This window comes from Primulina tabacum, chromosome 17 (genome assembly GCF_025594145.1).
Source record: "Primulina tabacum isolate GXHZ01 chromosome 17, ASM2559414v2, whole genome shotgun sequence".
Lineage (NCBI taxonomy): Eukaryota > Viridiplantae > Streptophyta > Magnoliopsida > Lamiales > Gesneriaceae > Primulina > Primulina tabacum.
The window spans coordinates 5,716,377-5,788,465 of NC_134566.1; positions in this window are offsets into that span (position 1 = coordinate 5,716,377).

Below are 72,089 nucleotides of genomic sequence, written 5' to 3' on the forward strand. Positions count from 1 at the left end.
AGATCAATGATTAATAAGAATCATGTGAAAACACTTCTCAACCAATCAACCGATCCTAACAGAGAAAATATTTCTTGGATATTCTTCAGTTAGCAAAGCATATAGAGTTTTTAATAAAATCTCTTTAAATGTTGAAGAATCTATACATGTTGTTTTTGATGAAACTGTAATAACTGATAAGTCAACTGATCTAGTTGAGCTAGTTGATCGATTTACAGAGATCAGTTTGGAGGATGAAAATGAAGAAGAAAGTCATGACAATAGAAATATCCTTCAAACACCTGAACCAGAAATACTAGATCAATCAGTTGAACAGGAACCTGCTCCTGATAATCAGTTGGTGGAGCAAATAGATGATATTCAGTTACCAACTGATACAGCTTATGGAAGAAATCACATCCTCCAGAATTGTAGATAGGTAATCCATCTGACCCGGTAAGAACAAGAAATCAAATGCTTAATTTGTTCATTCATTCTGCTTTTGTCTCACAACTGGAACCAAAGAAAACTGACGAAGCTCTTGCTAATCCTAACTGGATAAATGCTATGCAAGAGGAGCTAAATCAGTTTACCCATAACAATGTCTAGAACTTAGTTCCAAGACCAGTTTGCAAAACAATTATAGGTACAAAATGGGTATTCAGAGATAAATTGAACGAAGATGGTTCAGTTGCACGCAATAAAGCAAGACTTGTCGCACAAGGATATAGGCAGGAAGAAGGAATTGACTATGATGAAAAGTATGCACCAGTGGAAAGACTGGAATCAATCAGAATGTTCCTTGCCTGTGCATCATTCAAGAACTTCAAAGTCTATCAAATGGATGTAAAAAGTGCATTTCTGAATGGTCAGTTGTAAGAATAAGTTTATGTTGAACAACCACCAAGTTTTATCAATCACTACTTTCCTGATCATGTATATCATTTGAACAAAGCTTTATATGGTCTTAAACAAGCTCCAAGAGCTTGGTATGAGACACTTTCAAAATTCTTAACTGATCATGATTTTACTGTTGGATCAGTTGACAAGACCTTGTTCAAATTTTCTAAGAATGATCACATTTTACTTGTGCAAATATATGTTGATGATATTATATTTGGGTCAACCAACCCCAAATTATGTGAGAAATTTGCTAAGTTAATGCAGGACAAATTTGAGATGAGTATGATGGGTGAATTGACATTCTTTCTCGGACTACAAGTGAAGCAACTGGACACTGGTATTTTTATCAGTCAGACCAAATACACGAAGGAATTTCTCAAGAAATTTGGCATGGAAACATGTTCAGCTGCAAGTACTCCCATTAGTTCATCAGTCAAACTGGACAATGATCAAGGGGGAATATCAGTTGAGACGACACTCTACAGAGGTTTAATAGGTTCATTATTGTAACTAATAGCTAGTCGTCCTTATATTGTATTTACTGTTTGCATGTGTGCTAGATTTCAAGCAAATCCTAAGCAATCGCATTTTACAGTTGCCAAAAGAATTTTAAAATATCTAAAAGGCACTCAAAATGTGGGATTATGGTACGCTAAAGACTCTTTTTCAATTTAATTGGATATTCAGATGCAGGATGTAACCTAGATCGTAAAAGCACCAGTGGAAACTGAACTGTGTCGTCGAATAGACTGCAGATCTTGAACTTTAACCCAAGAAGACATGACCTTCATCCAGATATATTCTTCGATATCTGTCTTCACAACTTCCAGTTGAGAAAGTGTCCTTTGTGTCACTAAGTGATGGGTACCGCTGCAGGCATCTGAAATACTTGAACGAGACAAACTAGACAAGCAAGACATACTGAACTGTTGTTATCTAATATTTGTCTTATCTTATTTATAGACATGTTACGCTTAATATTGAAGAAGATGAAGAAACTCAAGTCAACTGAAACGTCTTTTGACTTATTAAGACTGATTTTTTCTTACCCTTACTTTTTAATTATGTGCATTTATTGAGGGGGAATATTAATTTGAAAATTTAACTGAGAAGACAATAGTCAGTTGGTCTTCAACTGAACTGATTGAGTTCTCAACTGGTCATTCAGTTGCTGATCTAACTGATCTTCTCCGATAAGTTAACTAATAAATCAAATAATATTCTATATTAAATGATGTGACTGTTTGTCGAAGCATTAATTGCTGTCTTTCAATGAATAGTATTTTTAAACGTGGACCCAGATAATCCTTTAATACTATACACACGCTTTTACCACACGTACACACGTTTTTAATTCAAATTATCCTGGACTGACACGTGTCCAATAATTTGAACAGTCACTTATATCAGTACTATACCCGCTCCAATTCAGTTCTTCTCCTTACGCTTACTTTAAATTTACAGAGAAAAAGCAAATTCATTTTTTTTTTCTCGCAGAAAAACATTCATTCAAATGGCAAATCAAATCCCAGCTCATGTCATGAACGCAATGGCAATCGAATTTGACTCCGTCATGACTGTACCAGATGAAGCTGTGAAGAACATCTTCATCAAACTGGAAGCTGCAAGTCTGAAACAATTTTTGGGATTATCTTCCCAAGTTATCTATCCTAAAGAGATTCAGGACCTCTATGCCAACAACCATGTCAATACAACTTGCTGTATCGAATCAACTGTAAATGGTTAGCCTCTGATCATTGACGAGGAGTTCTTTTGCAATCTTTTCCAACAGCCTACTGATGGGCTAGTTAACCTCTTTGAAGTGAAGGCATCGGATGTTGAGGAGATGCCAACCCTTCTATCTGCTGATGGTCGGAAAATCAAAGTTTTCGATCACAAGAAGGAAATGAAGCCAGAGGTTCAACTGCTGGTAGATATAGTAGCCAAAGGGCTTTTGGCAAAGTCTGGATCATTTGCTGCACTCACTCTTGAGAAATTTCAGGCTATGACTGCTATCATGGCTGGTCGAAGAATGAACTGGAAGAATAAAATATTCAATATCCTGAGGAACATGTTTCCATCGTCCAAGCAATCAAAAGGATATGAGGTGCAACTCAGCTATTTGCTGAAAGTTAAAGGGCTGGTGACTGATGATTCTGAAAAGTCATCAAAACTGAAGATCTTCAAATCTAAGAATGTCCAGCCACCTAAGCAGAAAATGGACATGTCTCCTGAGCAGTTCTTGAAGATAAAGAAGGAGATTGGGACACAGGTGGCTCCCCGGTAAGTTCAAAAAAGAAGACTCTTTAGAAGAAGACAATCAAGCGCAAATTGATTGTCAGTGAAAATGACTCAGAAAGGACTCCAACTCCCAAGGTCGTCAAGAAGCCACGAACCTTGAAGACAAAGCCTGCTGTTGCAGTTGGAATCATCCCAACTTAAAGATTGATGCAGTCGGGGGCTCAACAGCCTATCAAGGCTATTCCACTGAAAGCTGTTCCAACTGAATCCTCAACTGAGGATCAATTACCTTTGTCTGATGTTCTTCCAAAGAAGAAGAAGGTCACCGAATCTGGTGATAAGAAGAAGCTTGCTGGAGTTAAGGCTCCATTGATCACTATTTCTAGATACACCCCTATACCACTTGCCAGACCAAAGGGGATAGTGATCAGAGAACAAATTGATGCAACTACTTCGGGGTTGAGCATTCCTCATGCCCTGACTGACTCAAAAGGCAAGGGCAAAGATGCAAGAAGAGTCCAGGCCAACCAATGCAATTCAAATGCACATTGATCTCATTTGGCAAGAAATCAATGAATTTTCAGAAGACAAGCTCAAAGCTTATAATGAATGGGTCAGATTCAGAACTGAAGTCTTTGCCAAGCAGCTTCAGAAGAAGTCTAAACTGAAGAGATTTGTTGACTTGGAGAATCTTGCTATGAAGGTAGTCAAGGCATCTACTGATGTTCAAGCTCTGGAGAGAAAGAAATATTTCTTTAATCAACTGAGAGCAAAGAGGCTGCAACAGATAGTCGCTCAACTGCGACTGAATTATGATCCTACCAGTCCAACTGCATACAATGAAAAAGCTGTGCATGACCAACTTGACACAGATCTTTTTTCATTGCAAATGGAGATAAAAAAATTGGGAAATGGATCAAGAACTGATCATTCCAGCAGCTTCCCAAGGATTCTCATCAGAAGAGCCAGCTGAACAGTCAGTTCAAGAGCCTTCTTCTCAACAAGCAACTGCTCCTTCCACTTCAGTTGCTCAACATTCATCATCTTCAGCACCTCACTCTTTAACTGATGATCCAAAGCTTTCTTCAGAAGATGAATTATCATTGGCCAATCTCGATGAGGTCATCAAATCAGTCACCTCTGATATTCAGATGGAAACATCGAAATCAGTTGAATATGTTGTTCTATCTGAGGAACCAGCAGCTCAGCCGACAGTTACTGAAGAACAAGCTGATCCTATTATTGTTGATAAACCAGCTGAACAAGCTGTTATTACTGAAGACCAAGTTCAGTCAGTTGTTGAGACTGAATTGGGAGTTTTGGAACAAACTGAAGTGGCTCTACTGCACTCAGTTACAACTGAAGAAGTGCCTGCTGAAGAGCTAGTTTTTCAACCAACTGAAGAAACAGTTTTGGAATCAGCTATGCAAGCAATTGAAGAACAAAATGAAGAACCTTCTTCTACCTTTGTTCTTCCTACTGTCTCTTCTCCTCCCCAGCATCAATAGGAGCTTACAACTGAAAATGTTTCAGAAATGGTGACAAAGGAAACTGAAGAAAATGACGGCACTTTGGTTGTCTTTACTCAACAAAAAAAAGTGCAGATTCCAAAAACTTCCGGGGCCATGTCTCCTGGTATTTCAGACACAGAAGCCCTATTTGAAGAAATTCAGACTGTTCAGTCCAACCTCGTCAGTATGATGAATGCCATTTCTGAAATACAATCAACCCAACTTGCACACTCATTGAAGCTTAACTCTAACAAAGAGTCTACCACGAACAAACTGAATCAAATCAATCAGAGTGTGACTTCTCTCTTTTTCCAGATGGAAGAATTCAAGAAAGATAGACTGTCAACTAAATCTCATTTCCAAACTGAAGCATTAGTCAGCAGACGCTTTGATTTTCTGGAGAGTACAGTCACCAAGAGGATTGATATGCTGCGGAACATTGTGATGAATGCTGTATCAGATATCGCAGCATATGTTCATATTCTATCAAAGAAAGTTGATGAGCTTAACAAAAAGGGGGAAACGGAGAAATAGAAGAAATGAAGGAGAGATAGAAGAAATGAAGATCAAATGACTTCAGTTATTGGTTGAAGACTATAGAAGACATTCTTTATTCCTTTAATTTTTGTACGAATCTGTACATTCTTTTATTCTTTGTACGAATCTGTACATTAGAAGAATTATTTTTTCTACAATGAATTCGAAGAATATTTTTGAGTTTGTTGATCAGTTCATACTTTACAAGTTTGTCAAACACCAAAAAGGGATAAATTGTTGGAAACTTAATTTCGGTTGTTTGACAAACTAAGTGTTTAATTTATTGGACTAACTGATCAAGAAACTTGAAGAAACTAAACTACTCAGATCAACTGATCGCCTAACTGAAGATTAATGCGCAGTTTTTTAAAGGCAACTGAAACCAGCTGAACTGAACATACGAAGACAACTGACTGGTCAGTTGGAAACTGATCAGTTGAAATATTCAATTAAGAGCTTACCAGCGATTACTTATCAGCTGATCATTCAACTGTACATGTCATCAGTTGAAAAGGACATTCAACCGACAATAGTACAAAGCAGACTGCAACTCAAAGTGGAACGCCGCATTTCAGAGCTTATAGTATACGAATGTCAGATCAATATTGATGTGACAATCAACGGATATAAAGATTCAAATTATATTTAATGTTACTGTTAAAGAGAAGCCTATAAATAGGTGAGAAGAGCAGTTGAGAAAACAATCTTATCTAATCGATCTATCTATTCTCACAAGCTTGCTGTTACCCTGTTAAATTCATCGCTCTTACTCAAGAATCAAAAAGCTCACACTTATCGGATTTATTTGTAGCATTTGAGACTACCTTTCCAGCTTACAGCACAAATCGTTTTATTGTTTATTTGATCTTAACTAGATCAGTTGTACTAAGTTCAGTTGAAGAACTGTGAGATATTTAGTAAACTAAGAGTTTCAGTTTTGACAGTGTTAAGTCCAAACTGAAGTGAGTCTGTACAACTTTTGTATCGATCAAAGTCTTTTAGTGCATATCCTATCCTTGTGATAGAAGAGATGACGTATGAGTTATTTCAATCTCCGAACATCCATAAATTTTCGTGTGTTATTACTTCAGTTATTTATTCTATCTTTCGGTCAGTTTATTTCCGAAACTGTTATCAGTTAAACTGATTGTCATTGACTGACAAGATTCCTAGTTTTAGTTTCTCACAAAATTGACACTTCATTCAAAAAGATTATAAAATCGTGAGTGTTTATTCAACCCCTTCTAAACACTTTTCAACCAATCAACCGATTCTAACAGTATATTATTATAAATAATTTGTTTTATAAGAGCTCTAGTGCTCCAGAAGAGTTAATATGCAATTTTTTAAAAAATAGTTGTTAAGAATGAATGTTGTTTTTGTATCTCATAGACAAACATAATATCGAGAAAACTGATCCAGTAGATATCAAAATTAAAATTTTCTAACATTGAAGAACTGGAGTTTATTGATATCATAAACCTAAGTTTAAGGATATTATAAAGTTAACTATTTTGGTATTATAAACCATAAGTTTTTTTACCAATAGAAAGTTCTTTGATACAAATACTTCTATAGTTTGACATGATTGATTGATTTGAGCACTCCAATTATAACTAATATAACAAATTATTTATAGTGCATAAATATATTGATCAAGGAACTAGAAGTTCTTGAACAGATCAATAAGAATATTCTTGAATCAATTAACCAGAAGATTATAATATTAAGAATTCTTATATATTGAATTGTTTAATTTTTTTATTACTATCGGTTGTTCAAATTGGGACTAAATTCCTATATTTTTTTAAATGAAAAGGTAAAGATAAATGTGGGCCACGACTCACAACCTGATGTTCACGAAGATATTTACTGAGAATAATAATTTCTATAATATACAATCAGTAAAAATAGTTTGATTGATTAATTATCAAATGCATCCAATCAACTATTGAACCTTTATTTCTGAAAATAATTTGTCATATTTTGGAGATGTGATATATTGCAAGCAGCAAATATTGTAGACATTAGTCTATATGAGATATTGAAAATACGTTGAAATTTATGGTGAAATATCTTGAATCACTAACAATGAGATTTTTATGACATAATATCAATAATTATTTTAGTAAAGCAATGTTTTCCAACATGAGGGGAGGAAACGTGGAAGCTAAATATATATCAATGAGAATGTATTATTATTTTTGATCAATTTTTATGAAATATAAAGTGAACCCGAAGTTCAAAATTTATTTTTCAAATAAACTATTTGATTTAATGTGTTAATAGATAAGAAATATTATTTAGCTCTTATAATTTTTCCAGTTAAACAATTTATGTTTTCTCTTCTGAAACGCTATAAATCTAATTGGTTTTTATATAATTGTTACATTTGAACAATTTATGTTTTCTCTTCTAAAGCGCTATAAATCTAATTGGTTTTTAAATATAATAACCAATAACTCATTCAAATGAAATTATAGAATAACTCAGATATAAAAATTAAGGAGACTGGTCGTCCTGAAGAGATTATGACATAAATAATAGCAAAATCCTAGAAGAGGTTAGGTGTATCAAACATCTAAAATAAATTGATGTATGCAAGACCATATTTTATTTTACTTGCAAGTAAATCTAAAATATGGTAGAAGCATGGACGATCAATAAATTCAAAATATTTTGTACCCTGAAAGTTTAAAAGCTCTAGAAGAAGCAATTTTAGATAGTACAGTGAAAGGATTTGATAAACCAAAATAATATTATTCCTGAAGAATAACAAACATATGTAAAAAAATGAGATTTCGACAAATTATTTGTTTTTTCAAAACTATGAGGCCAAAATAATATGATATATTCATAATTATTAGAATATTAATGTATCTTTTGTCAATATGAAAAATAATTAGTATATAAAACTACAGTTTGTAGATATTGGATATTAACATATGAACAATATGTGTAAACCTCGACCCAAAATTTCTCAAAAAGACACGAATTCGATTATGAGAAAAAATTTCCTCTTGTCATAGATGTGTTGATTAAACATTGACATACAAAGAAAAATCCTTAAATGATTTGAAGTATCAAATAAAATTAAATTCTACCTCCAAGATTATGTTTTCAATAAAATGACAAAAGTAATTATGAGGATTAAGATAATCCAAAAACATGTGATTCATTCATAATAGTAGATACTCATGAAAAGTTTATTTAAACTGTCAAATAATTAAGATAACAATATAAGGGTTTTTTTAAAAAATATTATAAATTAATAAATTTATTATAAAAATGTGGCAAATTGTAAAGTTTTGTAAAACTAGTACAATTCGGGACTTACTGTCCCGGATTCATATTTTTTTTATTTAAAAAAAAAGAAAATGAAAGTGGGGGCACAGATTTAAAAAAAAAATAAAAGGGAGATCGACGACGGTTTATGCAAAACCGTCGCTACTGGAGACGGTTTAACCAAAAACCGTCGCTAAAGCAAATCCATTAATCACTATCACGGATTCTAAGAAGCTGTGTGTGTTTTCTTCCTTTAAGTACAAATGCGGATATTCTTTCCATCATGGTCGAAAATAATTGTTCCTCATATTCATTCTCGCAACTTATTTCTTTCATTCGATTTATATGTGCAAAATCCATCTTTTCTACTTCGATCATATATTAATATTATTTGTTGATTTTATCATCCATTTCATTTGAAGAGATTCGAAGAGTTAATGTTTAATTTCGTTGATAATATTATAATTATATATTAAGAAGTAATTTTTTGTGTAATTTTTTTATGATACTTATCATTTATTTCAGATATTAGCATCGTCCATTATATTATTACAAGTTCCGTATATAAATAATTTAATTTAATATAAGAATGAGTTAATATTAGTGTACTTAATACTAATGAAATTATAAAGTATTTTGTTACGTTTTTAAAGTATATTGAGAATAAGTTTTAAAATTTCACGTAATTTTAACCTCCATAATTTATAATACAATTAATATTATAATTATACATATACTATACATAAAATTTCACGTAAATATAAAGTCTGTAATTTATATACATATTCTAATTCCAATAAAAAAATTAAAATTATAATTATTGTAATTGTTGTATATATAACTATAACTATTGTAATTATTGTAGATATAATATTATATCAAGTAAATATAATTATTGTAATTAAATTAAGTATATTAATTAAATTTTTTAATTATTGTAGATATAATATTATATCACGTAAATTAAATATAATTATTGTAATTATTGTAAATATAATATTATATCAAGTAAATATAATTATTGTAATTAAATTAAATATATTAATTAAAATTTGTAAAATTGTAGATATAATATTATATCACGTAAATTAAATATAACTATTGTAATTATTGTAATTGTTGTAGATATAATATTATATCAAGTAAATATAATTATTGTAATTAAATTAAGTATAGTTATTAAATATTGTAATTATTGTAGATATAATATTATATCACGTAAATTAAATATAACTATTGTAATTATTGTAATTAGTGTAGATATAATATTATATAATTCTTATAATTAAATTAAGTATATTTATTATTATTTGAAAAATTCTAAATTACAGTATTACAATTCCAATAATACAATGAATATTATAACTATTATTATTACTTAAAACTTAAAACTAGTATAATGAACATGCTTTTTTTAAAAATTATTATAAATAAAAAAACTATAACATGTGAAGTTATTAATGTAATTACAAAATTGTGTATTAAAATTTTGTATTTATTAATAATTCTTGTTCATTGCAGGTACCATATTTATTTATTTTTTAATATTCAAATTATTTTTTAATATCGCGATTAATATTAAAAATATACTATTTAACTAAATTATACTTAATCATATAATGTTAGTGAACAAAATTATAATTACATTAATATAATATAAATAATACAAACAAAATATTAAAAAAATTAATTAAATTATCTTCTCAGACGTAATTATACGGAACTTCTAATAATATCAACGGACGATGCTAATATCTGAAATAAATTACATGTATTATAAAAAAAATTACGCAAAAAATTACTTCTTAATATATAATTATAATATTATCAACGAAATTAAACATTACATCTTCGTATCTCTTCAAATGAAATTGACGATAAAATCAACAAATAATATTAATATGTGATCGAAGTAGAAAAGAGGGATTTTGCACATATAAATCGGATGAAAGAAATAAGTTGCGAGAATGAATATGAGGAACAATTATTTTCGACGATGATGAAAAGAATACCCGCATTTGTACTTAAAGGAAGAAAACACACACACGGCTTATTAAAATCTGTGTGCCTTAGCGACGGTTTTGTTTAAACCGTCGCTAATAGCGACGATGTTTGGTTATACTGTCGCGAATAGCGACAGGTTTGTTTAAACCGTCGCCGATCTCCATTTTATTTTTTTTAAAATCCGTGCCCCCACTTTTTTTCCTTTTTTTAAAAAAAAATAAAAAATATGAATTCGGGACAGTAAATCCCGGATTGTACTAGTTTTACAAAACTTTACAATTTGCCATATTTTTTACAATAAATTTATTAATTTATAATATTTTTTAAAAAAACCCAACAATATAAGATGAAGGACTTGGAAAATATGAAATTTTATTTTGAACTATGAATTAGATATTTTCAGAAAGAATATATGTTAATTGGTCATAGTACAAAACAAAAAAAATACTTTTATATGGATATGTTACATCCATTAACAGTTGTTTGTTAATGCTCAAAATATCTTTAATCCTTAAGTATCATATATAACCATTAATTTTAGATAATCTGACCAATATTTTCATAAGAGTATTATCGATATTAAATTTTGATAAAGTATTACTCAAGATCGGGCAATGATAGGCTCGTAATAGTTGTATTTCTTTTATCATATTTCACATTGGTTTAACTTCCGACAGACTTAAATGATATACTTTTGTGTTATTTTTTTGCATGAAGAAATTTTATGGTCTTGGAGCAGAGTTGAGCTAAAAAGTGATTTGAAATAAATCCCCCTTTCTATATAGTTCATAACACAAAATCCCCCCTTTTATTTGTTTTTTTCCTCGAAAGAAATAAATCTCTCGTTCTTTCTTCTCGTACAAATGAACTCGAATATATTCCGAAAATCGAGAAGACAGCTAGAAGATTGACGAAAGAAGCAAGGCTACGAGGTAAACAACCATCATCATCATCATCTCTTGGTTTAAACGTAGCAGTGACACTGAAAGAGAATCTGATCTTGATCTTAAGACCGAAAGAAGTGAGATGACGAAGAAATAATGGAAGAACCAGCTCAGAGCTAATCCTAACGTTATTCAACAACCATTATGAATTCAATTCTTTATTACTGACGCTACCTTTGAATTAAAATTAGGTATAATTCACTTATTTCCTAATTTCCGTAGTCTTGCAGGTGAGACCCTCACAAGCATCTAAAGGAGTTTCATATTGTGTGCATAGCCATGAAACCACAAGGGACCATATTGTGCGCATAGACATGAAACCAATTATAATGTTATTCAACAACCATTATTCATTGCGAGCTTTTTCATTCTCTTTAGCCGACAAAGCTAAGGATTTGCTCTACTACTTGCCCTCTGGGACGATAGCAACTTGGGACCATATGAAACAACAATTTTTGGAGAAGTTCTTCCCAGTTTCACGTGCATCAAATATCAGGAATTACATTTGTGGGATTATACAACTGCAAGAGTAGACATTATACGAATATTGGGAGATATTTAAGCAGTTATGTGCTAGTTTCCCACAACATCAGATTCCAGAACAGCTCCTAGTCCGATATTTCTTCGAGGTCTCTCACTTTTGGATAGGAACATGATTGATGTTGAAATTGGAGGTGCGTTTGTGAACAAAACACCTCAAGAGGCACGAGCTCTAATCTCCAACATGGCTGCCAATGCACAACAGTTCGGAAGATAACCTCCCCGACAAGTTAATGAGGTAAGCGTCAATCCTATCGATCAAAAGTTAGATTCTTTGACATCTCATTTGGAAAAGTTGGTTATAGGGCAGGTACAACAGGCCAAAGCTTGTGGTATATGTGCGATTGTTGGACATTCGACCGACATGTGCCTCACACTACGAAAGATCCAACGAAGCAAGTTAATGCAATCAGCAGATTTCTTGGACAGCCTCAGCCCCGGTATGATCCATATTCTAATAACTACAATCCATGATGGAAAGACCACCCGAATTTCAGTTATAGAAATCAAAGAGGTCAACAAGTATATCCACAACAAAATTTTAACAAACATTCATACCTGCGCAAGCCTATAATTCATGTATGTTCCTAGATGAAATTGTGAAGGCCTTAGCTGAGAAAACTCAAAAATTTCAATAGGAAACGAGGACCAACATTCAGAATCTAGGAAACCACACCACTCAAATCGCTAAATCAGTTAGAAAGTTGGAGGCAATGAATTCCAGAATACTATCGTCACAAATGGTAGTTAATCCAAAGGTAAATGCAATTGTCATGGTATTAAGTAGTGGGAAGGAGGTTGAGGACAGCCTAATCCACCTACAAAGGATAATAAAGGAAGAGACACAGGTGAAGAGGTTGAAGGAGAATCTGACAAGCAAACAAATGTAAATTCTAAATATCCTTCATCTACTACTTCCAAATGCAATTTTTCCTCCATTTCCTTCTAGGTTGGATAAATCCAAAAAGCTTGAATATTAGAAAGAATTGTCGGAGACATTCAGAAAAGTGGAGGTCAACATTCCTCTTATAGATTCCATCAAACATATCCCAATATATGCTAAATTTTGAAGGAGTTATACACTAACAAGAGGAAGCTGAGAAGTTATGAGAAGGTAAGTGTGGGATAACTTATCTCTAGTTATTAAGAATTCATTAGCAAATTAATGCAAGGATTCAGGTATGTTTACAATACCTTGTGTGATGGCCCGAATTTCGTAATCATATTTCGCGGAATTTTCGAAATTTTTTTTTAAATAAATAACTTGCCTCATTCATAAAATAAACCTATAAATAGATTTAACTTTGAAATAACAGCGGAAGTAAATATTGTGTTTCAAAACAACAACTTAAAAATAATCCAACATATTAAAAAAACTGAGTTTGAACATAAAAAGGTGAATAAACTGAAACATGAGATCCTCAGGTTCTTACTACTGCTGACCCAAGCTAACTCACTGGTCCCTGCCCTCAGTCTCGCCCTCATCAGTACCTACAACAATCAAGTCTAGTGAGTCTAAAGACTCATCAAGTATACATCGTGAATAACGAGTAAATATATCATAAGATCACATGCAACGTAAAAATATCGTATCGTAAAGCGTAGCGTAAAAATCGTGTCATGAGTAACTATAAATACGTGCATATCTGAAAATCGTACGTAAAAGATTTGCTCGATAGAGCCCTGTCATAAAATACCATATCAATATTTTTCTGGTAGATATAATATTTCAACGCAAGTGGCCCAAAACATATCATGAACGTCTGATAAGACTAAACCACAGTATACTAGGCGGTAAAGATCACCACAGCCCTTGGACTGGATGTCCGTACCCATACATAATCGTAAACCGGTCGTAAGTCACCGGATGAAGAGATCCCAAAAGCGTGAGGTGGCCACAAGACATATCGCATATATCTCGAAATAAACATTTTATATTTTATGCACGTAATATAATTATAACCCTGTTTTTACCGGGTGAGTTGGATCGTTCCCAGGCTTGCTGCGACCTAATTTTAACATGATACACATGCAAATAATCTCAACTTGACAAAAACTTCATATCCGAACCAAAAACGAGACAAAAACTTCATATCCGAACCAAAAACGAGACAAACGAGACCAACAACCTAGTTTCAACCATGGCTTCGTACCAACCCGAACCAACTTTGAACCACCGTTTAGCCATGATTAAAATACACCAACATAATGAAACAATATCCATAAGGACTGTAATACCCGAAAAATAGTGAATGGAGGCGAAAATCATGAAACACTCTTTCGAGAGTCACTTTGGCACATTGCACCGTAAATTCTCATACGACATCTAAACTCAACCAAATCACGAACGGCCAAAAACATGACTTTCATAACTCATTGGGGTACTGTCTAGTCCAAGGCCATAGGCTAAAAGCCAACCAAGGACTCAAACAAGGCCCCTGAACCGAAGCAAAGCTGCTGTAAAAAAATCAGTGGCAGCAGTTGTGCATATGTGGTGTAATTTATGAAACTAATGGCAATTAGGCTTGAACCACCGACCAGAGTCTCTTACCAACACCCTAAGACGTGGCTTGAACCATGGCTAAGGGCACTAGGCCAAACAAAATCCAAGCAAATACCTAGGGCAACCCAAAGCTCCAACCGAGAGCACCAAATTCTGTGCATCGTGATGTATTGAATTGCTTTGCTGTCTTGTATCGTTCCGATGGCCATATGATCGACCATGGCTCGATCTAAACATGATGAGGTATTGTGTGAACCATGACTATGGGCTAAAAGCCAATCACCATCCACCCAAACACCCCAAAACCGAAAGCTTCACTCACACAGAAAAATGAAAAACCGGAGAGCACTTGTTTTTTTGTTGTAAAGATTTTGATGGATCCGTGAACCAAGCCTTGAAAGGCCGACTTGGTCACATTCTAGAAATGCTAAGGGAGGGTTCTAACCATGGTTATAGGCCCTGGGTCGGCCATGGTTCGAACACTCACCTTAGAAAACCAAACAACAAAAATCGTGGGCCAAATCTGCAACCATGGGAACGTTTTGCTGTCAAATCTTTAACCTGAGTGTATGGCCTTAAATCAATAAATCATCAATACTCTAACAAACTCTAGATCATGCCTAGAAGCAGCCTTGAGTTCTTGGAACCGAACCAACTTCCTGGAATCAACAAAACACCCCAACCGTGAAGCATAGAACGAAAAGGCCGAGAAGGCCTGTACAGATTTTCGCAAAGTTGCTGTCAATTTTGTGTTGTTTCGTGAATCATGAACATATAATGGTTTAAAAATATCTATAGGACTTGATTGAAGAGAAAATAATCAATATATACATTCCTAGAAATCTGTTTTGAAGAAAAACAAACTAATACGACGAACACGGCGCGGCGGAGTCGGAGTCGGATTTTCTTTCTTGTTTTTCTGCTGCTGTTTCACGATTTCAGCAGCTCCTTTCTTCTGATATTTTTGAAGGTAAGGGTGGAGGAATGCTAAGTAATGTAGGTGAAGGTTACAAGGGGTGATTAATGAGCATGAAAGGCATTTAGATGTGAGTTACATGTGAGGGATTTGAATGACACTTGAGTTGTTTCTTTTCCTTCTTGTTGTACAAAATGTGTGGGATTGATATGCTAGATTAGTGGGTTGAGGGAAATTAGGTGAATAATGGTGCTTGAATTACCAATAATTGGTGAGTTAAAGGTGAGGGAATTATTACACCATGAAGGCCATTGAGGGGTGACTAGAATGGAGAGTTACCAAGCATTTTTGAATTGATTTATGGGTTGACCGAAATTTGCTATCAATTTTTGCAAGGTATTTTATTGATTGAATCTTGTATTTTTAATTCTTAAGGTTTTAAACACCCATTATATATTTTAGTGAATTAACAAATTAAATTAGGAAAAAAAAATCTTGCATGGCATGGCTTGGTCTTAAAATTAATTATTAAAATGTTAGATTTTAATTTTTTGAATATATTAGGCCTAGATTAATTTATCCCAATTGGTTACATATTTTAATTTAGGTTTTAATTAAATATTGGACATAAAAGAACTTATTTAGCAACTTAAATCCAATTAAATTAATAAATCTTAAGAATATTCTCTATCATTAAAATAAATTATTCATTGGCTTAAATTAAATTTAGAAATATTTTCTTATTATTAATCTTATCTCCGATCTCCTAACTTCGGTCCGGCCTTGCGTATTTATCCGAAAAGATAAAACTAAGCCTCTGTGTTTAAGATAAATAATCATGACTTAAAAGATTTTAAAATGAATTAAACCCTTCATATATATATAAAAATAGTTTTTAATTTAAATAATAGCAATTATGCATGACTTATACGTAATTTGATTTTTCGGGTTCTACAACTCTCCCCCCTTAAAAGAAATTTCGTCCCTGAAATTATAACTTACCGAATAACTCGGGATATCGACTCTTCATTTCTGGCTCAGATTTCCAAGTAGCTTCCTCTTCCGAATGATTAAGCAATTTGACTTTCACTAGCTTAACCATTTTGTTCCGAAGCTTTTTCTCCGGCCTGTCTAAAATTTGCACTGGTCTTTGCTCATACGACACGTTCGGAGTGAGCTGCAACGGCTCAAAATTCAAGACATGCGAAGGATTCGCCATATACTTCCTCGGCATAGAGACGTGGAACACATTGTGTACTCCGGCCAGATTCGACGGAAGAGCAACACGATAAGCTAACGTTCCAACTCTGTCGAGGATCTCAAATTGTCCGATGAATCTCAGACTAAGCTTTCCTTTCTTCCCGAACCGCATGATACCTTTCATAGGTGCTATCTTCAAGAAAACATGGTCGCCAACAGCAAACTCTAGATCCCTCCTCCTCTGATCCGCATAACTCTTCTGTCGACTCTGAGCAGTCCTCATCCTATCATGGATCTTGACTACTATATCGGCAGTCTGCTGAACAATCTCCGAACCCAATTCTGATCTCTCCCCTACTTCATCTCAATGAATAAGCAATCTACACTTACGACCGTACAGTGCTTCATATGGAGCCATGCCTATAGACGACTGAAAACTATTGTTATAGGTAAACTCCACCAATGGCAACTTCGACTCCCAACTCCCTGAGAAATCGATGACACATGCACGGAGAAGATCCTCCAAAATCTGGATAACTCTCTCTGACTGACCATCTGTATGAGGGTGGAAAGCTGTGCTAAACAACAATTTCGTACCCATAGCTGAATGCAAACTTTTCCAAAAGGAGGAAGTGAATCTAGGATCTCGGTCAGACACTATAGAAACGGGAATACCGTGAAGCATGACTATCTCCCGGATATACAACTCTGCATACTGAATCATGGTGAAAGTCGTCTTAATAGGCAAAAAGTGCGCTGATTTGGTCAGACGATCAACAATCACCAAGATAACATTTGACCCTCTGACTGACTTCGGCAAACCGACAACGAAGTCCATGGTAATATTCTCCCACTTCCACTCGGGAATAGGAAGAGGCTTGAGCATACCTGATGATCTCTGATGTTCCGCTTTCACTAGCTGACACGTCAGACACTCGGATACAAAACGTCTGATATCTTTCTTCATTCCGGGCCACCAATACAATAACTGCAGATCTTTGTACATCTTCGTACTCCCAGGGTGAATAGAGTACGGTGACATATGGGCCTCAGATAAAATATCCGCTCGAATGGAATCGCAACTAGGAACCCACATTCTGTCTCGATATCTCACAATACCGTCGCTAACTGTATACAAGGTACTGCCCTTGGTCTCGTTTCTCTGCCTCAACTTCGCCAACTGCTCATCTGCTGGCTGTCCACTACGAATACGGTCTAGAAGAGAAGACTGAATCGTCAAAGTAGATAGACGGAGAACTCTATCTCGAGGATACGTCTCTAGATTAAACCTCTGCATCTCAAACTGAAGATGTCTCGGTATCACCAAATGAGCCATCACTGCGACTTTGCTGCTCAACTCATCCGCAACTACATTAGCTTTGCCAGGGTTGTAGCTAATGTCACAGTCATAGTCTTTCACTAGCTCCAATCAACGCCTCTGACGCATATTCAACTCTTTCTGCATAAAGAAATAATTGAGGCTCTTATGGTCGGTAAAGATCTGGCAATTCTCTCCGTACAAATAATGCCTCCAAATCTTCTAGGCAAATACTACGGATGCCAACTCTAGATCGTGGGTAGGGTAATTCTTCTCATGGATTTTCAACTGACGAGAAACATATGCTATCACCTTCCCATTCTACATCAACACTGCGCCTAAACCGAGCTTCGAAGCATCGGTATACAAAACAAAATCTCCAGGCCCTGACGGCATGGTCAATACTGGCGCTGAAATAAGAGCTTGCTTCAAAGAATCGAAGCTCTTCTGACACTCATCGCTCCACACGTACTTAGCATTCTTCTTTGTCAATGACGTGAGTGGCACTGCGATAGAGGAGAATCCCTGAATAAACTTCAGATAATATCCTGCTAGCCCAAGGAAACTACGGATCTCTGATGCATTTTGCTGCACGACCCAATCTCTGACTGCTGCGACTTTTGCTGGGTCTACCTCAATACCGCTGCTAGAAATGACGTGGCCTAAGAACACCACATTCTCTAACCAGAACTCGCACTTACTGAACTTCACGAACAGCTTGTGCTTTTGCAAGGTTTGCAAAACTGCGCTCAGATGTCTGCTGTAATCCTCTTGATTCTTTGAGTAGACTAGAATGTCGTCTATGAATACTATCACGAACTGATAAAGATACGGCTGAAATACGTGATTCATGAGATCCATGAAGATCGCTGGCGCATTCGTCAAACCGAACGGCATCACAAGGAACTCGAAGTGGCCATAACGAGTCCTAAAAGCAGTCTTGAGAATATCGGCGTCTTTCACTCTCAACTGGTGATAACCAGAACGCAGATCAATCTTTGAGAATACTGAAGTTCCCTGCAACTGATCAAATAAAACTTCAATCCTCGGAAGTGGGTATTTGTTCTTCACTTTAACTCTGTTCAACTCCCAGTAATCAATGCAGAGCCTCATCGAACCATCTTTTTTCTTCACAAATAAGACTGGCGCGCCCCATGGCGAAAAACTCGGACGAATGAATTCCTTGTCAAGAAGTTCTTGAATTTGTTTCTTGAGTTCTGCCATCTCTGTCGGTGCTAATCGGTACGGTGCTTTTGAGATTGGTGCGGTACCTGGCATAAGCTCAATAGAAAACTCCACCTCTCGCACAGGTGGTATACCAGAGACGTCATCAGGAAAAACATCTAGAAAGTCTCTGACAATTGGGACATCGGAGTCTGACTAACTGGGTGTCACGGGAACAGATACAAAAGTTGCTAAAAATGCTCGACACGCTCTATGCATGGGCTTCCTATCCTGGACACAAGATATTATACGCGATAAATGAAAGTACCTGTCTGGTTCGAATAAGAACTGCTCTTTCCCAAGCAGTCGGACTAGAACAGATATCCGCTGGAAGTCAATCAAAACTCTGTTCCTTAATAGCCAGTCCATACCCAGAATGATATCAAATTCTGGCATCGGCAATACGATAAGATCCGCATAAACAAGATTACCATGAAGTTCGAGGTCTATGTCTCGGACCACATTAGTAGCTGTCATGTGAGGCCCGGTGCCGAAGAGAACGGGGGGTGATCGCCCGTGCCATCAGTTGCACGGACAATGAGCGGCTCCTGGCAGGCTTCTAGGTGGAGGGAACATGAATGAACCGACCCACACGGGAATGAGAGGGATTCCGAGACTGTTCAATGTAATGGACTGTACAGTTGAAGAGGGCTTAAAAGATTTGATTTGTACTACTCATATCACGAAGGTGCATCTTCTTTTCGGTAGCTCATCACATAAGAACTCCAAAGTTAAGCGTGCTTGACTTGGAAAAATTTTGGGATGGGTGACCTCCTGGGGGAAGTTTCCCAGGGTGCGTGTGAGTGAGGACATAAGCACGCTGGAAAGACTCATCGTGGTACAATGAGAACAGTCGTCGAATCTGGGGCGTTACAGTTGGTATCAGAGGCGACCTCTCTTAGTACGGTGTGGTTCGGAGACGAACCAAGCGGAAGCTGGTGGGCATGTGAGGCCCGGTGCCGAAGAGGGCGGGGGGTGATCGCCGGTGCCATCAGTTGCACGGACAATGAGCGGCTCCTGGCAGGCTTCTAGGTGGAGGGAACATGAATGAACCGACCCACACCGGATTCCGAGACTGTTCAATGTAATGGACTGTACAGTTGAAGAGGGCTTAAAAGATTTGATTTGTACTACTCATATCACGAAGGTGCATTTTCTTTTCGGTAGCTCATCACATAAGAACTCCAAAGTGAAGCGTGCTTGACTTGGGAAAATTATTGGGATGGGTGACCTCCTGGGAAGTTTTCCAGGGTGCGTGTGAGTGAGGATATAAGCACGCTGGAAAGACTCGTCGTGGTACAATGAGGACAGTCGTCGAATCTGGGGCGTTACATGTCAGCTCCTCTCCAGAAGGCAGTACTACCAAATACGATATATCTAGCCCAATGGTCTTGACCTTGAGGAAATTTACAAAGGTCTCCGAAATGAACGAATGAGTAGCCCCTGAATCTATCAAGGCATTTGTAGCTGAACAAGCTATAAAAATTCTCCCTGAAAGGTTGGAACATCATGCTGAAACCAATAGTTACAAGAACTAAACTTATAGACATGCGAAGGTTAAAGTTCTTCTAACCTAAATTCCCGAAAATAACACTAATTAGAACATACAATCCTATCACAAATTCTAAGTTCAAAATTTTAACTCAAATTCTCAAAACATTAAATTTCAAATACAAACTTAAAGCTTTAAAATACCTGTCAAGAGCATCGCCTCCGAGTTTGTCTCCGCTGCATGGAGAGCAAAAACTTCGCCTTGGGTAGGAAGACTCCCCTGAGGGCATTTCTTCAGTAAATGGTCAGGAATACCACACTTGTAGCATTTCCCCGAACCATACATACAAGCTCCAGTATGGCGGCGTGTGCACTTAGCACAGACTGGATACTCCGAGGTCCTCGGGACTACCCATCACTGTTTCTGCTGTCCTCTGCTCCTGGATGGGCCGTGGAAAGGCTTCTTACTCTGATGCTACTGATGAGAGGGGCGGTGCGGCGCCTGAAATGGTCGCTTACCATGGCGATCTCTCACAATATCATTCTGATCCTGCTCTGCAGCTAGAGCTCTGGAGACGGCGACATCATAGGTAGTAGGGCCAGTCACCCTAACATCACGGCGCAAGATCGGCCGCAGACTATCCATAAAGTGCCTCATCTTGGCACCAGCATCATTTGCAATCAGGGGCACAAAATGGCAACCCCTCTCAAACTTACGGATAAATTCCGTAACAGTCATGTTTCCCTGCCTCAGAGTCATAAACTCCCTGGTCAACCTGGAACGCACCTCGTCAGTAAAATATTTAGAGTAGAATACCTCTATAAAGCGCGTTCAGCTTAGAGTAGCCAAATTCAAGGCTACGGATGCTTCTTTCCACCACAGGCGAGCGTCTCCTCCAAACAGATAGGTCGCACAATCATAGGATCTGTCGTCCCATGAATTCTAAGATAACCTCAAGGGATTTAATCCAGCCCTTAGCAATCATAGGATCTGTCGTCCCTGAGAACTCCTTCGGCCTCATCTTCATGAACCGCTCACAGATAGCCTCAGGCCCTGTCTGCCTGGCTACCACAGCATTGTTCCCCACAAACTGTGCGAAGAACAGAGTCATCCCAGCTAACATCTGGGCGTTCATGTCCGGCGGAGGGGGTGGCGGTAAATCTCTCTCCTGCCTATGATCCTCACCGTCCTCATGACTATGCTCATCATCTCTCGTGCGATCATGAATGCGTCTAGGAGGCATATTGTTCCATATATATAGCCCATACGTAACCAACATGCATAATTCTACTATTTTCTTTAAATTTAAATAAATACTGCATAATCATAATCTTTACATAAAACATTTCATGAAAACATGTTGTTAAAATATTTCATGCTTTAAACGAAATGCGTAAACGTAAAACTTACAGACCGAAGACGTGACTTCATGAGCTTCTCGAGATCAGTAGTAGTACAACCCTTTACAAGAACATAGGCTCTGATACCAACTGTGAAGGTCCGAATTTCGTAATCATATTTCGCGGAATTTTCGAAAGTTTTTTTTTAAAATAAATAACTTGCCTTATTCATAAATAAACCTATAAATAGATTTAACTTTGAAATAACAGCGGAAGTAAATATTGTGTTTCAAAACAACAACTTAAAAATAATCCAACACATTAAAAAAACTGAGTTTGAACATAAAAAGGTGAATAAACTGAAACATGAGGTCCTCGGGTTCCTACTACTGCTGACCCAAGCTAACTCACTTGTCCCCGCCCTCAGTCTCGCCCTCATCAGTACCTACAACAATCAAGACTAGTGAGTCTAAAGACTCAGCAAGTATACATCGTGAATAACGAGTAAATATATCATAATACCGCATGCAACGTAAAAATATCGTATCGTAAAGCGTAACGTAAAAATCGTGTCATGAGTAAATATAAATACGTGCATATCTGAAAATCGTACGTAAAAGATTTGCTCGATAGAGTCCTGTCATAAAATACCATATCGAGATTTTTTTGGTAGAGATAATGTTTCAACGCAAGTGGCCCATAACATATCATGAACGTTTGATCAGACTAAACCATAGTATAATGGGCGGTAAAGATCAACACAGCCCTTGGACTGGATGTCTGTACCCATACATAATCGTAAACTGGTCGTAAGTCACCGGGTGGAGAGATCCCATAAGCGTGAGATAGCCACAAGACATATCACATATATCTCGAAATAAACATTTTATATTTTATGCGCGTAATATAATTATAACCCTGTTTTTACCGAGTGAGTTGGATCATTCCCAGGCTTTCTGTGACCTAATCCTAACATAAGACACATGCAAATAATCTTAACTTGACAAAAACTTCATATCCGAACCAAAAACGAGACAAACGAGACCAACAACCTAGTTTCAACCATGGCTTCGTACCAACCCGAACCAACTTTGAACCACCGTTTAGCCATGATTAAAATACACCAACATAATGAAACAATATCCATAAGGACTGTAATACCCGAAAAATAGTGAATGGAGGCGAAAATCATGAAACACTCTTTCGAGAGTCACTTTGGCACATTGCACCGTAAATTCTCATACGACATCTAAACTCAACCAAATCACGAACGGCCAAAAACATGACTTTCATAACTCATTGGGGTACTGTCTAGTCCAAGGCCATAGGCTAAAAGCCAACCAAGGACTCAAACAAGGCCCCTGAACCGAAGCAAAGCTGCTGTAAAAAAATCAGTGGCAGCAGTTGTGCAAATGTGGTGTAATTTATGAAACTAATGGCAATTAGGCTTGAACCACCGACCAGAGTCTCTTACCAACACCCTAAGACGTGGCTTGAACCATGGCTAAGGGCACTAGGCCAACCAAAATCCAAGCAAATACCTAGGGCAACCCAAAGCTCCAACCGAGAGCACCAAATTCTGTGCATCGTGATGTATTGAATTGCTTTGCTGTCTTGTATCGTTCCGATGGCCATATGATCGACCATGGATCGATCTAAACATGATGAGGTATTGTGTGAACCATGATTATGGGCTAAAAGCCAATCACCATCCACCCAAACACCCCAAAACCGAAAGCTTCACTCACACAGAAAAATGACAAACCGGAGAGCACTTGTTTTTTTGTTGTAAAGATTTTGATGGATCCGTGAACCAAGCCTTGAAAGGCCGACTTGGTCACATTCTAGAAATGCTAAGGGAGGGTTCTAACCATGGTTATAGGCCCTGGGTCGGCCATGGTTCGAACACTCACCTTAGAAAACCAAACAACAAAAATCGTGGGCCAAATCTGCAACCATGGGAACGTTTTGCTGTCAAATCTTTAACCTGAGTGTATGGCCTTAAATCAATAAATCATCAATACTCTAACACACTCTAGATCATGCCTAGAAGCAGCCTTGAGTTCTTGGAACCGAACCAACTTCCTGGAATCAACAAAACACCCCAACCGTGAAGCATAGAACGAAAAGGCCGAGAAGGCCTGTACAGATTTTCGCAAAGTTGCTGTCAATTTTGTGTTGTTTCGTGAATCATGAACATATAATGGTTTAAAAATATCTATAGGACTTGATTGAAGAGAAAATAATCAATATATACATTCCTAGAAATCTGTTTTGAAGAAAAACAAACTAATACGACGAACACGGCGCGGCGGAGTCGGAGTCGGATTTTCTTTCTTGTTTTTCTGCTGCTGTTTCACGATTTCAGCAGCTCCTTTCTTCTGATATTTTTGAAGGTAAGGGTGGAGGAATGCTAAGTAATGTAGGTGAAGGTTACAAGGGGTGATTAATGAGCATGAAAGGCATTTAGATGTGAGTTACATGTGAGGGATTTGAATGACACTTGAGTTGTTTCTTTTCCTTCTTGTTGTACAAAATGTGTGGGATTGATATGCTAGATTAGTGGGTTGAGGGAAATTAGGTGAATAATGGTGCTTGAATTACCAATAATTGGTGAGTTAAAGGTGAGGGAATTATTACACCATGAAGGCCATTGAGGGGTGACTAGAATGGAGAGTTACCAAGCATTTTTGAATTGATTTATGGGTTGACCGAAATTTGCTATCAATTTTTGCAAGGTATTTTATTGATTGAATCTTGTATTTTTAATTCTTAAGGTTTTAAACACCCATTATATATTTTAGTGAATTAACAAATTAAATTAGGAAAAAAAAAATCTTGCATGGCATGGCTTGGTCTTAAAATTAATTATTAAAATGTTAGATTTTAATTTTTTGAATATATTAGGCCTAGATTAATTTATCCCAATTGGTTACATATTTTAATTTAGGTTTTAATTAAATATTGGACATAAAAGAACTTATTTAGCAACTTAAATCCAATTAAATTAATAAATCTTAAAAATATTCTCTATCATTAAAATAAATTATTCATTGGCTTAAATTAAATTTAGAAATATTTTCTTATTATTAATCTTATCTCCGATCTCCTAACTCCGGTCCGGCCTTTCGTATTTATCCGAAAAGATAAAACTAAGCCTCTGTGTTTAAGATAAATAATCATGACTTAAAAGATTTTAAAATGAATTAAACCCTTCATATATATATAAAAATCGTTTTTAATTTAAATAATAGCAATTATGTATGGCTTATACGTAATTTGATTTTTCGGATTCTACACCTTGTGTTATTGGTAATTTGAAAATTGAGTGTGCCATGCTAGATTTAGATGCGTCCATTAATGTCATGCCATATTCATTTTATTGGGCCTAAAATTTCGGTCCTTCGAAAGAAACGAGAGTGGTGATTCAATTAGCGGACTGATCTAATGCTTATTCGGAAGGGGTTGTTGAAGATGTCTTGGTGCAGGTTAAAGAATTGATATTTCTTGCAAATTTCTATATATTGTGAATGGAAGATGAGTCCACTACGATTTCAACCCCAATTCTATTTGGAAGGCCTTTCATGAAAACTGCTACAACCAAGATTGATGTGGAATAGTGTACTCTTTCCGTTAAGTTCGAAGGATAGATTTTGAAATTTGGAATTTTTTATGTTATGAAATACTCAAATGAAAATCAATCTATATGTTCTATTGATAGTGTTGATTCAATTGTGCAGGAATATGTTGAGGAAGAATATTAAATTGACAAATTTCATATGCGTGAACAGTTGGATGTGGAAGGAGAAGTAATATAAACTCAGGAAATTTCATAAGATGAAGTGGAATCACAAACAGTGGTAACAAATGTAGAAGCCGAAATTTCATCCCCTCACAAGAAACTTCTACATTCTTTTTTACAAGCACCCAAATTGGAGTTGAAAATTTTGCCAGAATGCTAGTAGTATATATATTTGGGTGATTATGAGACTTTGCCCGTGATCATCTCGAAGAGGTTGACTGAAAATCAAGAAGAGAGGTTAACCACACTCCTAAGAGAGCATAAAAAGCATTTGGCTGGACTCTGGTGGATATCAAAGGCATAAGCCCTTCTGTTTGCATGCATATAATTATATTGGAAAAGGATGTTAAACCGATAAGAGAAATTCCAAAGAAAACTGAATCCGGTGATGAAGGGAGTGACAATAAAATAAATCCTAAAGCTTTTAGAGGACGGGATAATATATCTCATCTCTGATAGCAAGTTGGTGAGTCTGATCCATGTCATACCAAAGAAAACGGGTATTACTGTGGTAAGAAATCAAAATGGTGAGTTGGTCCGGACGAGGGTGCCAAATGGATGGCGTATGGTTGTCGACTTTTGAATGCTTAATTTATCTACTACAAAGGATGATTTTCCCTTGAACTTTATTGATTAGACATTGGAAAGACTTGCTGGAAATTTCTTTATGGATTCAGGTTATTATCAAATAGTCATTGCTCAAGAAGATCAAGAGAAGACTACTTTTACATGCCCTTTCAGAACATTTGCCTACAGAAGAATGCTTTTGGACTTTGTAATACTCCAAGTAAGTTTCAAAGGTGCATGATTAGTATCTTTTCTTAATATGTTGAGAAATGGATCGAGGTATTTATGAATGATTTCACTGTCTATGGGGATTCGTTTGATAACTTTTGATTCATTTGTCTAAGATTTAGAGAAGATACATCGAAACCAATTTGGTTTGAATTATGAAAAATGTCGTTTCATGGTGATTGAAGGGATTGTGTTGGGACATGTGGTCTCTTCTAGAAAATGGAAGTTGATAAAGCCAAGGTTGATATGATCACTAACTTATCATTCCCCACTAACATTAAAGAAGTTTGAGGTTTTTTTGGACATGCTGGTTTTTACCGCAGGTTTATTAAAGATTTCTTTAAGGTTGCTGTGCTAATGTCCAAGTTACTCCAACCTTTCGAGTTTTGGGATTGCAATGAGGCTTTTGACAAACTCAAGAACATGTTGACCATAGCACCCATAATCCAGTCACCATAATCGAATTTTCCTTTTGAAATCATGTGTGATGCGAGTAATTATGCGGCGGGAGCTGTTCTAGGCCAGTGAATTGATAGGAGAGTTAGGTCATATACTATGCTTAAAAAACATTGGATCATGCGCAGTTCAACTACACCACTATGGAAAAAGAGCTTTTAGATATTTTTTTTGCCCTAGATAAATTTCGATCATTGTTCTATGATCACACATCATTGAAATATCTATTGGCGAAAAATGAGTCAAAGGCGAGGTTGATAAGATGGATACTCTTATTCCAAGAGTTTGACATCGAAATCAAAGATCAGAAAGTAACTGAAAACCAAATAGATGATTATCTAAGTAGGCTAGTGAAAGAAGAAAATGGTTTTCCTATTTCTGAATTTTTCTTCATGAACAACTATTTGAAGTGAAAGGTATGATTCCTTGGTATACAAACACACTTAATACTTGCTTACCAGAGTTTTACCTATCATTCTTAGCAAATCCCATAAGGTATTCGTTGTGAAGTAAAGTATTATGTGTGGGATGAACCTCATTTATGGATGTTTTCTGCTGATCAAGTGATTAGGATATGTGCTCTAGAAAATAAACATAAACTGATTTTGGCTTTTGTCATAATTATCCATGTGGTGGTCATTTTGAACCAAAACGAACCTGTTGGAACTTTTCAAGTTCGCAATCTTGATTTTGATGATAACAAAAATTGTTAATTGTGTTACTAATAATCTACCTTAGTGTGCAGCATCTAGGATCACTCACGAGATGTTTACATCGCAAACTGAAGACCCAACTGATCGCACAAAATGAATCCGTCCAACTATTACGTCAATTGAGCAGTCCAGCTGATTGTCCAGTTGATAGGTGGTTCAGCAGCAGAACCTCAGAAGCCTGGCCAGCCGAAGGAGTGTTCAACTGATGAAGAAACTTAGATGACCAGTCCAACTGAACAAGAGGGAAATCAGTTCCACAGACGAGTCACCTGATTTCACCAGCCCAACTGAAGATCAGTTCAACTGACCAGTTCGAAGCATCAGTCAGAATCTTTCAGTTATGGATGAAGACAAACTCTTTCAGTGGAATCCAGCTATACGTGAAGGTACAAAGACATTGTCCAGTCAAAGGACAATAATGGACGTTGCATCATAGAATTAAAGACAAAACGTTTCAGAAGGACAGTCGAAAAATTGAGACACAAAGTCCAAGAAACGAATTCAAGATACAACAAATACAACAAATGAGTCTCACTGTACAATCAGTTTTTCCGCCTATATAAAGAGAAGATGAGTGAAGACTCAATAATAACGAGAAAGAAGAAGAGTGAGTAAAAAGAAGCTTTTAAGCATATACGAGAGAAAAGAAAGGGAACGCTCATTGCACATCAGCTTTCAGAAGCAATCAGCCCAGAGAAAACTCTTCACAGTTATATCAGCTTAGATTAGAAGCTTATTTCCCTCAGTGTGTGAGAACATCCTTGTTCAGTTCTCACACACAAACACTCTCAATCACTCAAATACATTCTTGCACAAAGACGTTAAACTCGTGTATGTAGTCTTTCTCACATAGACATTAATGAAGTGTTGACTGGAATGTGCTGCATTCAGTCTGGTCTAGCAGTTCAGTTTAGGCAGTAGTGTAAGTCCTAGCTGAGTGGGTTTGTACAAAGATTTGTATAAATCAAAGTCTTCTAGTGGATCCTACCCGAGGCGGTAGAAGGGGTGACGTAGGAGCAGTTGAAGTCTCCGAACAACCATAAACATATCTTGTGTATTTAACTGTTTAACTATTGTTTTCAAACTGTTTGGATCAGTTAGAGTATCTGTGAGTTCAGTTGTCACCATAACTGAACTGATGAATGCAAAAACTAATCTATCCTTTTTCGGTTATTCAGTTTACATAAGATAAAATGTTTTCTAATATAACAGTCTTCTTCACGAAGGATTACTTCGAGTTTCTTCCGCTTGGTTTTATAACAAACTCGATTTAATTCATCGATGTTAATATTATTAGAACACGAGCTATTGTAGCTCATTGGAGAATATTTTGTTTGAAGCATCCGAAAGATGCTAAGCAAACGATCCTTCAAATTGGCATCAGAGCAGGTTGTCCTAAGAAGAACATTTTAAGAAAACTGTTTTTTATAATTTTACTTTATAATAGTGTTAAAAGCTATTTAAAAGTATTTCATACTTTCTTCAAAACTATTTGGAAATATTTATATGTCGCTATTTAGTAAAGAGTTGAGAGGATTGGCTCTGCAACTAATATTGTAGCAACTTCTTTAGACTCTTTGCTTAGGAGTTTTAATCAGCCTGCAGGGGACTGAGAATCATCTGCAAAGATGCACAGCTAAATTGCTCGTTGAACAAATTTTCAGTTGCAAGTCTACCAAGTCAGCTGTTCTTCAGACGAAACTCATCCATTCTGGGACGTTGGTTGATTAAATCATCAGCTGCATTTCAGTTGAGCCTAGTTAGAGACTGCTCGACCATTTAGTCTGCGAAGAAGTCAAGTTCAAGCAGTTTAACTCGTTTCTCTAGCAAAATGAACTCACAACCGATGCAGCAGTCAAGCAACCAGTTGATGGTATATCCAGTTCTGTCGCATAAGCCAACTGATATATGATGTTGTTTAATATATGCTACTGTTGTAGTAATTTTTCTTGTTCAACAGATGTATGTACTCAGATGTAAATACAAGGAAATTTATTTAAACAAAAATCATATTTGTTCAGCTGTGTTTCATTGTGACTGAATGGATATTTCCAAATCTCTTGTCTACATTGCTTGAATGATTATAATCTCTGAATGAATGACTATATAAATATCTTTGAGATACGGGTTTTATTCAGTTTCTGAGGGGGAGCTTTTCGTTTTTCTCTCAATCTAAAAGTATTGTCAATCAGTTTTAAAATTCAGCTGTTGAGAAAAATTCTTTCCTTTTCATCAACTAAAAAGTATTTTCCTAATTCTATCTATCTCTCTTAAAATGATTTTAATTCAGTTTTGGAGAGGGAGATTTTGTTTATTTTCAAAATTTCTTTAAATTTAGTTATAAAGGGGGAGCTTTTAAAGATGTTTGAATAAACTAACCCTTGAACTGAATATATTGCGCTTAACTGCTCAAGTTTTTGTAATCATAAAAAAGGGGGAGATTGTTGGAACTTTTCAAGTTCGCAATCTTGATTTTGATGATAACAAAACTTCTTAATTGTGTTACTAATAATCTACCTCAGTGTGCAGCATCTAGGATCACTCACGAGATGTTTAAATCGCAAACTAAAGATCCAACTGATCGCATAAAATGAATCAGTCTAACTGTTACGTCAATTAAGCAGTCCAGCTAATTGTCCAGTTGATAGGTGGTTCAGCAGCAGAACCTCAGAAGTCTGGCCAGCCGAAGGAGTGTTCAACTGATGAAGAAACCTAGATGATCAGTCCAACTGAACAAGAGGGAAATCAGTTCCACTGACGAGTCAACTAATTTAACCAGCCCAACTGAAGATCAGTTCAACTGACCAGTTCGAAGCATCAGTCAGAATCTTTCAGTTATGGATGAAGACAAACTCTTTCAGTGGAATCCAGCTATACGTGAAGGTACAAAGACATTGTCCAGTCAAAGGACAATAATGGACGTTGCATCTTAGCATTAAAGACAAAACGTTTCAGAACGGCAGTCGAAAAGTCGAGACAAAAAGTCCAAGAAACGAATTCAAGATGCAATGGATACAACAAATGAGTCTCACTGTACGATCATTTTTCCCGCCTATATAAAGAGAAGATCAGTGAAGACTCAATAACAACGAGAAAGAAGAAGAGTGAGTAAAAAGAAGATTTTAAGCATATACGAGAGAAAAGAAAGGGCACACTCATTGCACATCACCTTTCAGAAGTAATCAGCCCAGAGGGAACTCTTCACAGTTATATCAGCTTAGGTTAGAAGCTTATTTTCCTCAGTGTGTGAGAACATCCTTGTTCAGTTCTCACACACAAACACTCTCAATCACTCAAATACACTCTTGCACAAAGACGTTAAACTCGTGTATGTAGTCTTTATCACATAGACATTAATGAAGTGTTGACTGGAATGTGCTGCATTCAGTCTGGTCTAGCAGTTCAGTTTATGCAGTAGTGCAAGTCCTAGCTGAGTGGGTTTGTACAAAGAGTTGTATAAATCAAAGTCTTCTAGTGGATCCTACACGAGGCGGTAGAAGAGGTGACGTAGGAGTAGTTGAAGTTTCCGAACATCCATAAACATATCTTGTGTATTTAACTGTTTAACTATTGTTTTCAAACTGTTTGGATCAGTTATAGTGTCCGTCAGTTCAGTTGTCACCATAACTGAACTGATGAATGCAAAAACTAATCTATTCTTTTTTGGTTATTCAATTTACATAAGATAAATTTTTTTTTTTAATATAACAGTCTTGTACACGAAGGATTACTTTGAGTTTCTTCCGCTAGATTCTAAACCAAACTCGATTTAATTCATCGGTGTTAATATTCTTAGAACACGAGCTATTGCAGCTCATTGAAGAATATTTTGTTTGAAGCATCCGAAAGATGCTAAGCAAACGATCCTTCAGAACCGCTAGAAAAATTTTGGATGGTGGGTTATATTGGGAAACACTTTTTAAAGATGCCTATATGTTCTGTAATAGCTATGAAAAATGCCAAAGAACGGGTTCATTGTCCCATAGAAATGAAATGCTCCAAGACCCAATTCTTGTGTTTGATATTTTTTATATTTGGGTGTTGGGTGCAATAATTGTCCTTGCTTGGTAGAGAGATCGAACCGTTGTACTTGCACTGCTGTATGGTTTGAAAGATTTGAGTTGCACCATTACCACCAGCTATAGCTTTTGGTAAAGCAGTAAGCACTCGGTCCTACAATTTGTATCAGAGCCAAGGTCATGAGTTCGATTTCGATTGATTGCTAGGAGTGCAATTATTGGGATGGAGATTGTCGGGTACAATAATTGTCCTTGCTTGGTAGAGCAATCAGACCGTGGTGTTTGAGCTGCTGTGTGGTTTAAAAGATTTGAGTTGCATCACTACCACCAGCTATAGTTTTTGGTAAAGCAGTAAGCACTCGGTCCTACATTGAGGCATGGAGTTCATTGGGCCGTTTCCTCAATCGGGAAGTTATCTTTACATATTTTCAGCAATTTTGGAATACCAAGGACGCTAATAAGTGATCAAGGAACTCATTTGGCAATTGAAAAATTGAGCGTTGTTGGAAAAATATGGGGTACATCATAGAGTGGCCACTGCCTATCATTCACAAACAAATGGCCTAGCCAAAGTTTCCAATTGGGAGATCTAGTTTATCCTAGAAATTTCTGTCAATTCGAGAAGAAAAGATTGGATGGAGACTTCGTCTAGATGATGCACTTTTGGCTTTCCGGACTACATACAAAACTCCAATAGTGATGTCTCCTTACAGGTCAGTTTTCGGAAAAACGTGTCATTTTCCAGTGGAGATTGAACATAAAGTCTATTGAGCAGTCAAACACTGCAATATGAACTTGAAAAAAGTGAGTGAATCGAGAAATTTGCAACTGCAAGAGTTGGAGGAGACAAGATTTGAAGAATATGAGAATTCGAGAATTTACAAGGAGAAAAGGAAATTGTTTCACGACAGTTCGATTTTGCAAAAGAAATTTATCATCGGCAAAAGAGTACTGTTGTACAATTCCCGGCTAAAGCTCATGCCAGGTAAGCTTCATTCTCGATGGATTGGCCCGTTTGTTGTTACTCATGCATTCCCTTATGGTGCAGTGGAAATCAAGAGTTTGGATACTGATAAAATATTTAAGGTGAATCGACATCGATTGAAAGTGTTTCACGAGGATGAAAGCTTGTACAACACGCTCAAAATTGGTTTGGAAAACCCTCACTATTCGGAAAATTAAAGTGACGAAAAATGTCGAGCATAACGACGTAAAAAAAGTTGCAGTTTTGGGATGCAACCCAAATTTTTGTCATTATTATTATTTTTTTGTTCTCTTTTTCTATTTATTCTTTTTATATGGTACAATTTTTGTTACCGTTGTGCAGAAGATGTCTTCTAAAAAGCCTAGCCACTCCTTATAAAAAACCAATGCTGTAAATCTGAAATATATATATTTAGCCCTAAATGCAACATATGTCTTCTATCAAGACGTGATCATGCCTTGTAAGAAAACATCTCCTGATGTTACAACATGGGCAAACTTAATTTTTTAAAAAAGATTTAAAAACAAAATAATAATAAAAGAACAAAAAAGTTTTATTTTTACGCTATCTAACCTATTTTGTTTCCCTTATTCTCATTTTCTCTTTGCAACTCCAATATCGCACAACCACGCTGTCGCCATCTTCTTGCAGCTCACTTCACAACATCCCAACCACGATGTCGTTCGCCACCCTTGTTCGCGCCGCCACCCCATACCATCTTCTCGCACAATTGCCATTCCTGTTCGCACAACAACAGTGAACACAACACGGTGCGATCCGTCTTCTCCTAGCCATATTTACCCACCAACCACCACAGCGCCTCTCGTAGCCACAAGCCTACCACCCTCACCTCGTCACGCACAATCCCTCTCTCCGCGACAACACTAGGACACAAACGACAAAACTATCAACCCATATTCTTGGTGATATCTCTCATGATCCCCTCTCAAACTTAAATTATTTGAATTTACAAGGTGTTTTTTGAATTATTTATTTCAATGTTAACTAGGTATCAATGTGCTCGTGTACTTACTTGATTTAATTGTGATTTGCGGACTATTGGTGGTTGATTTTTGGGGAAGAGTAGTGTGAGGTAGTAATCTTTGTTGATACAATGGGTAAGGGTTCTTGTGTGAGGCCCGGGGCCGAAGAGGGCGGGGGGTGATCACCGGTGCCATCAGTTGCACGGACAATGAGCGGCTCCTGGCAGGCTTCTAGGTGGAGGGAACATGAATGAACCAACCCACACGGGAATGAGAGGGATTCCGAGACTGTTCAATGTTATGGACTGTACAGTTGAAGAGGGCTTAAAAGATTTGATTTGTACTACTCATATCACGAAGGTGCATCTTCTTTACGGTAGCTCATCACATAAGAACTCCAAAGTTAAGCGTTCTTGACTTGGGGCAATTTTGGGATGGGTGAACTCCTGGGAAGTTTCCCAGGGTGCGTGTGAGTGAGGACATAAACACGCTGGAAAGACTCGTCTTGGTACAGTGAGGACAGTCGTCAAATTTGGGGCGTTACAGTTGGTATCAGAGCTGACCTCTCTTAGTACGGTGTGGTTCGGGGATGAACCAAGCGGAAGCTGGTGGGCATGTGAGGCCCGGGGCCGAAGAGGGCGGGGGGTGATCGCCGGTGCCATCAGTTGCACGGACAATGAGCGGCTCCTGGCAGGCTTCTAGGTGGAGGGAACATGAATGAACCGACCCACACGGGAATGAGAGGGATTCCGAGACTGTTCAATGTTATGGACTGTACAGTTGAAGAGGGCTTAAAAGATTTGATTTATACTACTCATATCACGAAAGTACATCTTCTTTTCGGTAGCTCATCACATAAGAACTCCAAAGTTAAGCGTGCTTGACTTGGGGCAATTTTGGGATGGGTGATCTCCTGGGAAGTTTCCTAGGTTGCATGTGAGTGAGGACATAAGCACGCTGGAAAGACTCGTCTTGGTACAGTGAGGACATTCGTCAAATCTGGGACGTTACATCTTGTGAGTCACAAAAGAAAGTCGGTAACCCGAGCTCTTTTTCAAGATCAGTTCAAGATCCTAACAAAACACCTTCACCGGGGTATAAAAGGGCTAGAATGGGAAAAGAGATGAATGTCCTACCACCTGCCGAATCTGATTTGAATGAACACTTAACCTTTACAAAGAAGACTGAAAATTATATATATAAGGCATTGTGTCGGAAACAAATCATTCCCTAGAAGTATATTCATCACCCCACCATGGAGGTTTTAAATATTTTAACGGAGGTGTTTGAGTTGATTAACAATATTGGTTAGGCGTCATTTTTTCTATCATTTGTCCTGCCTACATTGAACTTGTGCGAGAGTTTTATGCGACTTTTGAATTTATACAACCTGACAATTTCACGCTCTCAAGCCCAGGTGTAGTTTGATTTAGGTTGAGGGAAAACTCATTCAAGTTTTCGAACTGAACTAAATCTTGCTTTTGTTTTCATCACTGAGTAATTTGCCAAAACTGATGAGTATTTGAATAGTGCGTGTGATTTTCATGAAAAATTTAATCATGTTGCCCTCTATCAAGCAACTTCCACACAAAAGACTACGATCCACGTAAATCTAAATATCATTACCTACATAATCCAGCGTGGAAGTACATTAATAGGTTCTTCACTTTTACTTTTTCAGGTCAAAAAAATTCTGCAGGTGTGTTAACAAAAGCAGAATTTTTCTTTCTGTGGTGTATGCAAATCGAAGGAAGTTAAAACTTGGATATTGTTTGGTTTCCCAATTCGCTAGTATGGTAGCTCATAAACTTCATTTGATTCTTGGTTCTTTGATCACTGCGCTTACCATTAACCTGAATTTCCTTAACCTCAACGATAATGATCTTCATGTCCCTTGTTCAATGCTGCCTTTAAACTTTTGTTATTTAGAAAGTATGGGCTAATAGAACAGGTACACAGAGTCTTCTCTTTTTGTCCACCAGGTCCTGCAATGGCACAATCTTGCCACACCAACTCTAACTCAAAAGCCTCATACGAGCCGTTTGAATCACGTAAACCTCCATCAAACACATTTGCCTCACCTCCTTGAAGACATATTAACCTGGAAATTAACAAGATCACACAGTAGTTGACCCGAATAGAACAAAATTAGTTGGCGTTTTATAGGCACATTGGGTACGAACCACCATTCCCCCCATTGCAATGGTAGATAACATTGATCTACGATGCCCAACCATTTTCAAGGGAGTTCTCTAACTTTTCTTGTGTTTTTATTGTATGAGTTCAACGTCTACTTTTTGTGCCATTTACGACATTGTCACACATAGGTGTGGGAAGAGGTATATAGCTTGATTTCTAGTTTTCAAATTTTCAGCTTATTTTGTTAAAAAAAGGGTAAGATAAAATGAAGTTGTTTGATCCATATAACATCTAATGTTTATTCAAAATCTCTCTAATTTGAATCTTGAATGCTTCTGCTGCGAGTCTAAAAAAACTGATTTTTCTTTGCGTGAAACTGACTTTGCATTCTTACTATTGCATTTATAAGTAATTGCTCTTGAAGATGGGTTGCAATGACAAGTGTATGTGTTTAGCATACATACCATTTTTCCTTGGTGTGCTTTGAGCCTATAAGCAATCATTACATAATGCTCTGTTTCTTTGATTGTGTGTTGATCATGGATTGTTGATTTTTCTAGAACTTTCATTGTTATACATGTCTTTATTAACACCTAAACGAAATTATAAGGACTTTAGGTTCAAACAATTTTGTTTCGTATAATCAGTGTCTTTCTTTTGAGCCCACCCTGATTCATTAACCCATAATGAGTCAAGTTTGAGCCTGAGTCTTTTCTTTGAAAAATAACCACATTACAAGCCATGATAAATCTTTTTGTTGGTCATTTCTCTTTCTGAACCTTGAATTAGAGAATCATATAAAAATTTTCGCATTTAGCATCACTTTGAACACATAAATTACAAATTGTTGAGATTGAGTTATTCATGCTCGAAGTCATTGTCTCAAAGCATCTTATGCATCAAAAAAAAGAGAAAATAAAAAATAAAAAAATTGAGAAAAAATTGGTACCACTGCATTATTCGATGTTATAATGAGATTGAATAGGTCGTTGTTGCATAGATGCAATTTTTTTTTTGTGGAAAGTGCATATGATTTCTTCAGTTCCATAAACTCGATGTTACATTTTTCATACCTTACCTCTAGCCACGCTACAACTGATTTACATCCCTTTTTGTGCATTTCCATTCATTTGGTGGACGGATATAATATATTTGCAAATCTCTGGTAAAAAAAATTCAGTGTATTTGACATGAGAGATCTTTGATACATACCTAGATACTTATGAGTGAAATAATCGAATCTCATTAGGAGTTGTTAGATCCCATGCATTTTAATTTATGTGCATTATAATCGAAGCGATGATTTTGTTAAAACAAATTTCAATTCAAACTAATTGTTCATGATGTTGGTACGTTAGATGTTCAACAATTAAATTTCTTTTATGCATGAAAAAATTTACGAATAAGTAAAGGAAGCAGAAGGATGATAAAGAAGTGAGATAATGAATTGAACTCTTTTATTCTTTAAGACAAGTATGGTTTAGGTGTAAAAGATTTTGATAGGTTCGTAATAGTTGTATTTTTGTTAGCATATTTGTCATTATTTTAACTTCCGACATGCTTAATTAATACACTTTTATGTTATTTTTTTGTAGGAATAAATTTTATGGTCTTGGAGCAAATTTGAGCTAAGAAACATGATTTTTATCACATTTGAAGTTGTCAAGATAAAGCTGTGAAAGAGAGACAAAAACAAAAGAAGTTCTGGAACAAGGATTGGTCACGCATTGTGACTTTTCTTCTGATGCCTGTGAAATTGAAACTAGCATGAATTTCAAGGAGTGAATTCGAAATTGTGAAGATTATGCCAAATTTCAGAGTCCTATTTATCGTGTTTGAATTATAAAAAAAATTGGAGGGAAAATTTTTTATTGGCAGAAATAAATACTAGATAAATTTTTATTTCATAAAAACTCTATATTCCTTTTTTGATATCTTTCTAACATTAGATTTTCTTTTAGTTAATAAACTTTTTCCTTGGGCCCAATTAACTATCTACACGTGAAAAGCAAGAAGGAAACATAAAAATTAGATAGAATTCCACCAATATTCACATGATAGACAAGAAAGAAGAAGGCGCGGGGTTTTCTCTCCAGTTTTCTCTAGGTTTCTTTTATTTATTTTTATTTATTTATATGGAAATTGTAAACCGAGTAATGTTTGGCTAAATTTTTATTTCTGATTATAGGGATAATTTCGTTACTTCGATTTTATCATTGTAAGGTTTTGTATTGTTTTATTCTGGTATTTGTTAATTTATGATTATTTAATTCTATAAAAGTTTTATGTCGGATAATCTGACAATTTAATTTGATATATGATTTTATACTACTGTCCATGAATTTCATGATCCATATAATTCAACGTTCCAAATTCGAAGACTGTCCTCACTGTATCAAGACGGGTCTTTCCACCGTGCTTATATCATCACTCACACGCACCATAGAAAACTTCATAGGGGGTCACCCACCCAAAAATTGCCCCAATTCAAGCGCGCTTAACTTTAGAGTTCTTATGTGATGAGCTACCAAAAAGAAGATGCACATTCTTGATATGAGTAATACATATCAAATCTTTTAAACCCTTCTCAACTACACAGTCTCATACCTGAACAATTTTGAAATCCCTCTCATTCCGATGTGAGATCGATTCATTCATGTTCTCTTTGCCTGAAGCCTGCCAGGAGTTGCTCATTGTCCATGCAACCTCATGGCACCAGCGATCACCCCCTGCCCCTTTCGGCCCCGGGCCTAACATGTCCACCAGCTTCCGCTTGTTTCGTCCTCGAACCATACCATACTAGGAGAGGTCGGCTCTGATACCAACAAAAACGTCTACTGCTAAAATACTACTGAACTTTATTTTAAGTAATGGCCGAAACCATAACCACATAAAGCCAAGGAAAATTTGAAACCTACACTGTATAAAAACCATCTAACGATTGAATAAAATAACTGCAATTATCAAATTTTGAAAATATAATCAATCCCAGAGTCTACTGTTTTAAAATAAAAACTCAAGCTTGTTACCAAAAATCTGTCAAATCAACAGCATATTAAAAATTCATAAACATTTAAAAATATTTTTTTAAGCCATGTCTCAAAAATCATATTGTACGGAAGAATCTCAAGGTCCTCGAGTTTCTTGTGCGCCACCAGCTCAAGTCCACTCAATCCTCAGACCAACGGTCAATATGAGAGAGTGATTCAGATCTTGGAGGATCTAATCAGGGCTTGCATGATCGACTTCCAGGGCAGCTGGGAGCCGAAGTTACTTCTTGTGGAGTTCACATACAACAACATTTATCAAGCATATATTGTTATGGCTCCATACGAGACACTTTATGGGAGAAATTGAAGATCACCGATCTATTGAGATGAGGTAGGTGAAAGAGCAGAGTTGGGTCCAAATATTGTCAGACAGACTGCAGAAATAGTAGTCAAGATCCGAGACAGGATGAAGACTGCTCAGAGCCGACAGAAGAGTTATGCAGATAAGCAACGCAGAGATCTAGAGTTTGCAGTGGGTGACCACGTGTTTGTGAAAGTTGCACCTATGATTGGTGTAATGAGATTTGGAAAGAGAGACAAACTCAGTCCTAGATTTGTAGGACCATTTGAGATCCTCGAGAGAGTTGGGACACTAGCCTACAGAGTTGTATTGCCGCTGAATCTGGCGGGAGTTCCTAATGTTCTCCATATCTCGATGATGCGAAAGTACATGTCGAATCCTTCACATGTACTAAATTACGAACATTTGCAGCTGACAGGGAACCTGACTTTCAAGGAAAGGCCTACTCAAATTTTTGACTTACAGGAAAGGAGACTCTGGAACAAAGTGATTCAAATGGTCAAAGTTATGTGGCTAAATCATTCGGGGGAGGAAGTTACTTGGGAGACATAGACTGAGATGAGGAGTTGCTACCAGAGCTTTTCGATAAGTTTTAAATTTCGAGGAAGAAATTTAATTTAAGGGGGCAATGAATTGTAACGTCTAGAAATTCGAACGACGTAACCTGACTGCATGCAAAACTAGGGTATTATTAAAATATCTAAATTATTATTGTAAATGCACTAAATACATGGTTATGATATGATTAAATGTTTTATTTAATTAATTATTATATTGCATTTATTTGGGTTTTTAGCAGTATTTCACGCTCGAATGAGGAACGGAGACCGAAGACAGTTTGAGAAAAAATGTTTTATTAAATAATTATTTTTAATTATTTAATATATTATGTATTTAATATGTAATTTTTGAAAAATATTATTTTATGATATATTTTTTCTCGTCGAGCCATATTTTAAAGCGGTAGTTGATTTTTGGCAAAATAGGGACTTTTTAAGGGCTCGGTAAGTGTTTTGGAAAACGTATTTAAGCAAAATATTTTACGTACTCGTTAATGGGCCTAATGCACCTGTTATATTATGATTTTGGGCCTAAGATGATACTCCCTTGTATATCAAAAGATAGACCCACTCTTTTATTATTTTCTTCTTCATTTGGACCCTAACCCTATCATCCCATGCCTCTCACGTCCAACAGCCAACCTCACACACACACCTTACATCCATCAAGGGTTTTGACCGGTTTTTTTAAAGAAAAATGCAGCCAAGGTCTTCCCTGTCCCTCTGGTGTCCGTCTTTCCCATCGTTGAGTTGTTTTTCGAGTGTATATATGCAAAGGCACGTCCGATACCTTCATTTTCTCGTCTTTCACACCATAATACATGTTTTTCATTGATTATGTATGATATATCCTAGATATAATGTTTTACGTAAGTTTCAAACACATGTACATGAAGAAAACCGATTTTAATGCTTTGATTCTCACGTTTTTGACTCATATTGTAAGGGCTATCAAGATCGATGGCTAGAAGGCTCAAACATGTCGAGATGAAGGTGCTTAGGCATGAGAAACAGATCTGCACAAGCCCTGATTAGTGGCCGATCGGGTTTGACAGTCATCGCTTGTTTGTGGCTCGTTTTGGTTCGATCTTGGTGTAGGTGAGGAGCAGGGTGCAAGGGCAGTTCTAGATCTAAGATCAGACCTTGTTAGGTCTGAAACGTGGCCCAAAATGGCTCGAACACTACTAGTCGCGGGTTAGGGACAGTTCGAAGAGCTTGAATGTAAGGGAGACTCGGTTTGGGTTGTTTCGAGTGTATAGTGCACGGCTTCAAACATGGATCAAAATGGCTGGTCCAGGAGGGGTTCTAAGGGTTCGATCATTGTCATAGGGTAGCTGGTCAGGTTTAGGTTCGGGCTGGTTTCGACTAGGATCGAATATGGTGGTCAAGGGTGCATTAGGGTTCGGCTTATTGAGTGCAGAATTGTACATGAAGGTTCAGGAAATTTCAGAGGGTCCTAAATGGCTGGGTTTAGATCGTTTATGATTTGGTTAGGTGTTATTAAGTCATGGTTTAAGTTTGGGAAAGTTTGGTTAATTTTCGGATTGATTCGGGTTAAAACCTGAGACTCTGATCCATGTTTTAAAATAAATTATATAATTTAATGCATGGGCTCGAGTTTACATCTAAAAAATGATTAAAATTATGTTTTAAGATATTTTGATAAGTTTGGATGGATTCGCGTTGAAATTTTAAGTTCCAGGGGTAAAGTGGAACTAGGGTTTAGGGACAAAATGGTCATTTTACACCTGAGTCGAGTTAGCGGTTCTGGCAGTGCCCTGATACTGAAAATGAATGCTTAAAATGTTTATTTATATGAATATAGAATTTTTATGAAAAACACTGATAATATGTTGCATGCTAGGTTTCAAGAAAATATATGTATAAGCATGGAATTTTATTAAGTGATGAATATGATGACATGTTTGAAGGAAGTGACTTGGTTGTGACTAATACGAACATGAACACGAAACATGTAAGTTCAAGGCTCAGTTGACGGGTGAGAGTGTCGCTGATGTCCCCGTCGCTGGTACCATGGTTATACGTATATGGATCCATCGAACAGCAGATGATACGAAATTCACAACTAGCGATCCGATTTCAATAAATGAAATACGAATACGTATATGGTAACATGATATGAATATATTTATGATTATATTTATGTTCATGTTCATGGTTACGTTTAAGTTCATGCTTTTAAAGATCATGAAAGTTAGTCTAATTACAGTACTTCTCACTGTTGCTTGATATGTATATGTACTTTGTTATAATGGTTCAGGTGTGTTAAACCTTTAGACTCACTAGGTGTGATTGATGATGGTGAACATGTTTTCGAGGAGACTTGAGGTGCTGAGGATTGAGTTGACTGAGTTGGTGGCGCACGAGAAACCCGAGGACCTTGCGATTCTTCCGCACAATATGATTTTTGAGACATGGGTTAAAACAGTATTTTTAAATGTTTATGAATTTTTAATACGTTGTTGATTTGACAGATCTTTGGCAACATGTTTGAGTTTTTCTTTTTAAACAGTATACTCTGAGATAGATTACATTTTCAAGATTTGATAACCGCGGTTATTTTATTCAGTCGTTGAATGGTTTTTATACAATGTAGGTTTCGAATTTTCTTGGATTTATGTGGTTATGGTTTCGGCCATTACTTTAACTAAAAAATTCAATACTACTTTATTAGTAGACGTTTCAGTAATTTCCATGAACGATTGGAACATGAGTAGCGATAGATTATGTGTTTTGCTATCATAGCATATTTAATCTAAATAAATCAACGAAACTGGATCTAACAATTACAGTATCTCGGTTGTTAAATTTTACGATTAAATATTCTCATAAAAACTAAAATACTATTTTTAATTAATATTGAATGCTATTGTGTCCAGTTAATTATTAATAAATTTTGACTGGATTTGGGATTAGTCAATTAAATTAGGAAAACATAAGGATTTTCACGAATATTCCTATAACCCTAAGGTTAATTGTTTGAAAATGTATGAATAAATCAGATGTTAACATATGAGGAATTATACAATTAAATATTGGAACTCCCTTGAATCATAATTTTCTCATATTGAATTCTAATTTAACCCATTTACTTTGATTGATTAAATTCTCTTTTTAAATTCATTATCCTCCTAGCTTTCTAATTTTAATCTTAGTATTCTATTTAGTTCATATCACAAAATCCACCTTTTTTTCTCGAAAGAAATAAATCTCTTGTTCCATGTAGATTCGACCCTACTCACCATTACATTCGTTATATTTGGAACTAGAAATTTAAGTTTGGTGGCTCAATGACAGCACATTCAACAATGACTTAAAGATTTCGAATGATGCTTGCGACAGGGGGAGTAGTTCATGTGATGCCACAGATTCAACGACAGTCCCCACTGTACCAAGACGAGTCTTTTCTGCGTGTTTATGTCCTCACTCATGCAATTTCTGTTATCAGGGCGCTGCCAGGACACCTAACTCGACCCGTGTACAAAATGACAATTTTTCCCCTAGAAACCCTAATTGACCATTTTACTCTTGGACCTCAAAATTTCAACCCGAAGCCAACCAAACTTATTAAAACACCTCAAAACATATTTATAACCATTTCCTAGATGTAAACTCGAGCCCATGCATCATATTTTATAATTCATTTTAAAACTTAGATCGGAGTCCCGGTTTTAACCCGAATCAACCCGAAAATCAACCAAAATTTTTCTAAACTTAAACTGTGACTTGAACCTACATGACATCCCTTAAACATCTTATTTCAGACCACCTAAGACCCTCTAAAGTCCTCGAGTAGCTGCAGAAATTTTCTGCATGTATCGAGATTCAAACCCTAGTGCACCTAGCCTTCGACCTTCGAACCTATACCCGAAACTGACGCTTCCAAACCTTGGATAACCCTTCTAGGACCATGACCAGACCCAAGTGCACCTGGCTGGACCAACCTAAGCCACGTCTATAGACCTTGCGATCGGGATCACTCAAACTCGCCCAAAACTCGACATAGCTTGTCATCAAGCTTCGATCCAAGCTTAGCCCTTCTACCAGATGACCATGGACCATTCCCATCCCTGACACAAACCCCACATGACCTGAACCAGGAATGAACCATGCACGCCTGACCTCTCCCTTTCACCTGATCTAGCCATTCGAACCCTAGAACCAAGAGATCACCATCGGCCCTTACCCTTTCGATCCAGATCTGATATTACCCTTAAACACCTTCGAAACTTGCTGTAAAATGTTCCCTAAACCTCAAAGATCTGGCAGCCCTTCAACCATATAAAAAACGTGAGCATCATGGCATACAATATGCATATTTTCATGTAAAAATCATGTAAATTCAATGCAAAGTGATATATCTATGTAATATCATGCAAAAACCATTCAAAACACATATCATTATGTGATTGATGAGAAAAACAAGGTATGGGACGTGCCTTTGCGTATATACGCTCAAAACCCTTGACAACAATCGCGTAGAACGAATACCGGAGGGACGGGGAATAGTTCGTATGAAAATTTCTTGAGAAAACCTAGCATGGTTGCTGCTGGAAAATCATGAGAGCTGCTGGATTTTTTTAAGAGGGGTGGCCGAGTGTGTGAGTGAGGAAAGGTTAAGGTTTTGGGGGAGGGTTTGATGTAATATTAAGTGTATATTGGGCCCATAATTAAAATAATGAGGATGTGTAGGAGTCTAGGCCCAATATATATTAAAATAAGCCCATTAAGTCCACTAGCACACTCGTAAAATATTTTGTTTATGTACGTTTTTTAAAATATTACCCGGACCCTCAAAAAGTTCTCCGCTTTGCTAAAAATTGTATATCGGTTAAAGATATGATTCGATGCGTAAAAATACCTTAACGTCCCATAGAAGTAAGAGATGTACTATTTTCATTCACTAGATTTTTGTCCCATTGGTTTTTTCCTAGTAAAGTTTTAATGAGGCGCATCCTTGGCAAGAGACCATACAAAGAGAAGCATAAATTGTTTTACTCTTTTTCTTTCATTCAAGTTTTTCTCACTGGGTTTTATTGTCAATGTTTTAACGAAACAACACCTCACTCTCCATAATATTTCAAGAAATCATCTTGCCAAATGAAATATTCCATGACGTAACTACTGTGTAGATAATCATCTAAAAGAGATTGTTATGATATGATTTTGAATATAGTTGATTATATAGACAAATTTTCTTTTAATATTTTAAGATTGATATTTCAATCTTTTTATTTTTATATCATTATATCATATAAATAAGGATTATGAGTGATGAATAACTCTGAACTCACAATTCTCTCATATCTACTCCTTTTTATTGAATTTATAACACTTTTTATGTAATCTAATAATTATATTATATTTTGCAATTCGGGCATATAAAAGAAATTGTACAAAACAGACATTTTACCTTGGGCAGAGAACATAAACAAGAGGTGGGAAAACGACGACGTATTTTGGAGTTTTCCGGTGCAAGTGGTAGTACATGGTGCCAGCTGTGATCCGCTAATTCCCCAGCTGTACATCGAAAAAGCAACCACCAGAACCATACCATTCTTTCCAATTGCTAGACATTTATTTTATTTTTGTTTTCTTTTCAAATTACACCATGTTTTCTTTTTTAAAAAATAGACAGTATAAATATATAAATTTAAATTAGCTGACACTATAATGAATCATATAATGATGATTTAAAATAGGAAACGAGATACATGTATTCTAAGATGATGTTATCCGTACGAATCGGGTATGAAATATGCGGGCAATCTACCGGATAAATAAGATAATTTGTGTTAGGAAATATGAGTAAGGATAATGGCTTCAGATAAAACCTGCAAATAAGGAAAAAAACTCGTGAATGGGTGCCGAAGAGGTGTCCGGTGTGATCATTCCGATGCTTAAGTCAGCAGGTAAAAGATGAAGAACACAAGTAATATATGTGAGAATATATGGTATGCTTTAGAATTCAAAAATCCAGTGTCTGTATATGAGAAATGTACCTGCTATTTATAGTAGTAAATCCCATCATTACCTTGTTTTCAGTGCCACCTGCTAAGTATGGTAAGACGGCTGCCCATAATTTCTGATGACTTTTCTCACACACCAAACCCATGTTGTTCTGACAGATAAGATTGCTCATATCCAATATGCTCGAGTGTGATGCAATTCTCGAGTTAGCCCGGGTAAAAAGATCCCGGGAACTTTCATGAGAGCCCGGGCTCTTGATTTCCCAGGAAGAGAATGTCCCAGGCATCTCCATGCCCGGCTGCTAAGGAAAGTACTATGCATACTGACTATGGTTCGGGCTATTCAATTAATTCTCCGGGTCGTCCATGACCCGGGTCCTTATAGGAGTATCACCACCCATCCCTAAATAGTCGGGCTAGAGTCCTATCCCGATCAGTCATACATGTGCTTCCATAAAAAAGTAATTTAGAATTTTTAAAAGCATCGGGGATTTCGAATATCTCATAAATGGGATGAGACGCAGGAGTCTAATGTCTCCCGGGCTCTGAATAAGATGTCGGGGCCTCATGTCTCCCGGATTTGAATATTCTTGTCGTTTAGTATTCTCATGTAATAGGGCTGCTGTCATGATGACGTATGCCCTAGCACTCCAACGGTCCGAAACGTTCCGTATTCCAAGATAATAATTAGCCTAACGCCTCGATAACCGTACGTGTCCTTTCATATTCCTGCACAACTTTCAAGATCAATCTCGACCATCCGATTCTTTCAGATCAATGGTGGAGAATGACTCCCTCCCCCTTTATGTATTAGCTCACCAGATTTTCTTAGATCACTTAAAAATTCAAAATCTCGCCCAAGCTCTTGCAAATATTTCTCTCAAATCTCGTGCAAAATCCTCCAACTCCGGCGATCTTCCTCCACCGCAGTCTCTTAAGTCGTACCATCTGCACAATCAGCCACCACCTTCTTTCTCAAAAACTTGTAAGTTTTCTTTTTTCTACCACCTCTACCTCAAATTCTACCACCTCTACCTCAGGAGCCAATGCGCGAGGTTCATCTGGTTATGAGTCCACCGCGCTGTGCTCTAATTCATCTCCTTCCCCTCCTCCCCCTGTCTTCCTACCCACTTTTCTAAAAAAACAACAGCCCATCAAACCAAACCCTCATCTTCAAAACCCTCTTCCTCGGGTCTCTCCCAAACTCTGAAAAAAACAAGGGTAAAGACAAGGCCCGGGCTTCTGACCCTCCTACTACCGAAACCCTGGGGGTTCCTTGGTTCTCCTCAATGAGCAGCACCTTGCGCTCGGGGGCGGAAGAGAAACTCCGAGTCCTGGTCTCGATTCCCTCAATCTCTTCCATTTTGAACCCGATCCTTCCGATAGGGCCAATCAGCCTCCCTTTGGCTTTACCACCTTCTTCCGGGACCAAGTTAGAAATGGTCTCCGGTTTCCTATCCCCCCCCCTCTACATCGAGGTCGCCAAGTTTTTTTGTGTACCTATTAACCAACTTCACCCTAATTCTTTCCGTATCATGGCCTCGGCCTATGTCTTATTTTATATGCACATCCTTGTCATCAACCCCCTTGTCCTTCATGTTAGAGTAGGTGCCCGTCGAGCCAAGTGTTGGCCGAGTGTTCACAATGAAACTCTATGTATAAACAATCTTTATTTTAATAATATTTGAATTTATCATTTTGGCACTTCTTTATCTGTATACCCATGCTAGTTGCATAGATAAAGCCCTTGAATATACAAATAGTAGAAAGAATATGAGATGTTCATATGATGAGTATCATGAAACTCATATTTGTAATACTGTATATTCTAAACGGTTCCTAGTCGATTCAACCGCCGCTAAGAAGGATATAGGCCGCTCGAGTTCGAGACTAGTATCTGCGATGTGAGTACCATGTTTCATTGGTAGGGGACATTGTGATGTCCGAGCATGCAGATAGGTGCTACTGGTAGAGTGCACTGAACAACCCTCCATAAAGGACTTTTCAAGTGGTTCTTACTTATCGAGTGGAAAAGTCCTAGTTTATGGTTGTACACCATTAGTCCTTATGACCCGGGACAACATTGAGACTCTATGTGCTAGAATTACACTTTGACTTGTTTACCGACTCTCATGGGGTCATCAGGTGGCAAGGTTGGGTGTTCTGTCGAAACATATAGGAGTCGATGCATTGTAGTCGGGGATTCACCGCTTACCTTCGGGTATGGATATCCTATGTGTTCACATGTGTATGTAGGTTGAAATCTCTGATCAGAGTATGGTGGTAATTATGAAAGGGGTTTCATAGATTACACCATCGATGCAACTACGATATGACACATAGTATCGATTCATTGACAACTCTCGATAAACCAATGGTTGTCGAATCGGTCGGGATATATGAGTTGAAGGGACCGTACTGTACGCTAACCATAATTGAATGGTTCTTGCAGGCACTATCATTTGATACCTAGAGAATCATGTAAGCGATGCTGTTAGGCGTTTAACATGATTGGTTGGGTACTATCAGACTTGAGTTCTGACGTTCTTGTTATCAAGGAATTGATAAGTAAGAATGGAGCAATTGGGGTATGCTCATATAAGAACATGTTTAGTCCGAATCACATGGAGATATGAACCCACGACTAGTTGTATCAATGAACCATTAAGGGCCACACAAGTACTAGCTTTCTAGATCCCGTTGAGAAGTAAAAATAGTTCAATGTGTTGAACGGCTTATAAAGGAGTTTATAAGCGTAAAGAAAAATAGAAGTATGACTTCTATGAGAGAAATGTAACTTTTAATTTATGAATGTGTTCCTAAATTAAAAGTAGGTCAAGTGAATAATGTATTTGAAAATTATGATTTTCATAAACATCATTATGGACTAAATTAAATTAATTCAAGTGTTGAATTAATTAAATACTAGTGGGCCTAGTAGAGTCCAAATAATTAAATTAATTCAAGTGTTGAATTAATTAAATAACATTGGGCCTTGTAGAGCCCAATAGGAAATAATTATTAAACTAGTGGACTTGAGTAATATCAAGTAAAGTTTAATTGGGCTCAAATATGTTTGAGACAATTAAATAAAAGTCCATGGGCCCTTTGTAAATGTTACAAGCCCACTAGGTTTTGCATGCTTGGGAGGTGAAGGGTTGTGGATTACTTTTGATTAAAATATTGCATGGCATGCAAGACTACTTTTCACTTTTCCCACATCCTAGACAACTAATTCACTCTTTCCCATTCTAGCACTTGGCCGAAATTTCTAAAAAAATTTCTCTCCATTTTTTCTTCATTTTGGTTGAGGAATTCTTGCACTTCTCTTTGAAAAATCCTCATATTTTTCTAGTGCAAAAAATATGAGGGGATCTTCCTAGTTGGTGGTGGGCTTGATTGTTGAACAAGGAGTGTTCAAAGGAAGCTTGTAGAAGGTCATCCTTTCAAGAGCCAAGTTGTTTACATCTTGGTTGGAGCCATCATCAACCTCAAGAGGTTGATAGGTATAATTTCTCAACACCCTATGTATGACATTTTGGTGTTTTAGTATATGTTACACACTAGTACAAAGGTGTTCAAATTTTTACTCAAAATTTCGGTTTTATGCCCTAGAAAAGTTTTGAAGTTCCGTTGTGCATTTGAACACCTTAATCGATCCCTTTCAAGTGGTATCATGAGCTAAGGGTACTAGTTTTTGTAGCATATACATAATATTATATTGAGGTCGATTTCTAACAGCATGAGATGAAATTTTTGTAACAAAATCAAGGCTTTTTGGGGCATATTTCGGGCAGCATGTTGCTGCCCGTTTTGGGCAGCTCGGGCTTCCCGAGGGGCTGCCCATTTCAGGCAGCAAGGGCAGCCCGAGGGGCTGCCCGAACCCCCTCCCCCATTTAAAATTTAAAAAAAAAAAATTTTGGCATGTTGGCCGGAATCCGGCGACGGCGATGACGACTAGGTTTTTCAAAAGGTGTTTTGAAATATCAAAGTTTTATGGGCCTTGAGTTTTTGGGCCATTGGATGGCTAACATATTTGTGAAATTTAAATGTGCCAAAATGTTTTTGGTGAAAAATGAATTTTTGGGCCCTTAAGTTTAAATTTACAAAAGTTGCAAATATTTTCTAATGAAATAAGTAATTGAAGTTGGACTTTAATTATTTATAGTAAATGGTGATTTACAAGAAATTCGGTTATAAATAAATTAATTAGAAAGTAGACAAAGGAGTTTGTATACTTTGTTAATTTAGTTTATAATCGTGGCGGTTAGTGATTTGATCAAGATATATAATATTGGATCAATTAATTATTGTGATAATTAATTGATGGTGTATGATATGTGATATTATGCATGAAGGATGATCAAAAGCCCAAGCCCAATTTGCTAGGTGTATGCTAGGATATTTTATGTTGAATGATTGTAATAATTATCAAATTTAAAGTGGGCTTGGTTTATGGCCCGTTCCCACCCCCATGAGATGTATCCCTATTTGCCATGGATATTTATTTGTAAATATTAGTATAGTGGAAGATTAAGATTGGAAGATGGTGGCCTTGATGATTATGAAGATCGAAGACATGTAAATATTGAAAGCTTATGTAATAGTTGCATTTGCATCCCATGCATTTCCCTAGGATTGGACCTAGGCCCGTGCTTAGCTCACACGGGCCATTAGTTTTGGGGCGATTGATCATCCTTGTTTTGTTTACTGTTTATAATATATGCATGATATGTTATAAATAATGAGTATGTGCGTTATTATTATGATAATAACAAAGTTGCATGAATCCGGCAAACATACGATCAAACATGGCAATTTTTAAATAAAATTAATGATGAGACCTTTAAAATTAAAAACCCTCATTTTGAATAAGATTCAAAATTAATATCAAGCCAGAAAAGGGGAATTATAAATTTGTTTATAATTTCCATGTCTTCCATCGACAATGGGTGCATGATGAACGCTACCCGTGCTCGGGGCTCGGCTCATATTATTGGGGGGGCCCTGGGTGCCGGAAAGCTGTGACATCCATTGACATGGTGATGTGAACTACGTGGAACTCCCATGATTTCGGCTCATATTATTGGGGGAACTCATGGCGACCGTCCATTAAGGTTCAACATCGATGGGTAAGGCTTGACACGTAAAGATGAACGACGTCATATTATTGGGTCCTAATCAAACGTGAGACAAAAGTTTACGTAGAGGGTTGCATGGAGATGCAATTGGAAACTACCTTTTAGGAATTGTGATTGGCTGATATTATTCGGGATCATAATTCGCTAATTGGACCTTACGTACCTACTGAGGAAAGGAGTTTCCCGTTTTCACTAGAGGGTAGTGAAAGATGTCAAAACAGTGGGAGTAAACATTTATAAAGTAAAAGTCCATACTTTATATCTTCCTAAATATTTTAAAATAGTTATCAACATTTATCTGTTTTACTTTTCAGTACAATTTGACAATGTCTTCAATTCGCAATCCGCTTTCTGCCATACTCGAAAAACACGTATTAACCGGACCTAATTATCTCACTTGGCTAAGAAACCTAAAGATCGTCTTGAATTCGGAAAAGATTGCATATACACTGACTGAGTCGCCCCCTGATGAGGCTCCGACTGACTGCACTCCTGAGGAATTGCAGACCTACAAGGATTGGTGTGACTATGACTTGAAGGCCAAGTGTTATATGCAGGCTTCTATGAATGATGAGCTGCAGAGGCGTTTTGAGGATGCAAAGAATGCTGCTGACATTCATTTGCACCTCAAGGAGCTCTTTGGAGAGCAGACACGACCTCTTAGGCATGCTACCGTCAAGGAGCTGATCACTCTGCGCATGCGAGATGGGGCCTCGGTCCATGAGCATGGCCTAAAGATGATTGGGCTCGTGGACAAGCTCGTTGGCATGGATTTGATGTTGCCTTCGGAGCTGACCACCGACGTGTTTCTTTTGTCACTGCCTAGCTCGTTTGATCCTTTTGTGGTGAATTTCAACATGAACAAGATGGAGCCGACCCTTGAAGAGTTGGTGAACATGCTTGTGACCTTTGAGTCCACCATCAAGAAAGAGAAGCCAGTTCTTTTTGTGGGCTCTTCATCTGGTACGAAGACCGGTCCACCTGGGAAGGGAAAGAAGCGTTCTTTCCAACGTCCCAAGAAAAACGTGCCCTTGAAGAGGCAGACTCCGGGTCCCGTTGTGGCAGCCACACCAGTGAAGGCTTACAAGACTGTTGACATCTGTCATCACTGCAAGAAGCCTGGACATTGGAGGCGTAACTGCAGGGAATATCTTGCCCAGAAGAGTTCTGGAAACGGTATGTTCTATATTGCAGTAAACATTTCAATTAACTCTACTTCTTGGGTATTGGATACCGGCTGTGGCTCACATCTCTGTAATGATTTGCAGGCGATGGGAAGAAGTAAGAGGCTCAGGGAAGGTGAAACCTTCTTGAGGATGGGCAATGAAGCAAGGGTTGCTGCCAAGGCCGTAGGAGATGTTTGCTTATATTTGAACAATGATTTTAAGTTATTTTTGAGAGATGTTTTGTTTGTACCAGATTTGGTGAAAAATATTATTTCCAATTCTATGCTTGATAAAGATGGATTTTCTTGTTTATTTAGCAAAGGTGTTTGCAATATTTACAGAATGAATGTTTAATTGGTACTGGAGAACTTGAAAACTATCTCTACACCTTAAAATTGAAAGATATTCTACTAAACAATGTCCAGGCTATAACAACAACAAACAAGCGCAAACAAGATACTCTAAATTCGGCACAATTGTGGCATGCTCGATTAGGACATATTTCCCTAAGAAGGATGAACAAGCTAGTGGGAGTGGGCATGTTTGATATGTCTGATATTAATGCTCTCACGACTTGTGAATCCTGTCTAAAAGGAAAGATGACCAAGCTTCCCTTTAAGGGCCATGTGGAGCGAGCCAAAGGGTTATTGGATTTGATCAATACCGATGTGCGGTCCGCTTAGCATCACCACTAAGCATGGACATGCCTACTTCATCACCTTTACCGATGACTTTTCGAGGTATGGGTATGTGTATTTGATGAAATACAAGTCTGAAGCCTTTGAAAGGTTCAAAGAATTCAGAAGTGAAGTAGAGAAACAATTGGGACGAAGCATCAAGACACTTCGATCGGATCGAGGTGGTGAGTACTTGAGTGCCGAGTTCCAACAGTATCTTAGGGAGAATGGGATTCTCTCGCAGTGGACTTCGCCCGCTACACCACAGTTGAATGGTGTTTTGGAGCGTCGTAACCGGACTTTGATGGACATGGTTCGGTCTATGATGGGGTTCACGGAGTTGCCGCCATCCTTTTGGGGATATGCGCTTGAGACAGCGGCACTGTTGTTGAACAATGTCCATTCAAAGGCAGTTGACAAGAAACCATATGAGATATGGATGGGTAAACCACCCAAATATTCTTATCTTAGAATATGGGGGTGTCCTGCTTATGTGAAGCATGTAGTGGGAGATAAATTAGATAGTCGATCCATTTTATGTTACTTTGTGGGATATCCAAAGAATTCTGTTGGATATTACTTCAATCATCCCCAAGAAACAAAGGTGTTTGTTTCTAGGAATGCAACCTTTTTGGAAAAGAAATTTCTATTGGATAGAAAAGGGGAGAAGATAGAACTCGAAGAGGTTCGAGAGACACCCACCATTATAGAACCCACATCCGAAGAGCCAAGAGAGGAGATACATGTCTCAACCTGAAGGGTTTACATCTATGAGATATGGCAGATGCATGTCAAGACAGCCTTTCTTAATGGGGATATTAAGGAAGAGATTTACATGTCTCAACCTGAAGGGTTTACATCTATCGAAAGCGAGCATATGGTATGCAAACTTCAAAGATCTATTTATGGTCTAAAGCAGGCATCTAGGAGTAGGAACCTCAGATTCGATAGTATAATCAAAGAGTTTGGTTTTGCTAAGAATCTTGAGGAACCCTGTGTGTATAAGAAGGTCAGTGGGAGTGCTGTGACATTCCCTGTGCTTTATGTTGATGACATTCTACTCATTGGGAATGATGTAGGGATGTTGCAATCAACTAAGATATGGTTAGCGAGTAAGCTCTCGATGCAGGACTTGGGTGAAGCATCTTTTGTATTGGGAATACAGATCTATAGAGATAGATCAAAAAGATTGCTTGGTCTCACCCAGTCCACATACATTGATACCATCGTGACGCGGTTCTCGATGGATGAGTCCAAGAGAGGACATCTACCAATGTGTCATGGCGTGTCCCTATCCAAGTCTATGTCTCCCAAGACTGATGCAGAGATAGCGGCGATGATAGTACAGCGGATTCCACCACCGAGGCAGAATATATTGCTGCATCAGCTGCAGCAAAGGAGACTGTTTGGATAAGGAATTTCGTCCAAGAGTTGGGCGTCATTCCTAATGGAGTTGCTCCCGTCCCGTTGTTTTGTGACAACACGGGAGCCATTGCTCAAGCCAAGGAGCCGAGGTCTCATTAGAAGTCCAAACACGTATTGAGAAAGTACCACATCCTCAGAGAGATCGTGGAAAGAGGAGATGTCACGATTGACAAAGTCGGCTCCGCAGATAATGTTGCTGATTCGCTAACTAAGCCTTTACCTGGACCATTGTTCGAGAAGCATCGCGAATCAATGGGTTTGAAGAATATGGGTAGTTGGCTCTAGTGCAAGTGGGAGATTGTTAGAGTAGGTGCCCGTCGAGCCAAGTGTTGGCCGAGTGTTCACAATGAAACTCTATGTATAAACAATCTTTATTTTAATAATATTTGAATTTATCATTTTGGCACTTCTTTATCTGTATACCCATGCTAGTTGCATAGATAAAGCCCTTGAATATACAAATAGTAGAAAGAATATGAGATGCTCATATGATGAGTATCATGAAACTCATATTTATAATACTGTATATTCTAAACGGTTCCTAGTCGATTCAGCCGCCGCTAAGAAGGATATAGGCCGCTCGAGTTCGAGACTAGTATCTGCGATGTGAGTACCATGTTTCATTGGTAGGGGACATTGTGATGTCCGAGCATGCAGATAGGTGCTACTGGTAGAGTGCACTGAACAACCCTCCATAAAAGACTTTCCAAATGGTTCTCACTTATCGAGTGGAAAAGTCCTAGTTTATGGTTGTACACCATTAGTCCTTATGACCCGGGACAACATTAAGACTCTATGTGCTAGAATTACACTTTGACTTGTTTACCGACTCTCATGGGGTCATCAGGTGGCAAGGTTGGGTGTTCTGTCGAAACATATAGGAGTCGATGCATTGTAGTCGGGGATTCACCGCTTACCTTCGGGTATGGATATCCTATGTGTTCTCATGTGTATGTAGGTTGAAATCTCTGATTAGAGTATGGTGGTAATTATGAAAGGGGTTTCATAAATTACACCATCGATGCAACTACGACATGACACATAGTATCGATTCATTGACAACTCTCGATAAACCAATGGTTGTCGAATCGGTCGGGATATATGAGTTGAAGTGACCGTACTGTATGCTAACTATAATTGAATGGTTCTTGCAGGCACTATCATTTGATACCTAGGGAATCATGTAAGCGATGCTGCTAGGCGTTTTACATGATTGGTTGGGTACTATCAGACTTGAGTTCTGACGTTCTTGTTATCAAGGAGTTGATAAGTAAGAATGGAGATGTTTAGTCCGAATTACATGGAGATGTGAACCCACGGCTAGTTGTATCAATGAACCATTGAGGGCCACACAAGTACTAGCTTTCTAGATCCCGTTGAGAAGTAAAAATAGTTCAATGTGTTGAACGGCTTATAAAGGAGTTTATAAGCGTAAAGAAAAATAGAAGTATGACTTCTATGAGAGAAATATAACTTTTAATTTATGAATGTGTTCCTAAATTAAAAGTAGGTCAAGTGAATAATGTATTTGAAAATTGTGATTTTCATAAACATCATTATGGACTAAATTAAATTAATTCAAGTGTTGAATTAATTAAACACTAGTGGGCCTAATAGAGTCCAAATAATTAAATTAATTCAAGTGTTGAATTAATTAAATAACATTGGGCCTTGTAGAGCCTAATAGGAAATAATTATTAAACTAGTGGACTTGAGTAATATCAAGTAAAGTTTAATTGGGCTCAAATATGTTTGAGACAATTAAATAAAAGTCCATGGGCCCTTTATAAATGTTACAAGCCCTCTAGGTTTTGCATGCTTGGGAGGTGAAGGGTTGTTGATTACTTTTGATGAAAATATTGCATGGCATGCAAGACTACTTTTCACTTTTTCCACATCCTAGACAACTAATTCACTCTCCCCCATTCTAGCACTTGGCCGAAATTTCTAAAAAAATTTCTCTCCATTTTTTCTTCATTTTGGTTGAGGAATTCTTGCACTTCTCTTTGAAAAATCCTCATATTTTTCTAGTGCAAAAAATATGAGGGGATCTTCCTAGTTGGTGGTGGGCTTGATTGTTGAACAAAGGGTGTTCAAAGGAAGCTTGTAGAAGGTCATCCTTTCAAGAGCCAAGTTGTTTACATCTTGGTTGGAGCCATCATCAACCTCAAGAGGTTGATAGGTATAATTTCTTAACACCCTATGTATGACATTTTGGTGTTTTAGTATATGTTACACACTAGTACAAAGGTGTTCAAATTTTTACTCAAAATTTCGGTTTTATGCCCTAGAAAAGTTTTGAACTTCCGTTGCGCATTTGAACACCTTAATCGATCCCTTTCACTTCACTATTTTTTTGTTTGTAGACTGGGAGACAATGCCTTCTCCCTGTCTGCCAAATTGAATTCTCGGTTCCTTGATGACATCTCTTTTTCCCAGAAGGGATGGAAAGGACGATTCTTCTATATTCAACTCCACGCCCCTCTCTCTTGTCTAATCGGTTTCCTTCCTTCCCTCCCTACTCAACCTTCCCTCCCAAAATCATACAAATTTGAAGATTTTTACACCCGAAGCCAAGACTTGGTGGAGGGTCAAAAATACTCCTCCTCCACCCTCATCTCTTAGGAAATCTTAATTGCCTATGGGTTGAGTACCCGGGCTGAAGACCCAACAGGCGGGGTAATCGATGAGGTGGCTGGCTTGGGCTCTCAACCCGGTAATTCTTCTCCTTCTTGTCTCTTACTTTATCATTTTATCTCTTATTTGTAATTTGTACTGACCTCTTATTTCTCCTTTCTGTGCAGATAACTCAAAAATGCAAGAGGCCTTTACAAGGAAATGGGCGGCTGAGAAGGCGGCCAAGGAGAAAAAGCTAGCAGCCCGGAAGGCGGCTGCTGAAAAGAAAAGGCAGGCCGAGGAGAAGGCGGCCCGGGCAAAGGAAACAACCCGGGAAAGTACTGAACAAGAATGGGAGGTGCCTTGGGAGGAGTCCCCAGACTCTGAAGACCACGTTCCTCTTGTCCAGTGGAAGAAAAAGGATGTCACAAGCCCCGAGATGATTCTTGTTGAGGGTGACCGGGAAGGAGATGAAGGATACTCCCGAGCAGGCCAATCGACCACCCCTCCCCGCCAACAACCTACTCAAGAGCCCTCCAAAGGGCCTCTTATTTCTGCTCCTCCCTCCCGTGCCAACATCTTTTGGAGGGAGCCACTCCAACCGGGCTAAAAGTTTTCAAGCGAATCCTCATCCCTGATGAGGAGGTGCACCTGAGGAATTCCTGGGCCATGCCCAAACTATTCGAAGGCTCCAACAAGATCCTGGAAGTAAGTTGCTTTGCCTTGTCTCTCCATTTCTCTTTTTTTTTATTCACTTCTTTTGCACAGGGCGTCCAGCTGATGATCTCGGCCTTTGAAGAGGTAGCAACCGCGTCACCCTTTCCAATAATCGGGTCCGGAAATTCCAGGATATCCAAGAGCGTCTTCAAGAGGAATTTTCTTGGGTTCGAGCACTTCACGCAGAGGAAGTGGCTGGCTTGCATGATGACTTGGTTAGGGCCAACCAACAGCTGGAGAAGGCCCGGGAAGACATTAATGAAGGCCTCATCAGGGAAGAAACCCTTCAAGGACACTTCTCCGTCCTTGAAGGCAAGAGTAAATCCCTGATAGAAGGCATGGAAGAGCAAATGTCCCGGGCTGACATTGCTGAGAGGGCCCTGGCTAAATTTGAATAGAACAGGGAGTAACTGCAAACCTCCTTCCTCCTTTCTCCAGAATTTAAGGCGGCCGTGGTAGACAAGGCCTACCTTTTTTCAAAACCGACGTTGACAAATGCCGGGAACAATTTGAAGAGACCGGGCTCTTGCCCCAGGATAAGGAAGACTTTCCTGACTTCGGCTGGGCCATTGCATCTCTCCCACAAGATGGAGAAGAGGAGAAGGCAGACTCCCCAAACGAAGAAGAACAGCCAGGGTCCGATCCAATAGACTTAGAGTAGGATTGTTTGTTCTTTTTTTTCTTTCCTTTGTAATTTTCAGCCTCCGGGCTTTTAATGAAATTTTATTAATTTCATCAATTGTGCCTTTGATAATGCTTTAATACATCTTCAAACCTCGGATAATAGAACTGCTTGTTGATAAACGATCACAAAAAATTTCTAAGTGTTGAGAATTAACCGGGAACCTTAGCGAGTAATCGGGATGATGAACCCTGAACATGAATAATAATCCTTGTATTGTATGAATAACCAGAGTGCCGAACCCTGGGCCGGGGATTATGTCCCGGGAGTTGGGAATGCTCGAGGTGTGGTGCCCCGAGCCAGGGTGTAGTGCCCTGGGCTTATTAATAACTAGAGTACGGAGCCTTGGGTCGGGGATCATGTCCCGGACTTGGGAATGATCAAGGTGTGGTGTCCCAAGCCAGGGTGTAGTGCTTGGGCTTATTAATAACCAAGGTGCGGAGCCTTGGGCCGGGGATCATGTCCCGGGACTTGGGAATGGTCGAGGTATGGTGCCCCGAGCCAAGGTGTAGTGCCCTGAGCTTATTAATAACAAAGGTACGGAGTCTTGGGCTGGGGATCATGTACCGAGACTTGGGAATGGTCGAGGTGTGGTGCCTCGAGCCAGGGTGTAGTGCCCCGGGCTTATTAATAAACCGGGGCCTTGTACCTCCTAGGTTCAGATATAAAATTCACACTCATATACTTTCTGATAAGAACATATTTTTCATTATATCTTCAAACAAATAATTAAATCTTTCAAGCAAAATATTCCTTAAAATGAAATACATTGCAGGGTCTTTTGAGAGAACGTCCTTGAGTATCTTCCAGATAAAAAGCTCCCGAGCTGACTTTCCGGGTTACTTTAAAAGGTCCTTCCCAATGAGCTTCCAATTTTCCCACATCTCCAGCTGTGTTAGCTTTTTTCATGACCAAATCTCCTACTTGGAAGTCTCGGAGTCGGACTCTTTTGTTATCTGATTTCATGACCCGGCTTCGGTAAGCTTCCATTCAAATCAGAGCTCGCTCTCTCTTTTCTTCCACTAAATCCAATTCCATTGGCCGACATTGATCATTATCACCCGAGTAAGATTCTACCCGGGCAGAAGTTTGTCCAATCTCGACTTGAAGAACTGCTTCAGACCCATATACCAGATTAAAAGGAGTCTCTTGAGTAGGTGCCCGGGGAGCAGTTCTATATGCCCAGAGAACACTAGGCAACTCCTCCACCCAGTCTTTTCCCTTACCTTGTAGCCTGGTTTTAAAGACTTGCACAATAATTCTGTTTACCACCTCTGTCTTACCATTGGTCTGAGGATAAGCAACAGAGGTGAATGACTGGGTGATTCTCATTTCCTGGCACCAAGTTGTAATTTTTTTTCCCTGAAATTGTCTCCCATTATCTGAGATTTAGTCTCCTGGGGACTCCAAATCGGCACAAAATATTCTTCCATAGAAACTTTAAAACTTCCTGCTCAGTTATCTGGCCAAGGGCTCGGCTTCTACCCATTTAGAAAAATAATCCACAGCCACCAAGAGAAACATCTTTTGATCCCGGGCAATAGGAAAAAGACCCACGATGTCCATGCCCCATTGATCAAAGGGACAAGAATCCCAAATAGGCTTCATAGGGGTGGCCAGGGTGTGTTGGAAATATGAATGATGTTGAAAACCTTCATAAGCCCGGACAACTTGAGTAGAGTCTTGGTTAATAGTAGGCCACCAGAATCCGACAAGCATTGCTTTTCGGGCCAATGCTACTCCTCCCAGATGCTCGCCACAACACCCTTCGTGAATTTCCCGTAGGACATAATCCACCTCCCCCGCATGTAAGCTTTTTAATAGAGGTCCCTGAAATGATCTCCTGTACAAGACTTTTTTTAAGATAACAAACCTAGGAGCTCGCCTCTTGATCTTCTAAGCTTGGGATTTATCCTCAGGCAGCTCATTGCTTGCAATGAATTTGATCAGGGGCATCATCCAGGAATCCTCAGGTATTGGAAATGTTTTTTCTTCAGTAGAGAGGATTAGCCGAGACACATGCAGTATTTCCCGGGTACTGACTTCTGATAGAGAAGCAGCCATCTTTGCCAAAGCGTCTGCTTCCTCATTCTCTTCCCGGGGTATTTGTTCAATACTCCAATCCACAAAAATTTCTGATCTCTTATTAAATAATATGCTTATGGTTGTGTAAATTTAAGCTTTAAAATAATATAGTCTGGATTGATTCAAGATGCAAGCCTACTGTATATATATTATATATATGTACATGATAACATGTTAAATTATTTGTTTTCAAAATATAATGCCATATATATGACTTCAACTTCGCTTTTGAAACTTACTGGAATTGGAATCTTAAATCATGTAAATAAATTTAGGACATAATGACTATGATAATCAACATTAGAGCTCATAAGTAGCTACTGTGGTTTAATCTAATGGTTCCTTTGACTTAAAAATAATTTTGGGAAATAATAATGATATTAGTATGCCTAAAGAATTTAATAAAGTTACACTTTGATTCTACATATAAAAATATTTATTTGTTAGATATATATTTTTCCAATCATACTAACTTGAATGGCTCGAGACTTATTACTAGTTAAGTTAAAAGAGTGATTCTTATACAAAATATAAATTCTATATTTATTGAAATAAACTACGAATGATGATATAAATAAATTATTTTGTGACACTCTTGTAGAGTTCTCGTGATTTACAAGCTCGAGCTATACCTCGAGTAATTTGAAGATAAAATGTATGTTTTTACCGGATAGTATACATCATGTAATCGTAGTGTTTGATATTTGTTGAATGTGGATTATATGACATTTATTTGCTTACGTGGATTAATTTGTGACATTGTATAAACATCGATGCGTGAAAATAAAAACATATTTTACACACATATTTTTTGTATATATGTAGCATTGATGCATGACATGACATTGCATTATATGTGAAGCCTTGATTATATTGATGATCATTTTGATATCATGTGTATGATCGAGGTGATTGTTGGGATGATACGGAGCTGCTACTAGCCCGAGAGATGTTGTAGGCCGATAAGGCGCGGTATGTCTGTAATCCTTAGCGAGCTGACCGACACATGGTAGTAGACTAGAGGAGGATTGGTTACTACGGCAATGTAGCCGAGCCTTGCCTGCTGCTCGAGCTTTTGTTGTGCTGCATTTACTGATTGTGCAATTATCGTTATTCCATTTACCCATGCATGTATGTTTACCTGATCATGCATTACATCCACATATCATGTGTCACGTTACATGGTGTTTTTATTTGGTTTTATCATACTGGGTTGTTACTCATTCTCTCGGGGGCTGTTATTGTTTTGTGTGTAGATGGTAATTAGGTAATCATGGCATTAATAGTTCTACTTAGTGAGGAAGGGAGTGAGACATCTACTCATGTGATTATGTACGTAAATGGAATTCGTATGCTTGTTGAAGAAATTACGTATGAGTTTCCTGGACTTCTAGTAGAAGAGAGTATGGAGCTGTCTGCGACGTCCATTCCAGTGAGGGTGACTTGGAGTTTACACTTCCCTCTGTACCCTATGTGACGTCATGCATATATATATATATATATGTATGTATTATGCTAGAGTATTTTGATGTAATGTAAAATTTAGCTTATGGTAATAATTATGTAATGGGCACCATGTCACAAATGTAATGAAAAATTTTCCGTTGTATTTGATATTCCAGTATTTATTCTCAAATATTGCATGATAATTACTAGTGAATGCCAAGAGCCCTACACGTTATGGCATCAGAGCAATAACTGGGAAATTGCTATATATGTCGTAATATAGCTGGAAATGTTCCAACAGGCCTAGGTCATAACTAAAATGAAATTAAAAAAATAAATTTTCTGAGCATGTGCTTGACATATATTTTTATATGTTTTATGTGTCCTATTGTTTTGATTAATGTGATATGCACTAGTATGTTAAATAAATGATAATTCATGGATGCATATGTATCTATTTTGACATTTTATCTAAAGATGGATACTAGAGGACGTGGAAGAGGTTGTGGTCGTAGTCGTCCCCCAAGATACGTTGAAGTCCCAGCAGTAGAAGAAAATGTAGTAGAACAAATGGCTAATAGACTTGAACGAATAGATATGGATGAAGTTGTCACACGATTCCAGAATATGCAACCTCCAAAATTCTTTGGCATGGAAGATGCTGAAAAATCTGAATCTTGGCTTAAAGATATTGAATATCGTTTTGGACTAATAGAGTATGATGTTGAGCATAAGTATAAACTTGCAATGTACCAAGCTTAAAGATCGAGCAAGGGATTGGTGGGAAGCTGCCAAAATAGAATTGGATGAGAAAGGAATCGAGATAGGTTGGAATGTGTTTAGAGCTCAGTTCATGGAACAGTATTTCCTGCCAACTTATTACACTGAAAAAGAAAATGAGTTTAATAGCATGCGGCAAGAAAACATGTATGTGGCAGAGTACGTCTATACTTTTAGTGCAATGCTAAAGTACGCACCTCATGTTGCAGCCAATCCAAAAGCCAAATATCTTTGTCAATGGGTTGAACAGCAACATCAATACATAGGTAGTATCCGGCTTACCCACTGGTCATGCTGAAGCTGTTGAAAGAGCTAAGAATGCAGAAGCGGGACTGAAGAGGGGAGGCCCCCAATTTGTTTCTCCAGGTAGTAGATCGTACACCAATCAGATTCTTAGAGCCAATGGAAAGAAATCTGGCTCAACTTCTTCAAATACTAGCGGTTATCGCCAATAGAATGGATCCCAAGTGGCTACTTATTCTGGTCTCTACTGTAACCGTTGTGGAGGTCGACATGCTAGTGAGCATTGCATAGGTATTTATGGCACTTGTCGAGAATGTGGTCATGGAGGTCATTACGCAAGGGTTTGTCCATCCAGGAAGAATATGCCACAACCATTTCGAGATGGATTCCATGGAGGGTCAAATATCAACAAAGGTACTGCTTTTGTTAGATCATACCAATAGTCAAATTTACCACCACAACAAGCCTCAGGGAGTCGTACCTTTTCAAACCAACCCCAGACTCGTGTTTTTGCACTCACCATCTCATTGATGGCTCGGGCCCAGGGGACATCATTGGAGAATAATGTCGGGGACAGGCTGAAAACCTTCCGCCAGAGTGGTATCTCACTGATGGCTCGGGCCCCCCCCTCGGCCACTAAGCGATAGACTTGAGATAAATAGCTTTAGTTGATCTGATCTGCAAATATTTTTTTACTTCGCTTCTGATTCACCTCCTTGGTACCAGCAAGAGACTTTGAGAATTTAATGAAGGATAAGATTATATAGTATATTATTTCACTTAGCCTGCCTCTTCCATGAATTTTCGGCCCAACCAACCCGCTAATCTTATGATTGATGGTTCTGACGGACAATAGGACTTGGAATTCCCATCAGAATCCCTCAAATAGCCAGCTGTCACAAGGCTGCTGGCATTACTAAATGCTTTGGCACGAAAAAAGCTTTCCCGAATACGACAGATGCATTCTATACCATAGAATTCCGCATTCAGGGTCAACACAGCGGCTTCTATGAGGAGGGCGGCGCAAAGGAGGTTCGAGAATAACAATATAGAAGATTCGAATTTGATAAAGTGATTTTTGAAACTGAGAATTGGTTTTTATTTTTTTAGGCTTTCCAAAAGATTCGATTATGTACCAAAAGAGTAGTATGAGATAACAGGGATTTCCGATTTTCAATTATCTATCAGAAGTCGAATCTTGCAAATCCAATCCACGAAATAATTTGATCTATGGGCTCTCCAGATAGGTTAGAATGGAGCAAGAATGGTCGAGAACATATTACCCAATATAGGGGAAAAGCCATAGGATCTCCCCCCTCCAAAATCGGACCTCATAAATCACCACTACCAAGTGATCGGAGTTTAGTTTGAATTTGCTGTAGAACCAAGCTGACTGAGCTGCTTCTGGCATGAGAGAGATTCAGTATCAATCTGGATCGCTAGCTCTCGTTAATAGTTTTGGCAGTTCTATGATTCAAGCCGAAGGAAAAAGCTAAAAGGCAAGGCTTCAATGAGCCGGTTTTCCATTAAATGATTTGACTCTGTTAGTTCAAGTAGGTTCCGGGGGTTCATTGATTATTACACCTCCAGTGTTGGCAAGGTCGGGACCGTGGTCATCTGTCTCCTAGTTTTTCAATTATTAGGATCGGAGCATAGACAAAGCGAGTAGAGCCCAGGAAAGAGGGTTGAAAAATTCATAAAAAATAAATGGTGATCAGAAGATTTGTCCTATATGTGCAAATCAAGATCGGGTCTTGAGTTGGGGGCATAAGGTTAAGGGTGGTGTGGGTTTTCGATGGATAGCTTTTCAATGGGTTAGGGTGGCCACATTTAGCATTACCATCCCCAAGGAAACTCCGAATACAGGCTATCCATTGAAGTAGTTATTTCATGTACCATATATTTCGAATGGCGAATGGAAACTAAAATTCCCTGAATCTCGTGTAAGCTAGGTTGTGCTCCTTCGGCAAAACTTGGATAAAGTTTAGCCAAAAGATCGCCACAAAAAAATAAAGTAGAAAGGTCCTTATTTGTGACCTATGAGGAGTCGTATGAGGTGACATGACAATCCGCATTGATGTAATGAAAGTGAAAGACCTACGACAATGACGGAATGCCATGTATACCAGCCCAAACATCTGACTGTATTTTCCAACTGAAATGCACCACATGTGTCCTCGTTCCTGAAGGCACCCCTCTCTTTCAAGAGGATTTGCGGCAAGTCAAGCCCTGATAAGGTTCTTCCCTTCGAATTGTCTCCTTGTGATCAACATTAATGGGGAAACTAAAAAGAGAATTTCTCAATCATGTTGTTTCCATCTCGAAGGCCACCAGCCGCTCTCCTATGCGGGCGCATTCCGCCTATACAAGTTCTGTTCATTTCAATTCAAGAATAGAATGTTGGGTTCTGCGCGTAAAATCTTTTTGTAGAAATTTTGAAACATTTAAGGCGTTAATTTACCTACTAAAATAAAAGTCAAACACGAGAAAAAGCCAAGCTGACTGAATTGAATCTTTCAGTGAAATTGGGTGTGCAATCTATTAGTACAAGACTGGCTATTGAAGTCAGAGAGACTACTTATGCTTGCGGAGGGAACCATTTGAGGGATCATTGCCAACTTCTCATGGACTATCCCACGACGCTATTTAGCGATCTCATATTCATTACTGTAGGAATTGGGTTCACCTATTTCATCCCTGATAATAACTACCATAACCATAGGAAAAAATTCGTCATTTGTTGTCCCCTTCCAGTCAAGAATTGGGACCACACAATCACTAGCCAATAGGCATACCCGAGAACCATAATCTTTCCTAGGAAGAGCTTCAACTATGATAGATAGGGGTCAGGTTTGTTTGGCATCCATGCCCCCTGCCCTCCAAACAGTATGGGAGCATTTCAGCTTATATGCAAAATCCAACCACTTCACCTACTTCATTTCCCCCAACCCTTTCTCGTACCTCTACTGAAACAGTCGGATCGGAATATCTCTGTCTTTCGACGGGAAAAGGGATGCCGGGAAAATTCCCATTGTACCTCCCCTCCTTGACATGCCTTCTCACTAGACCACCTGTGCTGGCCCATTCTGTCTCTCCCTAAATGGAATGGCTCTCTTAACGAAACTTTGCCTTTGAAACTAACTGGAATTAGAATCTTAAATCATGTAAATAAATTTTAGGACATAATGACTATGATAATCAAGATTAGAGCTAATAAGTAGCTACTGTGGTTTAATCTAATGGTTCCTTTGATTTTAGATAATTTTGAGAAATAATAATGATATTATTATGCCTAAAGATTTTAATAAAGTTACACTTTGATTCTACATATAAAATATTTATTTGTTTGAAATATATTATTCCAATCATGCTAACTTGAATGTATTCAAAACTTATAACTATTCGCAGCTCCGTATCATCCCAACAATCACCTCGATCATACACACGATATCAAAATGGTCATCAATAGAATCAAGGCTTCACATGTAATGCATTGTCATGTCATGCATCAATGCTACATATATACAAAAACTAAGTGTGTGTAAAATATGTTTTTATTTCTACGCATCGATGTTTATACAATGTCACAAATTAATTCACGTAGGCAAATAAATGTCATATAATCCATGTTCAACAAATATCAAACACTACGATTACATGTTGCATAATAACGTACCTTTTTGTTTTCGAATTACTTGAGGTATACATCGAGCTTGTAAATCACGAAAACTCTACAAGAGTGTCACAAAATCATTTATTTATATCATAATTCTTAGTTTATTTTTACATATAAAGTATCTATTATGGGGTTTCAGATACTTGATTTCGCTATTTGAATATTCTAAATGTATAAGAAAATATTATATTTTCGAGTAATCAACACAAATTCAGTCATTTTAGTTCTTTTCATGAAAAATGCATTATGATGACTTATTCATGTCATTTTATTAAAAAAAATATAATTAATCACTCATCATAAAATAAGATTAAGTATTTATTTTGACATACAAAGTACATATTTTGAAGTTCCAAATACTTGATTTGGCTCTTTGAATACTTCAATTGTGTAAGAAGATACTTGATCTTAAAGCGATCGCCATAAATTCAGTAATTTTTGGTATTTTCATTGAAAATGCGTTAAGATGACTTATTCATGGCATCTAATTTTTGAAAAAAACACAGTTTCTCACTCATTATGAAATTAAAAAAGTACTTATTTTGACCGATAAAGTACCTATTATGGTGTTCCAAATATTTGATTTGGATATTTTAATACTTCAAATGTGTAAGAAAATACTTAAATTTCAAGTAATATTAAGTTAATTTTGGTGGTGTAATTTGAAAAGTTAAAATGTGATACCTAATTTGGTAGAAAGAGTATCCACTTAGAGTCTATAATACATGATTTACTCTCTAAATACTCATATCCAATTATTTGGAGATGCCAAAATATAATTTGAAGTTTATATTGAGTGGAACTGGTTACATTCGTGAAGTAAAAATGTGATACCTAAATTAAAACAAATAAGACATAATTCGAGTCCACAAATACTTGATTTTACAATTTAAATATTCAAATTCAATTATTTGAGGATGTCAAAATATATAGTTTGAAGTTAATATTGAGTGACCTTTGATGATGAGATTTGTGAATTAAAAATATGGTATATAAATTGGTAGAAATATTACATAATTCAATATCTCATATACTTGATTTTACCTTTTTAAGACTCAATTTTGATTATTTTGGGATATAAAAAATATAATTTCAAGTAATATTGAGTGACTTTTGATGTGTCATTGGTGAAGTTAAAATGTGATGCATAAATTGGTATAAATAATATCTAATTCGAGTTTACCAATACTTGATTAGACTCCCTAAACACTAAAATTCAATTAATTTTTTATATCAAAATATATAGTTTGAAGGTAAAATATAGTTGCCAAATTTTCCACGCATTCCAATATTTAGTAAGGACCCACATAACGTGGCGACAATTTTCCTCTCATTCCGAATCGGGTTGTACCCCTAAAAGGTGAAATTTTTAGAATTACACGATCTCCTTGTTGAAAATCGAGTGCTCTTCATCGACGGTTTGAATAGCTAGCTTGTCGGTCTTGCGTGGCTTTCATTTGTTGTTTGATCAGTAGAATTTTGTCGTTCATTTCCTGGATCATTTCTGGACTTGTCAATTGTTTTTCACCTATTTCATCCCAAAATAAAGGTGATCTGCATTTTCGTCCATACAAGGCTTCGAATGGTGTCATACCTAGGCTTCGTTGTAAACTATTATTATATGAGAATTCAACCATAGGCAATGCATCTTGACAACCAATGTGAAAATCCATCACAACAGCTCGAAGCATATCTTCCAGGGTTTGAATTGTTCGTTCAGACCGTCCATCAGTCTATGGGTGGTATCTGGTGCTCATAGCCAACCTTGATCATAAAGATTTTTGAAAAATTTCCCAAAATTTTGAGATAAATCTTGGGTCTCGATCAGAAATAATGGTGACAGGAATTCCATGAAGTCTCATTACATTTTCAACATAGAGACGAGCCATTTTGCTATAACTGTAAGTCTGGTCATATGATATAAAATGTGCAGATTTTGATAGACGATCCACTACAACCCAAATGGCATCGTAACCTCTTGAAGAACGAGGTAAATGAGTGACAAAATCTATTGCAATGTGCTCCCAATTCCATTTAGGATTTCGACACTGCGTAAGAGTCCTCCGGGTTTCTTCCTTTCAGCTTTTACTTGTTGGCATGTCAAACATTTGGATACAAATTCAGCAATATCTTTCTTCATTCTCTTCCACAAGAATTGAAGTCTTAAACAGGAATACATTTTCTTTTCTCCTAGATGGATGTTGTATCGACTGCAGTGGGCCTCCTTCATGAGCTCTAATCGCAATTCTGGTTTTTCAGGAACAACTACACGTCCATTTAGTCGTAGTGAATCATCAACAACTATTTGAAATCCCGATTGGTGACCATCGAGGACCAATTTTCTTGATTTTTGAATTTGGGCATCAGTCTTTTGTGCTTCCCGAATTCGGGAAATCAATTTCAGGTTCAATCTGAATTGCAGCAACGCTAACAAGTTCATTTCCGATACAAAAATCCCATCCCATAGTGTAAATATCTTCGTGCACTAGTGAAATTGAACCAGACCAGCTGAAACTGGACTAGTTGAACTAAACCAGACCTGAACTGAACTGAACCGGACAAGCTAAACTGAATCAGTTGAGCTTAATCGGACCAGTTGAACTGAACCAAACAAGTCGAAGTGAACCAGTTGACCAGAGTTGACCTGTTTAAGCTCAGAAAAAGTCCAGCATGGCGAATTTGACCATTGCAATTTCATAAACAATACAGAAACTTTCCAAGCAGTCATATTCTTGTGTCTAACGTATATATCATTGTTGAAGCCTATAAATACAAATCTTGAAGATCAAACAAGAGCTTTTGAAGAGATTCAAAGCAAGGGCAATTAGCATGAAGAAATCAGTTAGTTGAGAGCACAAGCTCTTGTGTGAAGATACATTTAATATGTACACTGTAAAGGATATATTTCTCACACAATCACTCACACATATATAATAGAGTTGAATGTCATAGTTTAGTTGAGTGAGTCTTCACACAAAGATATTAAAGATTGTGTTTGTAGTCTTGGCATAAGAGACATTAAACTATATTATGATTGTGAGGTGATGCCTACAATCTTGAGTGCTAGGAGTTTCAATTAGACAAGAGATAAGTCCTAAGTTGAAATGGATTTGTACAAGTAGTTGTATGAATCAAAGTCTTCTATTGAATTCTTCCAAAGAGGAATAAGGGCTGACATAAGAGCATTTGAAGTCTCCAAACATCCATAAACAAATTCGTGTCTATTTGTTTATTGCATTTACTTATAATTTCCATTGTTTTAAAGATTTATTGTTGAAGCATTTTTGTGTTCTTCAAATACAAAAATATTGCATATTAAATGTTTGATAAAATGCTTCAACCAAAATATTTTTATTCATTCAACTTGCATATATTTTAAATGATTTACAAAATATTTAATCGGTTACTACGAAGGATTATTTCGAGTGTCTTCCACTTTATTTGAAAACCAAACTCGATTTAATTCATTGGTGTTCAATATTTCAAGAAACCGAGCTATTGTAGCTCAACAATTTCCCCCCAAAATCAATCTTGTCATACAGGTCACAAGGCCTCTGAGTATAATAATCCGAAGAAAAACTGAGAGGTAAATGTGCTAGAGAACATATCTCAAGAGCTTTCAAACATGAAGATTTGTATTGTAATCTCTGAAGTTAATCTGGTGGGTTTAAACCCAAGGGAGTTGTGGATCGACACTGGTGCCAATCGCCATGTTTGCTATGACAAATAGATGTATGTAATTCTTGAGGATTCTGATAATGGAAAAAGTTTATTAATGGGAAATTAAATTATTTCTGAAATCAATGGTCAAGAAAAAGTTGTTCTAAAAATGACATCTGAAAAAGAGCTGACTCTGAACAATGTGTTGTATGTGCCTGACATCGGTAAAAACTTGGTGTCCGGGTCACTTCTTAACAAGCATGTTCCCGCGTTGTCTTTGAGTCAGATAATATTGTTTTGTCTAAAAGTGGAATGTTTGTTGGCAAAGTTTATGTAAGTGATGGTATGTTCAAACATAATGTAATGGCTCTTAAGCTTGTGATTAACAAAGGTAATATATTTGTTTACTTCCTTGAGTCTTCTTGTTTACGGCATGGTAAACTTCAACGTGTTAATTATGATACAATTCATAGACTAATTAACATGAAAAGCATTCATACATTCCAAATTGATAAACAACACAAATGCATAATTTGTGTTTAGGCAAAACTAACAATATCATTTTTTTAACAATTAAAAGAAATAGTGAACCTCTTGATCTAATTAACTATGATATATATGATTTAAAATGAGTGCAAATACTTGGTGAAAATAAATACTTCATCACTTTGGTTGACAATAAAACAAAATTTTGTTATTGGTATCTCTTAAAAAAAAATATGAAGCAATTGAAAATTTTGTCAACTACAAAATTGAAGTTGAAAATAAACTTAGTAAAAAAATTAAGGTGCTAAGAAATGATCGTAGAGGTGAATATTAATCATCATTTGAATAGTTTTATGCTCAACATGGTATCAGATGGGAAAGAACCGCACCTTATTCTTCTCATAAAATGGCATCGCAAAGAGAAAGAATCACACATTGAAAAAAATTATGAATACATTATTATCCACAGAACATGTGAGAGAAAGTTGTTCTAATAGAAAATTACCTTTTAAATAAGGTTCCCCAAAAGAAGTAAGATAAAAATCTATACGAGTTATGGAATAGGAAAACTCTTTTATACCAATATTTACGAATGTGGGGTGTCTTGCCAAAGTAGCATTACCCATTACAAAGAAAGTAAAGATAATAACAAAAACTGTTGATTTCATTTTTATTGGATATGCACGAACAATAGATTTATCGTTTCCTTGTACATGAATCTCAAATTCTTGATATTCACAAGAATAGGATAATAGAATTAGAAATGATTCATTCTTTGAACATGTGTTTCCATGCAAATACAGGAAAGAACCAAGTCATTCAAAACATCACATAAGACAATTGGAAAATAACAAGATGTTAGTCATGAAGTTGAATCTAGACGTAGTAAGAAAGCTATGACAGAGAAATTTTTTGGACTGGATTTCATCACTATCATGATGGAAAGTAAAACTCAATGTTTTAAAGAAGCAGTGAATTCATCCAAGGGGCTTTAATTGAAAGAGGCTATCAATTTTGAAATGTAATACATTTTACTAAACCATACATGATAATTAGTGGATATTCCTCCGGAAAGCAGACCACTAGGCTGTAAATGGATTTTCAAAAGGAATATGAAATTAGATTGAACCATAGATAAGTATAAAGCCATATTGGTAAATAAAGGTTGTCATCAATGTGAAGGGCTTGATTACTTTGACACTTATTCCCCTGTAACGAGAATAACCTCTCTTCATGTGATACTTGTGTGACGTCCAAAAGCCAACCTACGTAAACCACATGCATGCAAATGAATTAAATTGCATAATTGTTTTATTTAATTTATTTTAAATACCTGCATGATGCATATTATATGATTAAGGGTCTAATTGCATGATTTTATGAAAATTCAAGATATTATCTGAATATTTGATAATAGGCTGGGGAAAGGAAATCGGGGACGACCAAGATAAAATAAATATTTTCAAGGCTTATTAATATGATTAAATTTTTCTAAAAAAGGTATAGAGATCAAATTATTTTACGAGACGAGCTTGATTTTATCTGGGAAGCCGGTTTTG